The sequence below is a fragment of the Pungitius pungitius genome, chromosome 7 (assembly GCF_949316345.1).
Source record: "Pungitius pungitius chromosome 7, fPunPun2.1, whole genome shotgun sequence".
Classification (NCBI taxonomy): Eukaryota; Metazoa; Chordata; class Actinopteri; order Perciformes; family Gasterosteidae; genus Pungitius; species Pungitius pungitius.
The window spans coordinates 2,422,021-2,477,590 of NC_084906.1; the positions used below are offsets into that span (position 1 = coordinate 2,422,021).

At 43.0% G+C, this 55,570-nt stretch overlaps 4 protein-coding genes across 5 annotated transcripts; 1 reads left to right on the forward strand and 3 right to left on the reverse strand.

The window, feature by feature from the left end:
• Positions 1–4,052: 4,052 nt before the first annotated feature.
• dnai3 (dynein axonemal intermediate chain 3) lies at positions 4,053–19,110 on the reverse strand. Its single transcript, XM_037469879.2, has 22 exons — positions 18,988–19,110; positions 18,830–18,868; positions 17,316–17,500; positions 16,720–16,824; positions 16,066–16,203; positions 15,771–15,961; positions 15,384–15,500; positions 14,866–15,062; positions 14,586–14,695; positions 13,870–13,959; positions 13,601–13,687; positions 12,154–12,273; positions 11,354–11,427; positions 11,001–11,112; positions 9,141–9,240; positions 7,518–7,642; positions 7,379–7,439; positions 6,981–7,111; positions 6,549–6,753; positions 6,003–6,094; positions 5,561–5,656; positions 4,053–4,753 (listed from the first exon to the last, which is right to left on the reverse strand). The coding sequence occupies exons 1-22, from the start codon at positions 19,037–19,039 to the stop codon at positions 4,589–4,591; spliced, it is 2,592 nt and encodes an 863-aa protein (XP_037325776.2). The 5' UTR covers positions 19,040–19,110; the 3' UTR covers positions 4,053–4,588.
• Positions 19,111–20,017: 907 nt separating this feature from the next.
• On the forward strand, positions 20,018–24,572 carry mcoln3b (mucolipin TRP cation channel 3b). Of its 2 annotated transcripts, none has more exons than XM_037469882.2 (14): positions 20,018–20,292; positions 20,685–20,908; positions 20,997–21,164; positions 21,511–21,664; positions 21,774–21,849; positions 21,933–22,029; positions 22,141–22,240; positions 22,332–22,444; positions 22,814–22,951; positions 23,086–23,187; positions 23,354–23,476; positions 23,849–24,055; positions 24,158–24,285; positions 24,439–24,572. In XM_037469882.2, exons 2-14 carry the CDS (start codon positions 20,687–20,689, stop codon positions 24,467–24,469), a joined length of 1,659 nt encoding a protein of 552 aa, XP_037325779.2. In that variant the 5' UTR covers positions 20,018–20,292; positions 20,685–20,686; the 3' UTR covers positions 24,470–24,572. The 2 variants fall into 2 exon arrangements, with proteins under 2 accessions (XP_037325779.2, XP_062419490.1); XM_062563506.1 differs by having other exon boundaries at positions 24,161–24,285.
• A 410-nt stretch (positions 24,573–24,982) lies between these two features.
• Positions 24,983–37,127, reverse strand: LOC119216767 (G-protein-signaling modulator 2-like). The gene is made up of 15 exons (XM_037469880.2): positions 36,975–37,127; positions 31,169–31,390; positions 30,793–30,928; positions 30,261–30,400; positions 29,856–29,979; positions 29,307–29,422; positions 28,686–28,841; positions 28,192–28,300; positions 27,817–27,964; positions 27,631–27,728; positions 27,134–27,319; positions 26,528–26,690; positions 26,044–26,229; positions 25,833–25,948; positions 24,983–25,593 (listed from the first exon to the last, which is right to left on the reverse strand). The coding sequence occupies exons 2-15, from the start codon at positions 31,387–31,389 to the stop codon at positions 25,426–25,428; spliced, it is 2,067 nt and encodes a 688-aa protein (XP_037325777.2). The 5' UTR covers position 31,390; positions 36,975–37,127; the 3' UTR covers positions 24,983–25,425.
• Positions 37,128–40,087: 2,960 nt separating this feature from the next.
• Positions 40,088–45,066, reverse strand: si:ch211-262h13.5 (uncharacterized protein LOC571127 homolog). The gene is made up of 7 exons (XM_037470376.2): positions 44,667–45,066; positions 43,469–43,579; positions 43,058–43,145; positions 42,468–42,634; positions 41,971–42,078; positions 41,521–41,607; positions 40,088–40,585 (listed from the first exon to the last, which is right to left on the reverse strand). The coding sequence occupies exons 1-7, from the start codon at positions 44,898–44,900 to the stop codon at positions 40,088–40,090; spliced, it is 1,293 nt and encodes a 430-aa protein (XP_037326273.2). The 5' UTR covers positions 44,901–45,066.
• Positions 45,067–55,570: the final 10,504 nt, after the last annotated feature.

Here is a 55,570-nt window from a genome sequence, read left to right on the forward strand (position 1 = left end):
ACTTGATGGTTGTGGGTTCAAGCCCAGATGTGAAAATAGCATTTAAAAGAGTTTTAAAGTTTAACTCACATGCTCAAGGTTAAATAGGAGAATCAAAGTTGCCAAAATGTGACCAGGACTGGTAGTGTAGGGGTGCAAGCTAGAGCCCAGAAGCCTCTGTGCGCACCGCCAGTGGGTTCAAATCCCGCTCGTGCCAAGTCTTGAGCACACTGCCGCGGAGGTAGTAGTGGGGGCATTGTCCCCACGGTTGTTTCTGAGAAGTGAACCCTAGGGGTTATGCAGAAACACAAGGCGCGTTCACTTGAGTTATGATGGCATTGTCAAGAATGATGAAGAATCTTTTGCTGATGAATTGAATTTGATGTTAATTGCTTTGCTTTAGCCTTTTAGCACTTATTGGTGGGATCAAGTCACTGTTAGGCAAGTCTCAAGTCATTGCCCTCGAGTCCCGAGTCAAGTCGAGTCAAAGGCAGGATGAGTCAGTAAAGATGAGCAGATGTGTCTCATTCAGTGGTCACACTGACATGAAACTTATTACAGCCTCTGAGGGCATTTTTCAAGACAATCACATGTTTGTCTACTTCAGGGCGTCCTGTGGACAACCTTAAACTGACAGTCTGGCACAGGGTGTACATTTGTTTACCCTTTTTAGTGCATCCACCCTCCAATTCTCTTACATTCAAATTCAACTCACTTGTGCCTTTACCAATGCAGGAAGGATGAATAGCATGGTTGATCCTCCAAGATGCACCAATCCGTCTCTGGGGCAATATCCCATTATGATTTTTTATAAATGTCAGTTACCCAAAACTAAAAAAAGTTTTTTTGTTAGTTTTTTAAGTAGACCAATACTTTCAAGTACATTCAGAACATTGGTTATTTTTTCAGACATGGACTTAGTTACCCTGGTCCTTAAACCAGTCATCTGGTGCAGTGTGGGTTGGGTGTGGGTCCTTGTACGTCCACGCTAGCTGCTAATTGTTTTGCGTTGAGGTGATACTTGAGGCTCGATGCGAATTCCTTGTTGCACAGCTTGCACACAACCGTGCTCTTATCGACGCTTCCATCCGTGTGTTTATTATAATAAGATTTCCCATTCACGGGGCCACCCGACACGGTGTCGTCAGCTTCTTCGTTCATGTTCACTGTGGTTTGTTGTTGTCTGAAGTCATGAACGCTAGTTGGTGCTCCAGTATAATCGGTCCTTCGAAACTCTGAGAAACGTCCCGCGGTGCCAAAAAATAAGTGTAAAAATGCGTAAAAAATGTTTAATGTGTTATTTTTTGTGTAATTAATTAATCTTAATTCACATTGTAATTAATTAATCGTAATTAACGAGCTAAAGTCCCGGCCCTAATATATATAAATCATTTTAAACACAGAGAATAATGTCCATGTGAGTAATGACAAAAAATGGGTACAAAAACATTAATCTTTAATTATCTGACGAAAAAATGACAGCTCATTTTAAAAGAACTTCTTCCCGGCACAATAAAAGCAGGAATGAAACCCCAGACAGGATAACAGCGGGGCCTGTATAGTGGGGGGGCAGCCACTTGATATCAGGCCGTCTGTCTGAAGTCAACCGAGCCAAACGTTTCTTCATTTCCAATCAGGGAGCAGCAGGAGATACGGGAGTCTTCAGGTAAACACCATGGCAGCCACCTGCATGTGAAACTCTACCTTTTCTTCGCTCCCTGCTGCCCTTCTCTGAGTCAGTGTCATGGCTGCAAGTCCACGAAACCCACCCCCCCACTACACAGCAGTGCTATCCAAGACGAGGTGTAGCGTTGGAAATCCGTTAGACGGATGTATCCAACAGTTATTCAGACCATCGGCACATTTAATTAATACAGGTGATGGTACCATGATGCCAGTGTTGGACTTCTGATTTCTGCTGATGAATAACAGCTAGTGGAACCAATGCCATCAGCACGTTCAGTCCTTTTATACATCTTTCATTGGGCGAGTGGGCTCGGGGCCGGTTAATGCTCATCTGCACATACCGCCCATCCGCTCCATGTAAACATGGGCGAGCTGCGCCTGGGTAATTGCTGTGATCCTGGCCACACATTCCTTACATGCAGCGCCCTTCAATAGGGGAGCTATTAAACGCATCTTACCAATCTTTCTGATGCGTTTTTTTTGGGGGGGGGGGGGGGGGGGGGGGGGGGAGGTTTTGGGGTATTTTGTTCCCCTACGGTTCGGCCCCTGTACTTGGCAGCTCATCTGAGGGCCTCGGTGGCAGATCTCTTGATGCACCGCTGACAGATTTGCCTGTTCTGGGCCGCGGTGATGATGAGAGAGCAGACCAGAGGCAAAAGGGGGGTGGGGGGGGGGAGAAGATGAGAAGCGAGAGGGGAAAGTGAAGGATGGAGGGAAGGAGAACAGAGAGGAGCGGCGCTTCAGATTCTTCAGGGGCCGGGCCTCACACAACGTGGGCCCTCTCCTCCGTCCTCCCTGCCTCCGTCCTCCTGCACCTCCATTGCTCTGTCAGTCAGGACTAGACTATTTCATTTTAATAAGGCTAATCCCTCCAGGAGGTAAGCTGCTCATCACCTCTCCCCCCCCCCCCCCCACCCCCGCCCCTCCTGTTCCTCGAGACGAGACCAATCTCCTTTCAGCGTGAGGACAGGATGGGGGGTGAGGGTTTGCTCCGCTTGATAGGAGAGAAAAATGTGAAAGGTGAGACTGAAGAGAAGCCTCGGCGGCAGCTGAGAACACTTGGGCCTCCGCGGGCTGATAAACTCGCAGGTGCCAGACCTTTTGCAGCGATTCACCCTCCGACCTGCCTGTAGCATCACGCCGGAACGAGGCACGCCGATCACTTTGTTCTCTGCAGGGGAAGCGGAGTGACACAGTTGGCATTTTAGTGCACGCCGTCGCCAGCCCCCTGTCAGCAGAGCAGTCGTCAGCTGTCAGCGGTAAAAAAGTGATCCTTGATGCTTACTACGACCTGGTGTAGTCTCTTTAAAGGCAATAGTTCCACATGTAGGGGGTCGTACGCTACGCGATTTGGAGTGAGTGAACATCCTTAAGTAGTATGTAGGATGAATATGAAGCCACAGCCTTAGTACGGTATACTGCATACAGGAGGAAACAGCTAGCCCGTCTCCCTCAAAAGATGGCAATATTTACTAGAAGTTAGCTTTTGTTTTCTAGCTTTGAGCGTTATCCGCTAGTGAGTAAACCTTGAGTCAAGTTTGTTTTTGTCAGCGTACCTTTCCACTATCAGTCGTTGACTACATAGAGAACATACACATGCCCACGTGGTTTTTCTGATACGCACGCACACACACACACACACACACACACGGATGATACGCGGGTTTGCGGGTGGTAAAATGACAAGAATCCGACCAGTTGTTTTTCTTTAAAATTAGAAAATGAAAAAAAGAGTCAAGAGGTAACATTCCACAGCAGTGTCCTGGTCACTTGATCTCTCAAGAGGTCATGGGTCACCTAATGAAACCAACCAACAGTCTGCCAGAGGTTTTACAGCCTTTACGCTTTGCTACATTCTGTCTGACGATTTCACTGGAAATTAAAGAGGTTGAGTGTTCAACCTGCAAACATTTGTCTGCAGAACTTGCCACGGTTATTTAACTTGCAATCAAGCTTATCCAACATGTTGCACAACATCATATGCATCAGCCATTGGAATAATAACTAACCAGCAAAGGTGAGGACGCTCCCTGTATGTGTGTGTGCGTGTGTGTGTGTGCGTGTGCGTGCGTGTGCGTGCGTGGGTGTTGGTTTGCAGAAGGCACATTCCTGAGCTGGCTCGATATAAAATGAGAGGCTTGGCCCGAGGAGAGAGGGACTGCAGAACAGAATTCCCGGGGAAGCGGCAGAGGCCCCCCTTTGTCCCCCACCCCCAGGCGTGATGGTGCCTCACGGGACACATGGACGCTCGCCTCCGCCCACAACTCTGTTTTCCGTCTATTGCCATTGACTTTTTCTTCTTCCTCACTCTCGCCCAGCGCGTATTGGAGTTTTTTCATCTGCGCTCTCAATCCTCTCCGTTCTCCTTTTGAGGCGCCGCACTGTGAAAACCTGGCAAAGGACCGCTGCCCTATACGTACCCCCCCTTCCTCTGTCCCTGCAGCCTCTCTTTTTCCTGCCAGTTTCTGTTTCTGTGGGTCCTCTGGGCTGCACTTGACCTGCCTAGTGTGACGCCATTTAGTAGGGACACGGATGGAGATGAGAAAGATGGAGAGGTGAGCTGCAACACGTAGAAAGAGAAACGGCACTGTCAGAAACGTTGTGACAAACGTCAGAAAAATAAGAATCAAACTTGAATTAACGACACCAAACATTTGTGTTAGCTGCAGGGGCTTCTCATTTATCAGAACAGTACCTGAAAAACACAATAACTATAACATAACACTTTGTCAATGTAAAGAAGTAATATAACATGTTCAGACATTAAGATAAAAGTTATGAACACTGTAGCAAGGAACAACAAATTCCAAATAACATAATAATAAATTAATAAAACAGTAATTTTCTTAATTAAAAAAACGTTAAGGTTATCAAATGTATAAATAAGTAGGACAAGGAAACAGCTAACTTAAAAATGGACTATTTAGAGGTTTGTGTGTGTGTGTGTGTGTGTGTGAGATTCAGGCGTGTTGTGTGTAGCTGTAGCTGACGCCAGGCCCAGGCCCTTGAGGATTTGTTCCTCCAGCTTCAGGTAGTCTTTGTACTCCTGTTCTTCATCGACGGGGGGCTTTAAGGGCTTCTCGCAGTCCTGCACACAAACAGGGAAGAATTCATGTAATGAGCAATACATAGCAAAACACAAGGCATTTAAAAGCATCCGTAGCAAAGACGTGTCAATTTCTTCTATTTGAAGCAGAAATGTGCAGGCTCATATGTAGGTAACATGAAGCTGCACTTTCAAATAACTGTTGAATGAGAGTTACAGCCCCTCGAAGTACTTCCTTATAACATTTCTAAATACTGCTCATAAACATCCTTAAAGATTTGTTCAATTATAATTTTTTGCAATCAGTTTCAATGCAATCATCAGACAAGGCACACGCAGTACAAACATGCATATTCCCACCCCAGTGTCAGACAGAATATTCCTTATATTTTGGGGAAAATGTATGGCTGGTTGGAGGAGCAACATGAGAATAACAACAAACCTGAGATTACTGCCACAGTTGAGATTTGAAAATAAAAAGTCTGAGCTTCTATAGTTTACGGACTGCGAACCACTGGCTTTCAATACCTAAACTTATCCCAGTGCCGAGGCTGAAATAACAACCTCAATGAATTAAACATGAGGGGACATGAGGGGCAAATAAAAGCGACGGGGCCACAGGGGGAGGAAGGACCCACTACACAATACCCTCCATCCACTCTGAACTGGTGTACACACTTTTAACTGGGGCAACACAAACATTTGCTGGTATCACTGTACATTCTGACTGTCATGCGATACGAGTCGCTGTCACTCAAGGCCACTTCCATGGCCGATATCGATGGTCTTGGGGGGGGGGGGGGGCACAAAGCCTGCTCAGGCTGCCCTCAGGCGGGCTGCACAGCTCACCGTTCTCTTTGGCTCTTTTGCCCGCTGTTCCTTTCTCCTCAAACGATCCTTCAGCCTGTCTTCCTCCACTGCAAAGTATTCCTCCAGAGCAGAACTCTGTTTGCAGACAAAAGAGAGGAGCCACCTGTTAGCAGGCTTCCATGGAACCAACTCATGACTAATAAACAAAATAGCTCATGATCACAACCTCTGTGGCAACGCTGGAGGTTTGGCACACCTGCACCAACCTGCCTGTAATTCCTTATACTCGCTTAATATCAACAGAAAACTCTAAACAGATGACAAAGTTCAACCTTTTTTTGGCATGCTGCCGTGTTGAATATGTTACCTCCCATTTAATCTTGAGGGTTCATTGTTACTTATGTATGCTAAATACTAACTCTGTAGAAAATGCCTAACCTTCTGGAGGGTGAGTAGGTAGGAGGTCGTTGGACCATCTTACCTCATTCCGGGATGGGACACAGAGGGTCTTTGGCATTTCGAACACAAGGAGCATTCCGAGTTCATCAGTCACAGCCAGGAAGTTCTGCTTGGCTGTGTGTACAAAAAAAAATGTCCAGCAAATGTGCTCCACGTTTAAAAGAAAAATCTTACAATGAGGTCCTGTGGAGATATTTTCCATCTCCTGTATGTGCATGTTGTGATTGATAACGTTGTATCTCTCAGCATCTGTCCGTGGAATGTAAAGAGCTGACTGAGATTTGAACAGGCAAATACGCATGAATGGCCATGATGATTAACCTCCACCTCTATGTGATGAGAGGGCATACAGGTTTTACGTTAGTTGAAGGAGTTCTGCAGTCCAGCAAACTGTGCTTTCCTTCCCTCGATTTGTGTCCATTAAAGGAATCTACTAAAAATGGAGTATACATGCATTTATTTTGTTTCATTACTGTTGTACTGATAAAAAAAGTAATGCATTTCAAGGGAGCTGCACATAGATGTGTGCTAGCTGCTCTATTGCGCACCAAAGAGGCCAGGAACTCACAGGATGTCCAGGGCCTGATGCAGGAAATTCTGGCGTTGGTGACTTGTGGGTAGATACGCACAGGTTCAGTCATCTTTTCCAGCAGGTTCCAGACCTCAATGCTGCCATCCTCTTTCCCAATGAAGAGAATCGCTGGCCGGGTACGGGACCAGCATCCCACAGTGCACCACTGCTCAGAGTTTGGTGACACGATGATGGGGCCGTCCTGGATGTCACATTGAAAGAAGCCAAACAGATGCAATGGATTTGAAATGAGACTATTCTGGCGTCATACATTTGAAATATTGGTCATTGTATTGTGTTAGGAAGTATTGATCACGTGTCAAGTCTGGAATGACTTTGATCTCTGGTGATTCCTCTATATGATCTATTATCTGGGTATAACTTTTACTGCTTGCATCGTCTGCTAAGTGAAGATATAGTTGTTGATACCGTGACTCCCTCCTTCCAGATGGCAAAGTTCCAGTTTCCTGTTGTTAAAATGATGTCTTTGAAGAAGGGTGACCTCTGGACCGTATTCACCAGCCAGTAGTGGGTACTAAAACAGGCAAGGGGCATGGCACCTGAGAGAGAGGACGGACAGAAAGAGAAGGCACACTTGATATTTGACAGTAACTTAATATTATGTTTAATAATAGTAAAGCAATATAAGAAACATTTCACCTCCTGTGTGTATGTCAACCAGGTGGTCTGCCCAACCAAAGATGTGTAGCAATATATGACTTATATGACTTTTATAATTTGGGCTGAATAGTTGTTGTCAAGACATTGAAGGTATTAATATTTATTTATACTGTATGACTTTAGTAATGCTAAACCAGAATACTCACTTTGCAGCATTCCAGAGTCGTCATTCACTTGTTTCCAGTCACTGTAAATAATCTCCCCTGACTAGAAGTAAAAACATATTAAAAGGGAACAACGGAACAGAAATGGACCCTTTTTCATTGTGTTTTTAGTTTGAGTTACCTCTGTTCCAATGAAGAGTTTGGTATTGACATCCTCCAGAGGAGCGAGTCCTTCAGCTGAGGGCACTCTGAGCTGCCTGTAGTCCGGGACGACCTCGGAGTCTTCAGCATTTTCATTATCTGCCTCTGTTAGTGTGTCAGATTGTAGATAGTTAGTCCGGTTCTTTTTGTATGGACAAATAATCCCAAACAAACGGGGAAACAATACAATCAGTGAATAAACAACAGTCAACGCACCAGAAAGACAGACAAGGAACATCGAGCACAACTATTTAAAATAAGGAAACAACAGAGATTGGACGGCGGCATTGGGGCAGCCTGCTCTGTAATCGGACCATGAACAAAACGACCGAAGGACAAAAGAAAAGGAGGTCGGGGGGGGGGGGGGGGGGTTCGGCTAAGAGGGGATATGAGGAGAATGGGAGACAAAGGAGATGGAGGTGGGAGTGAGGATCGTGGCCTGTGGCGAGGAGGGAGACAGTAAGGGAGAAGGGTGGGAGGGGGGGAGACAGGTAACGATGGAACGAGCATTTTCCATCACAAAAGCCCAACTGTCCGTCAGGGACAGCACGGGGCCATCCTCTCACACCCCCATATCAGCCGGTTGTTCCCAATCAAGTCTCGGTTTCACCGTGTTAGATTAGCTCCTGAAGGTCAGATCAGATTGCCCAATCACACACCCCCTCAAATCCACTCTCCCCCAGTGAAGATGTGTGTAAAGATGTGGGACAGACGACACCGCGCAGCAACAGATGTGGACATTGTTTCCCTTTCACCACGCTGCACTGCGGCTCAACTGTTGCCTAATCCCCCCCCACTAAGGAGTTGCTCGCAACGCATCGGGTGCTGCTGTTGCAGGGCGGGGAGCAGCTTTCCTACAGTGTGCTGCTGCTGCTGCGAGGGAGATAACAGAGATAACAAAAGGCCCGAGAACAAACGCGCCGAATGTAGTGCTCGGAGGGAGCCGGTGTAGACTCAGTGGAAATATCGTTTGATGTGGCAACGTATCAATCACATGGGGACTCATTAAAAGCTTTATAACAGACAGACTCGGGGCGGCAACAGATTTATTGCCTCAGTTAGTGGACATTTTTTTTTAAATCTCTGAGCGCCAGCCACCTAAGCTGTGTTCAGGAGGCAGACCTTCAGCCAGACAAAGACAGGTCTCTTCATGACCGGCCAGGACACACACGATCATCCTCTGGCCCTGAAGGAGCCGCATATTGCTAAGAGCTGACAGTCGGTGCGGCTATGAGGGCCTGGTTTTAGAGAGTGTCACTTGATGAAGTGCTATGAAACGGGCAGAGAATGAGAGTTCCTGAGGGTTGTATTACCCTACCCTACTGATCACGGTGCTCAACCATCCAAAGCACAACTACACACACACACACACACTTGTAGACATGGGACGGTTCGTTTTGGATGTTCAATGTTGGGCCTACTTGCTTTTTTTAGTATGTGGGTGAGTTATAACGCCCCGTTGCATCCAGCGATAAACACCTGACAGTATGTATCGTACACATGTTTGAGATTGGATTAAGCTCATGTGTGGGACCGCTGGTAGAAGGCAGAGGCGGCACAACAGACACGAAACAAACAAGCTCAAAAAGGTAAAACCCCTCACCCGCGGCACCGGCTGTGTTGTTGGCTACACAGATGTAAGGTTCCAGGCAGAATTTCAGAGGAGCATATTCTCCAGTGGTGCCAATCATTGGCAGGGAAACCTGGCACATGACAGACAAGAAGACAAACTTTTGACATTTGCAGATACCGGCGGAGACAATACATACAATAAATACATCTGGCAAAGGCCTCGTCGTCATGCTAGAATATGGTAACGTCGGTTACATTTTGGCACTTTTTTTCAGTGGCGATAAAGATTGGATTAAAACTGTCCGGCTGCCTGGTGAACGGATCAATGTAAGTGTTCGATGAATTGGATTTCTCTGCATCCCACGAGAGCACCCTGGCTTCTCTCGTACCGAGCGGTCCTGAGGACTGCAGCACAGCCATTCTAATACACGTCGGGGAGGTTCGACAGCAGTTAAAGCGCCATTAGGCTAACGAGGTGGCAGGCCCGGGTGGCGTCCGTCCACGCACCCTGGGGGGCTGTGCTGAACGTGGAAAACATATTGTTTCGCTCCAATCCCAAGATCAAACAGTGTGAGGAGTCAAAGTCCTACGGACCTGAGATCGATAGCCCTGACGTCACATGTGACATAATGAAAGGCTTCGAAAGGGTTGTCCTGGGTAACCTCAGTAGAGCGGTTTCACTTGCAGTTTGCATACAGGAAGGGTGCAGGGTAGATCATGCACTCCTTTTTATGCTTCACAGATTTATAATATTTTTGTAACCCCTTTTTTTCTGGTGCTTTTAATACAAGTCAACCCTACCTTTTAGCTAAACAAAACATATGCCTATTAAACTGCACACTACAACTACAAATACAATTGCTTGGGTCTTTCATCATCTTTTGTCTCGCTTGATAGGAAACCTTCTGACACTATTTAAACTAACACTGGACCACAGGAATAGTTTTAACCCTATTTTATTCTCACTCTATACAGTTGACTATAGGCAGAAGCGGGTGTCCTGTAACATCCAAAAGTTCTCAGATGACACTGCCCTGGTTGGTCGACCCCCCCGGGGCAATGACCTGGCCTATAAACGGGAGGTTGAATCCTTTGTCAACTAGCGTAGTGAACATTTCTTAAAACTAAATGTTGGAAAAACCAAAGAGTTGGTTATTAATTTCAAAAGGACAAAGAAGGAGCTCTCCCTAGTGATAGTTGCGGGTCAATGGATAGAAATTGTCTTATAAATATTTTGGAATCTATCTGGTAAATTAAAGAGGAAAAATAACAGTGGAGCAAGCTTAGATCTTTAGATATGAGCAGAAAGCTTTTTTTATCAGGGGATCTTAGCTAGTGTCCTCTTCTATGATGTGCGCTGCCGGGGGGGGGGGGGCGGCATTACTACGCAGGACAAAAACAGGATCAATAAGATGATCAGAAAGGCTGGTTCAGTGATTGGCCTTACCCAGGACTCACTAGAGGTCACTGAATGGCCTGGATGATTGTTTCCTTTGACCACAATACTGTGTTTTTAATGGACTCAGAAGGTCATTCATTGAGTGTCTACTGAACGACTTTTATTACAGCAACAGTTTGATTTTATAATGAACACCTTTAGCATCTTTCTGATGTTAGTCATGTTTTTTTAAGGGCTGTTCTGGTTTTTATTTGTTCCTTGTAATATGTTTCTTGCGCTCTGTGTCTATTGTTGTCTGTACAAATTTTACAGTTTCCTCATTCGGGATTTATTTTGAGCCAGAATGGTTTTCTTCCAATATTGGTAAATGTAATGTTTGTACATTTATTGCGAAGGCTGTTTGGTTGGCTGTATGCATTCACAATGTGTGTACCGCACAACTTTTAAGAAAAGAATGTGGACATTTGTATTGCATCCTTAAACCTGCAGTACCGTGTAAAAGGGCCTCCATGTGTCCAGGTGTTTGAACGTGTCGAGAAAAGTGTGGTGTGTCTTCTGATCCCGGCTCGGGTTTGACACTCGCACATCCCAGAACTTTATAGAACTTCAGAGGGAGACAAATACAAAATGAATATTCTCTTGAAAATACAAATAAAACACTCATCCTTTTGTTTTGCAATAAAAGAAACACAACATTTAATGTATAAAGTAGCCTCTCCTCTAAATATGGAGCCTGGCGATAACCACAAGCAGTGTGGGAAAGACCAATCTAACCTCCACTCACTTCATTCATTCACCTTGTTATCCTGAGCATCAGTAATCAGGGATGTTTCTGCAAGACTTACCAGTCAGGGGAGCAGGAGACAATCTGTGTAGAAATGTTGTACTTGTTCTCCACGGGTAAGCCTGTGTTGGTCACCTTAATGAGAGAGTGAGTGAGCGAATCACAATATCAACAAATGTCTGTCAGACTTAATAAAGAGCTGACAAATAATGAAATATATGCTCGGGTGCACTTTGATGATTGTCTTATTGCACTTATCCAGGTGAGCGCCAGTGGTTGTCACGATAAATTACAACTGGCTGTTTTATGAAGAATCTGACTTTTGAAAGACTAAGCCACACGCTAGGTCCTGTGGACTGTTATAATGAATTTAATCTGTGTAGGACCATTGTTCTTAAGCCGACGTTCTAGACCATGTATTGATGAAAATCCTCATATAAATAACCATTATTTTGCGGTAGTGGCAGTAATCTACAAAATGAACTTATTATTTTCTACACCATCACTACTCAGTCTATTACCTTACCTTCTGGTTACGTGTTTAATGTTTTATTATCAAGACGGCTCTGAAGGGTTCAAATGTACTCCGTTTGCCTTAAGTATGCCACAATGTTGACTTCAGATATGATAAAAGAATGAGATAAAAAAAAAAAATTAAGGAATGTAGTCACACAAAAAAAACGTTCACGAATCAAGATATGCCAAATAAACCATTGTGAACAAAAGAGGAAGGTTCAAACACTGCCCTAATGCACTCCTAATGGAAAATGTCAATTAACTCTTTACGTGGTCAGTGTTTGGAATATTCAACATTTGCAGTCGTTTCTCCTTCTGAGCGCTCTAGCAGCCGGTTCTGCGTACCTCGAATGTTGGCGGCAGCCACTGGACGTCGGTGATTGGTGCTTTGTGGCTGTTCTCTATGGGAGACGCTGCACAGTAGCGCACAACAGGAGTCTTTTTCTCTTTGTGCTCGTCGATGTCCTGGTGCGAGGCCGTACACAAAAGGCCCAGCGTGTACAGTGAGCACAGTGAGCTTTGACATTTCAATCTTACAAAGAAGGCGACAGCGGTCGACAGCCCTCCTGAAACGGACCTTCATGGTATTCAAATGAAGTATGCTTTGACATCTACCTAAAAAGATTCTGCTACACAGCAGTTAAAGGATTGTGCGTTACGTTTCTAAACAGCATGTGAAAAGGATTCATTTCAATAACACTGCGGTGCACCTGCATGTTTAAAATTGTGTCAATAGAACCTAAATCCTCACATGAGGATTTGAATTCTTTGTTTATCTGAGCCGGCAACAGGTGCCAATGTAGCGAAGGTTTCACAGCATTCAACATTCAAATGAAGCCTTTTAGTTCACACAACTGTCAATGTTTACATTGCAAACACAAGGGAGGTGAGTGATCTGATGCGTTTAGTGGCATCTTCTATGAGGACCAACTATGGTGGAGGATGGAAGGCGTTGTGTAGCGGCTGCAGTACGCGAGCTGATGACAAGGAGCACAGAGAATAGTACAGAGGTTGGTAGCAGGAAAAGAGAAGTGAGAACGGGGATGAAGACAGCTGTTCCAATCTATAGGCTATAAGAACTCACAAAGCAAATGGGAGCTGGATAATGAGGGCACGTCTATTTAAAGTGGAAGATGTCACTGAAGGGCAGAACTGCTTCACATCGTCTCAGCAGGCTCAGCATTAAGCCCGTTTTTTTTTGTCACCCATAATTACCTCCTCTCTTTATTTTTCCACACAATACCGTCTAAAAAAAGGCAGCCGTGCAATGCAAATATTAGTTTACTGTGATGTTAAGACCAAAGACAATTCCTCTTTGACGTCTAAGTCTTCAGTTAATATTTCTATTATTTTTTTAGTTGGGTCACCTCAGTCTAACTGTGTATGTTATGTTGATGCCTTCTATGAGTCGTTTAATGTTTAGAACTTTCCTTGGGATTCACTCCTGGCATCAGTAGATTTGTGGAACTAGTTTGGACAGCTGCGGCGGGTATGAAAAGGACCATTAGCCCACTTCATTCCTATCTAATGAGAGAGTGAGGATGAGGGGAGAACTCGCGAGTCAACGTGTCATCGTCTGACTTTGTCATACAGCACAGCCTCTCTTTACAGCAAATACATTGCATGCTTTGGTAAACGGAGGACCCATACTTAAATAAACCGAGCTGACATCATCGCTAGTCATGGAATTATGGTAACCGATACAACATGGCCATACACCAACACACATACAGAACGCCATGCGCTTGTGTATCAACATTGTGCACGTTGGAGAGAGGGCGTGGGTACTTACCAATGTGTCATTATTAAAAGGAACTTTTTCACCAGGTTGTGTTCCCTTCAAGTGCATGGAGTGAGCAGACATGTCCCACAACACAACCTGAAAAACCAGCAGCAGAAACAATAGACTGGTGTTGAACAGGATAGCATCCATTTGAATCATTTTCTACGATAATGAAAAAGAGGAGCATGGAAAAGTGGTACAGCTGAAAAACAACTACACGGCAGAAAAGGCAGCAGATGCAGCAAAGCAGAGAGGCAGAGCAGAGTCGGATTCAGCACCTGGCCATTCCTGCAGCCGCCAACGATGATATTTGGATCAGAAGGGCAAAACTCAAAGGCAAAAATGTCACCTGGGCACTCCAGCAGCAACTGCAAACAGCACAGAGACCCACGTACACAGGGAAGAAATATTATATTTCAGAGTACACATTCCCTGTATTGGGTGCCTGCCATCCTGAGTTTTTATTCATTCTAGTCTCGCCATTCAAAGTTCAGCTTTTAATCCACCAAACCAAAATGCATACAGTACTGTGGATTTCCTCAGGCACGAGGGTAAAAAAGACCCAAGTAGGTTGAGATGGTGTTATAAAGAAGTTATTTTTCGGCATTGCTTTACTCCATACACTAATAAATATGTTTATTTCCACAACTAATGTCTGCACTGCTCCAGCAGATGGTGAAACCAAAGCATGACACATTCCTCAGTGAAGGGATACATCAGGGGTTACTCATATCACCTTTACACATTTCCACTTTTAGCAGCTCAGTTTCATTGATTTATTGCCCCTGTCAAATCAATACAGCCTCTCAAATTTTGCTGAAGCAAAGGAAATTATTTATGTTATTTGCAGGAATAAGCAAATCTTTCAAGTCGTTTTTGTATCAAAGTGTGCCTTGAGCAGATTGGAGTTAGAAATGAGCTGGTATGCTGTGCATCTCTTATCCAGCTTGTACAATCTCCACATTAACTCAAATACTGACGTGACTTTCCTTACCTGGGCGTGAGAGGAGTCTGAGAAGCTATAAAAGACAATGAAAGAATCTTCTGAGTCAAACATTGGGGAATCCTCTGTCCTTTTTTGGGTCAAGGCCACAGCTATCACACCTACCATCAAAAACACACATCATACTACGTATCAACTAAACAGCGACAGGAAAATGGACATTCAATAGTGTGTAAACTGATGACCCCCCCCCATTTTTGTGTGTGGAACAATTCTTTCGCTCCAATCTTCTAGACAACTGTGTTCACTGACTGAGATTCTTTCACTTTACCGTGGAATGTAGGGTGCCAGTTTAAGGTGCTGATTTTCTTGCCCTTGGCGTAGTTCTGGTCTGAGAAGACCTTAAAAAGCAACAAATGTTTGGGAAACTCCGGAGAACGGTGCTCGTCTTCAGATGCCGCCCCCAGGGCCTTCCACTGATCAACAAACACATTCATGATAGTTTCCTGCTGAAGGGCTTTCAACATACTGCAAACAGGAAACAGAAAAAATACAACTATGTCAATTTGTGCCAAACGTGTGCATTATGTTCCGTTTTCCTCCATCAAATCTCCTCAAAGCCACAGTAACAAGTTTTCTCACACTCCACGTGTAGTTGCTTACCTGGACACAAAAGGAAGGTTGAGGGTAAAGTGAAAGATTACAGTATGTAATTCAAAGTCTTACAACTTCAAAATCGTGCAGGGGGAATGTCTCTTAACTATTTGTTTACCCTACAGGGTAATAATGGATGGGTTTAAAACTCTGAGGGTTATGAATCTGAAATATTTCAGAAACATCTCATCTTACCTTGAAGTCACCTTTTGAAAAAAAATCTGCACCCTCTCAGACCGGAGGATTTCCTCTTTTTCCTCATCACTGAGCTCTCTTGGCGTGTACTGAGTAGGAACAGTGCTCGTCAACTTCCTGTAAAGGTAGAAATATTACTATACAACACGTAGGTGGAGGCACAGTTACCTTTTGAATCGATAGCGAGAGAAAAATAGTGCATGACGAATGTCAGAATGTCACATTTTCAAGACAATGCCGGAAAATACTTGTCTCAAATCCTTGAGGTATTTAGCATTGCAATCAGTGTTACTGTCTTATTTCTTTGAAAGCCTTGAGTTGTCAGCAGTATCTGTCTGTGCCCCCTCCCACATCAGTTTTAGGTGAACTGATTTGCTGGCAGCGTACCTCTTCGTCTGAGTACTGCTGCTTTTCAGTCTGGGAACCGCCTGGGCCCCAAAGTCCCTCTCCATCGGCCTGATGCTGAATCTGCTGTCTGGACAGGATGGACACCCTGTGACGGTTGTCTTGCTGTCCGAAAAAACAGCTGGTGGCCCAAACTTCCTCCTCGCTTCTGAGAGCTTGTAAGTGAAGTGCAGCTGATGAGAAAACGGAGACAGGTTTCATGGGGAGCACAAGGGGAAACGGGAAGAATGTAAGTGCTGTATGCAAATGTCATGTGTTTGGCATTTGCCAGCATTACGTTTTCTCCGGTTTCCCTGACAGACTCTTCCTCCATTTCCTGCTCACTGCCAAGACATATCCATGGCTTTGGTTCAGGGGTTTTAATGACTTCATCCTCAAACACTTCGGGTGTCTCAGGCTCTGGAGACCCAGCAACCTGGAGAGCATTACACGATCATACAGTTACAAGAACACAAAGGACACAGAGGTGGAATATGAGTAGAACTGTTTTAAAACCTGTTGCACCCGAGAGGCACCATTTTTTGGTGAAAACCGAGCCAGAACAGGAATATTGTGTACTCATCACGAACAAATGTTCGAACGCTGTTCGACACATTAGAGACTGTTGGGGATTTTATTTCAGGAAAATCTCAAAATTTGATTTTGATCTTTACACATCCGAGGATCCCCCGTTATCCCCCACAGAAAAAGACGAATGATTTCTGTTTCCTTGACTGAGCCTGTGCAAAAGTCCCGATGCGCGGCCACGAGAAAATGAACAAATCGCTCTTTGAGCGGACTCGTCACTTCCGAGTCCTTGTCCCCGAACAACACATCTCTAATGTAATGTAATTGAACCGGAATACAATTGAAAATGACCTGCAGATTTACATATTTAGCGAGTGTAGAATCCCTACTGCATCACATATCAAGCACCGACATGTCGCCTTACGTTTAAGATCCTTTCCTTTGCTTCGGGTGTGAGAACCAGGTAGAAGCTCTGGCCATAAATGAAGTCTGTGTCAAAAACCAGCAGGAGCTCGTCGTCTGGGTAGTCCTGGAACATAAAAGAATTCACCACACTCAGTCTTTATACATAATGAACATTGTGTTTTTCAATTGATCCTTTGCAACATTTGGTCAAGATAGTAAACTAGTAAACGACTGGGGGATGTGGATTCTAGACTTGAGGAGTGATTTAGAAAGAAAAAGACACGCGCGCACGTACACACATCACCAGGTAAGTCCGCGGATTTGTCCTAAATAACAAAGCGCACATTATAAAGGACTGACACAGATGAGCCTATATGGCTCCCTTAGGGTGCTCTCTGGTCTCGTTAAGTTTCAAGTTTGAGTTTATTTGATGCTAAAGGTAAGAGATGAGGGTTCTCGTGTAATGAATTGTGCTCAGAGACAGAGGAGGAATAAGGTTAAACGGGTCACTCCTTTTGTTCCCACCCCTTGACCCCTTAACTTGGGGTCCGTGCATCATCACAGTGTCTTAGGTGTATTGTGCGAGTGATTGCTTTGGCGACGGCTCAGCCTCACCAGCACCATCTGCTTCGCGGGGCTGAAATCGGACACCGCGGCTCTCGTCTTGAAGTCATTGATTATGTCGTCCTTTTTCAGCAGCTTGTAAGGGCTCTCGCCTGTGACGTCCACGTCGGAACGGCAACCAAAGAGCTTCTGGGTGGCTGACGTCAGGACCACGGGGAATATATCATCAGGGTGACCTTGGTGAGGAAGAACACAATCAATATTGGCAAAAAAAGATGGTGGATAGAGGAAAGTGTGGATCAAAATGAGCTAGATTTAAGAATAAATAGAACATCACATGCATCCAATTACTCAATAACGACTTTGCGTTTTGGTGCCTGTGAAAGATGCTAAATCTACTTAGATATCAAAACACACTTGTTTTCACTATGAGTGTTTCAAGAATTTTTACTTATATGTTACAGTAATTTGGGCAAAGCAAACGTTGACCTAAAAAAATATTGTTTACAGATCGGAAAACGTAAAGTCCCCATATGAAAATAATGCAAATACTACCCAAGTCTTTCCACAAGGTTGCTGAGGCGATGCGGAGAATATGTACAAATAAGTACAGCTTTAGGAAACCACTTCCCAGCTGGGGGCGTCAACCTTTCCCACTCGCACCAGTTAGGCCTCATGCCAAGTCATCGTAGTGGAAACTAACACCCTTCAGTTTACACAATTAAGTGGCGACTACGGCACTTTCATGCATGGGAAATATTGACATAAGAGATGAAGAAAGTGTTATGTTCAATGTTCCATAACCCATAAAGAATCGGTTGGCTGTGCCAAGGAGGTATTGAAATATGACAGGCTTCTCTTCACTGGAATAATCACTTTTGACTGCATACCTCGAGATTCGTTTAATGCACCACAGTACACGGTAAACTACTGAAGAATTCATGTCAAGACAATAGCTGATATGATCACTGATATCATCAATGTCTTTGACAGATCTATTTCGAGGGGAAGAAATGCAGCAGTTAAGTTGGTCCCCGCCAGATGAACGACTTAATGTTAGGGTTAAGACTTGGTTTTGGTTTAAGGGTCGGGCTTAGGTTACGACTCGACTATTTAAACGATTTATGAGGTGTTCAATTGGGACATCTAAGGGACTATAATTCAAATTGCTGCCTGTACAAAATGGAAATAAAATGAATGTGAGGACTCTTAACTCCTATAGGAGCCAATGCTGCTCAATGTAGAGAGCATGTGCAACAGTACACTCAAAATAACAAGGGGGCAAACTGTTTTTCACCCTCTACAAGTGGGATTATTAGTTTCGGCAATGCTTGTTACATCTCTACCTTGAGGTCAGATTGGATTTAAATAACGGTAAATCATTCAAAATGTCAAATTAATCAAGGTTATCAAATACAAATGAAAAATGTGGTTTACTTGCAGATATATGCATCAATACGGCGTGTAGTGTAAATCAATATTGAATTAATGAAAGCTTTTAAATTGTCTGACCAGGGTCAGGGTGGGTAAACACACAAGCAAAACAGAAGATGCTTTTCTCTTACCAGGCTTTTTCTCATGGACGGGTGACTGAATCTTTTTTCCTAAATGGAAAAAAAACTGTCAGTTCACCGTTTATTTACTGTGCTTTCTCCATTTGACCGGGAGACAAACATGCACACAATTGATCAAATCAACACAATACTAGTATTCAGACACTCACCTTTCCCTTTTCCTTTACTGCCTGCACTGCTTGTGGCACTTTTGGATCTCATCCTTGCTCATAGAATGAGGCTCCACTAATGAGGCGGAGAAAGTTTCACACACAACACAGAAACTTGTATCTATCATATTGCTATTTTATTGCTCAACTGTCAGAGGGCACATGGGAATTCACACACAGTGGCAGAAAGGTGTTTGCCCCCAAAAGTCATAATCAAATCACGTGGCGCCATCTTCTGGAGGAGAACAGAATTGTCTGGTAATTTTTACTTTGATTAAAAGGAAGGGTCCTAGAAGACAAGGAGCATCTCCAGCTCTAACTGGGAAAAAGAAATGGAGCAAAGTCCTCCGACTCACATTCATGTGTATATGGTGTAAGCTACATAGGTTGGAACTTGTTTAGGTTACAGCTACTCATGTGAGTGGAGAAATTGGGAAGTAATCAGGTTTCACAACACCTAACGTCATTTTAATTTGTTATAGTTCATTTCTATAGCAACTTTCAACAACATGTGTGATTTTCAGGGTCATTCTGCTCACATGTGGAGGAGATCATTGTGCCTCATTATGGGCCTTTTAATAACTTATGGTTTCTAAGCACACGAGACACACTGGTTTAGTGATCAAGTTAGTTAGAGACCTCTGCATCAGACCAATGCAAGACTATCAAAAATGTACTTTCATTACATAAAGTATAAAGAACTAAACTATGCTAAAATTGCACTAGTTACCTTTAAAACGTACCGTCAGTGTTGAAGTGCTGCTTGCTAGCTTACCTTTGGTAGCGGTAATGAAACGGACACCGTGGTCAGGCATACAGCAGCTAACCTAAAGCCCGCTAAAGATGCCACTTCCACGCTCCACAGCGTCGGGTTATGAATGATTAGTGATACAAACTCATGAACATTTGCTTTACCGTTGATGCTTGAAACCCTCTCAGCACTTTTCCCACTCCTATGATTGTTTGGTCGCTAGTGGTTACAGGAGTGCGCGCGTGCGTAAGCGTTTGGTGAAGAGGGAGGGCCGGCAGTGACCGACATATCCAAGAGCCAATCGGATCTTAGCAGCCAAACGACGTTAGGTTGTCGTAATGTAACCTACCTGAGCCATTTAGATTGCTTGAGGAGTTTGACCGCAAGGCAACGTACGAACACGCACTTCCGAAGTTCAACCGGGTTTAATCAGTTTACTTAAGTTATGACTCTTACAACACAACAATATATTGAGTCACTTGAATCGTGATTTTCTATTTGACCAAGACATTTTGGACATAACGCTAAGTTTATTAACTTACAGCGCAACATTGGTAAGTATCTTCTACACGACAGAAAATCCATATTTAATGGGTTCCCTAAAACGGAAGCTGATTGAGGTTGACTCAGGTAGAAGAATGAGCTGTTTGAATAATGTCCGCTGGTTTCTTTTCTTCAAATGAATAAGAGGAATAATAATTCATACATTTCCCTCCAGTAGTTTATCACCCACACCTAGTTTAACTTTGAAGAGTTTAATGAAAATAAAGAGTAACACAGTGCAACAAGAAAAATCAACATCTCAATCTTCACAAATAAATGATTTTTTGCATGACAATTGTATTTGGTTGAACAGCACTAATAACAGTACAAACTATAGACCTTTTTTTGGTCAAACTATTTGCTACTTGTATACAACTTGAGTCACTGTCTTATTAAATTGTAGATATGGAGGAGTCCAGTTATTTGTATGACGTGCTCGAGGCGAATGGCTCCCCTTCCTGGGACGACCAGAACCACCAGTGTCTGGACGAGCTGGACAATGTGGAGTGTCTCAGAAGGAAGATCAAATTTTACTTTATGAACCCTTGTGAGAAGTACCACGCCCGTGGCCGAAAACCATGGAAACTCCTACTGCAAATCATCAAAATAGCCATCATTACTATCCAGGTAACAATCTCAGACATGAGCTGGACATATGTTCATGGTGTTGCTTCAATACGCAGATAATCGTCGTGATTTCTTCCTGTATCCTTAGTTAGTATCTTTTGGGCTGAGCAACCAGATGGTTGTCAGGTTCAAGGAGGAGAATCTGATGACTTTCAAGCACCTTTTCTTGAAAGATTACGTCAATGGAGGCACGGATGTGAATGCTGTTTACAGACAGGCTGATGTTTACGATCACATCGATTACGTCCTTGAACAGGTGACTGACTTCTTGCTTTGGTTTTACTTTCTTTCTCGGAAGGAACAACAAGAAAGCATAATTTTATTTTTATTTTTGTGCAGGTTTGTTTTGAATTCAAGCACGACATTTTCTCTTCTCCTTTTTCTTTCCTGTAAATCATTACTGGCATTTAATGACATATTTGGTGTGTGAACAAAGAGCTTAACAAGCTCCCCCGATGACATGTAGCTTGTCACGGGATTGGACTTTGTTCCGTGTTTTTTTTTTTTTTTTGGAGCATTCATCATTATTGTTTTGTCAATTTGTAACTGCATAACTCTAACCCTGAACAGTTGTAACAAATAAGTAAATTGTTAATTCCTAGTACGGACATCTGCACAACATCACAGTAGGCAATCACGAATATGAGAAAAATGGTACTTTCTACAACCCTGTGACAGTGTGTCAGGAATTCTATCGAAACGGCACCATCTACCCGGGCAATGAGACCTTTGAAATTGATGTCCAAGTACAAACTGGTACGTATGCGTGATCGTTGGGAGTTATTTGGGGAAACACAATACTGAAACCACGTCTAATGCTTTCAGTTGTTGCTTTTCTGTTGTTGACTTTCTTCCTCTCTAACAGATTGCGTTAACGTTTACCCGATGCATCATCCGTCATCGGGGGAAGCGCTTCCAAATCTTCAATTGCATTTCAAAAGGTCGGCACGTAAAACAATTTAATCCGACACCTTCTCCTTCTCCGTTTAATGCGGTTAATGCGAGACGCCGCTCTGTCTTCCAGAATGCTCACGGTCAAGATCACGTTTGTTCTTAAGGCCATCAATTTACAGACGGTGAGACATCGAGAACTGCCCGACTGCTACGACTTTACTGTTGTTGTAAGTCATTTGAATTGTCCGATGATGATGATGATGATTTGACACATCCGAGCACTTTTAGCCTTCGCTGTTGGGTTTAACTTTGACTTGAACGTGTCTCCTGTTTAAAAGATAACTTTTGACAACCGAGCGCACAGCGGCAGGATAACGGTCGACCTGGAGAGCGACGTAGACATCAATGAATGCAGAGACTGGAAAGTAACTGGAGCGTGTGAGTTTTCTGAGCTGAATTCAGCATGAACAACGTGTTCATGTCTCCGGACTCGTTAAGCTTGAGCCATTTCATCTCCTTGTTCCCTCAGCTGCTAGAAACGTATACCTGACTGTGCTGTTTGACTGCTTCATCATTATAACGTGCATCAGCTCCTTTGCCCTCTGCACACGCTCCGTGGTCAACGGGATTCGACTGCAGTTCGTAAGTTAATTAAAATGATCGAACACTCTGCCAAATCGATTGTGTAGGATGGAAGATTTTACATTCTCAGTTTAGTAATTTTAGTAGTTTGATAATGTTGGCTTTGATTTTCACAAGGACAGAGATATCTTGTATAAAGTTATTTCCTCTTATTTTGATTGTTTTTGAATTAACCAATTGTCATAATGTATATGAAAAAAAAAGTAACTAGTGTAAACTTTTTTTTCTGAATTATAGTGGATCAGGATTATGAAGTGACATTAAATTGAAGTACCTCAAAGCTGGGCTTGGGGGTTAAATACATGCAATCACATTCAATATTCATCATAAATACTGACCAACAGGATCTTCTGTATTTGTTGTAAACAGGAGTACACACTCTACAGCAGAAACCAAGTACCATGGTCAGACAAGTTGGAGTTTCTGAATGGTTGGTACATCCTCATCATCGTTAGCGACACATTGACCATCAGTGGCTCCGTTCTCAAGATGGAGATCCAGACAAAGGTAATGTGGTAATATTCTTTATAGATAGTATGACTGAGATCAATAACACTATTACATTATGAGAATATCAGAAGTCATCTGCACTGCATGTGTATAGATTCATTCCTTCAGTCCTCACTGTCACATTTTTTTAGGTCCTCACTAGTTACGATGTCTGCAGCATCTTGCTTGGGACCGGTACCATGTTTGTCTGGATCGGGGTCATCCGCTACATGGGCTACTTTAGGAAGTATAACGTAAAACAAGATCATTCATTTAGAACACATTTTCTCTTTTAAATTTTTTGTTTTTATGGGCATCACATGCAATGTAATAATTCAATAATACCAATGCCACATTGTTTACGATAAATAATCCTGTAGAATGCAAAGACAATTGTCCAACTTGTCTTATTGCTTTTAGATTCTCATACTGACGCTACGGGCCGCTTTCCCAAATGTAATCCGCTTCATCTGCTGTGCGGGAATAATCTACCTGAGTTACTGCTTTTGCGGCTGGGTCGTCCTCGGCCCGTACCATGAGAAGGTGAGGGTTGTTGACACAGTGCAACGAAAGGTCTGCCAGACTTTTAGAAAATCTGAATCTGAATTTGTTTTCAAATTCTGTAACAGGTTCTTTTTATCGAAGTTATATTCTCCCACTGATTTACTTCTGAGGTAAATTTGTTTTAAGTAGTATTTCAAGGTACTTGTATTTTATACCATGAGGGTTAGACATCACAAGCCATACATTATTGGCTTGTTATTAATATCAACACCTTTTATCAGCTGCAACTTCAAAAGTAATAAATAGATGAAAGGACCATTCCACATAATGAGCACTTTTGGAACCATCTACTCAGAAAATTCTTTTCTTTTACTTGACCATTAAATTCAAGCCTTTGACTTTTTGTTTTAGTTTCGTACCTTGAACACCGTGTCGGAGTGTCTGTTCTCCCTGATCAACGGAGACGACATGTACCCCACCTTTAAGGACATGAAGCAGAAGAGCAGCCTGGTGTGGATCTTCAGCAGGGTCTACCTCTATTCCTTCGTATCGCTCTTTATCTACATGGTCCTCAGCCTTTTCATCACGATCATCACAGACACCTATGACACCATTAAGGTGACTTTACTCATTTTAGATTGTATGTTGGTTAATCCAACAGTAATATTTCTTTTAAGCTATTCAAGCAAACTTAACTCTCACTTTTTGCCAATTATTTAGCAGCAGCAGCAGAGTGGAACCCTGACATCAGATCTGCAAAAATTCATGTCAGGGTGTACAGACCCACCGAATTCTGGGATGTACAGACTTGACGAGAACAAAGGCCTCTTGAACTGCTGCCTTGGCAGGTACGTCGAATGCAGCCCACACTATTTAATGTGGATACTTTAACTACTGAATGTCTTAGAAGCACAAATTAAATGCAGGCACGCTGTGCCAAAGCATTTTTATGTTCCATGTAGTTTTTGGCCATAACTAAATCTAAACTCATCTTCTTTCAGGTGCAGGAAAAGGCTGACTTCGGAGGCATAGCAGGTGTTTCATATGGGTATTAAAAAAGGGATACAGTTACAATTATAGTAACAGTATATAGCCTGTTAAATATTCGATGGGAGCCTTAGAAATGCATTATGCCCTTGGTTCTCATTTGATTTTACGTTGGAGCACTTACAGTGCAGAATAAAAAGTTTGAGGATATATAAAGTCTGTTTTTTATGACACACAGAACACTTCTAAATACTTTATTCCGGTGTGTAGAGGTTAAAACAGAATTGGTCACTAACATTTGAATGTAATTTGAAAAGATCCCAATGTTGTACATTGTAGATAATAAATCATGGTTGAATGAGTGTGTTTTATTTTTACATTATCAAGAGAACGTTCCAATACAAAAGCTAAAAAACCTTTTACCTCACATCAAAATTTTGTTGCAAAAATAAAAATCCCATTTCTGGTCATGGCAACAATACCCATACAGTCTTGAAGCAATATTGGGAGGCAAATACTGTAAATGGCTCAAATAGTGAGGACCTCTATTTCCTACAAAGAAAATCTGAGTTATTGATGGATACATCGATTCAAGAAAAGATGTAATTGTCTTTAATACTTAATGGGAAGGAAATGCATTGCAATTTGCTTAATTGCTTGAGATTCATGTCTTTAGTCCATCATGAAGCAATAATCCTTTTAGTTTGGCTTATGTCCTTGAGTGCCTTTAGTCCAGACAACACGGCCCAGTTTGTGAATGGCTTGCTGCAAGTCTCCAGAGTAGACCAGTTTGTCCAGGATTGTGGAACCACAAAAAGGTGATGGCATCTTAAAACATCCATACATCAAATACCCAAATGCCTTTGTTTACAGTCACAATGAGCAGTTCCGTGCAGTCTCGCACAGGTATTGGGGTTTTAAAAAAGAAAGGGGGGGGGAAAAAAAACAAAAAAGGAAGCTTAGTTACTTCCTTTACCTTAAGTGATTGTTCACGCGTGGAATCAGTCTGGTTTGGATTGGGTAACGCCAAGAGGGGGCAGGACTCGCTGCTCCTCCATCCTGTTGGACTGCGAACGCACAATGAGACTGAAAAAATCTTCATCTGGAACGGTTGGTCCCTTGCTTTTAGAAGGTGGAGCAGCACACCTCTGATCGTTCAGTCTGGAGCCCTAAAACATTGACAAGAGACGACTGAGTGCAGTAATGAGCTGATGCATTCTCCAGAACACGAGCAGCCGTGTATACTTCCCTGACAAAGTGGAATGCTTTTATGCAATATCGATCTGTGACAATTAAAACTGTCACAGTGAATAATGTTTACTAAACATTAAATTAGCTCTTCCTCCCCCTCGAACAGCAGGCTATATACACACACACACACACACACACAGGTGTTATTTTTCCTCACCTGGCACTTAACTAACATGTCAAAGAAGACATCGTCCCCTTCAGGCTTCTCAGCACTTGCCTCGAGGCGATTGTACAGGGAGGGTGTGTGAGGCGCATCTGTGCTGGAGATCGGGGCTGGGGGGGGGAGAAATTGGTATTAGCAATGAAGTAAGTGGCCATACTGTCAGAAATGGAAGAAAAAAAAAAAAACCCTGTCACTATTGCGTTACCTTGTGGCGGGGCTTGATCTGTGCTGGAGGTGGAGGGTGTACGAGGCAGGTTGGAGGTGCTGTGCCGTAAGCCAGGAAAATGCGTCGAGCTGACTTGTTGGTCGTCCAGACGACGGGCCTGGGAGCTGCCCAGCCGCTCCAGGAAATGACCAGGATCCTGCAACGGTGTTTCGCATCCCAAAATAGCTAGAAACATAGGGTACCGATTATGTGGGTGGAAACAGTGGCTTGTTTTCAAATCACAGATTTTGGGTGGCGTATTACTTTGAGTCATCCTTGACACAAAACTCACAGGATTGCACAACATGTAAAATGTAAAGGAAACATGCTGCATTCACACCATAAGAGCAAAAGTGACTCATCACCAGGGCAGGTTCTAAACATGATTATTAACTGGCTTGTCTTCAATGAAGAACAAACTTGTAGCCTAATCAGAAAATAACTTTAGTATTACATATGGTGTGAACACAAGGGGCGGACTCACATTTCTTTTCAGCTACGGGAGGGGATGAGGAGGGAGAGGAATGAGCAGTGAGGTGGCTCTGGCCACCCAGTAGGGAGCACCTTTGGTCGTCCATTCTGTTGCCCTGGAAACGAGAGAGGAGGTCGAAAAAGCCATCCTCTGCAATAGTGTCCCGTGATCCAGGCTAAAGTGTTAAAAAAAATAAAAAGACTTAACATTAGGACATGGCTTCACATTATTAATTCCAAAAAAACCGAAGGGTTGACAGCATGAACGTACTGAGTCCCAAATCCAAAACAAATTGCACTATTTCAATTATTGATCAAACCAGATTTTATCTGTACATTCTCAGTGTGTAATCCTTTTGTCAAGTTGTGGGCTGTATGCTACACAAGAAAAATGAAAAATTGATAACCAGTTGTAATATATACAAGTTTATACTTCTGTATTTATGATGAACAAACACATCTTGTGTTTGATGACGGAGGAACTTTTAAACACTGTACGTTTGATACAAAAAGGCATTATTATTTTTATTTACACACAAACTGTCGACTGATGTTTCTGATTATTTAGAACATTTTCCTCAAACGGTTTGTGGGGGGGAATGGGATCATTTAGAAGTACCTGAGGAGACCCTGGTGCTTCCAGCTCAGGAGCAGAGTGCTCTTCACACTTTTCGTGCTGATCCTTAGGAGGCGATTGGAGGTTCTTTTGCTTTTTGCTTTTCAGCCGTTGGAAGAGGAAGAGCTTTGTAGAAGACTTGATTGTGTTGTTTTTTGTGGAGCCGGGGAATACGTCTTCTTCCCAGTCCTGTACATCCAAAGTGTGTTGAGATTGACAAATTTAATTAAATATTACAGACCGGTTCATGTCTGAGGTTTACCAACTACAAATTGGGTGAACAGGATCTTGTGGGAAATGAATGAAGAATTTGACATGACAAGAACAAAAGATTTTATGTGGGTCCATGTGTTCCACAAGGCTGACTTCGTTAGTCTTGCAAATAAAACAGACTATTGCTATGCACCACATTCAGCAAAATTGCACCTTCCACTTTAGTGCACAAAAAGCAGTTGGTTAAAAGAACTTAAATTCAATTAATTCAGTAATTTCATACGTACCGGATGTGCAGATGAATTCCCAGTTTGATTTGTGTCAGGACTTTGACTCCTTCCCAGGTTCTCTGCAGAGCCTCCTACCCTTACTGAAGACTTGACCCCTGAAAAAAAAAAAGTTACCAAAGTTCAACGCATTGACCACTTAACATTTGTACAGTACACCGATTCACAATTGTAACGGCCTATTACCCGAGAATGAATTTGGAAGGACGCCAACGGGCAGAGCAGAGCTGGCGTTGCGGAAGCTGTTGGGGTGAAAGCTGGACTTCAGGCCTACGACCATCCGTAGGTCAGACAAGTTCATCCTGGCTGTCTCCTCGGCACTTTTGTCACCAGTCTGAAACACCAAAGCGAACGTAAGCATTTCACTATAAAACAAATGATGAATAAACTCTTAATGTAATTGCAATTTATTTGTCTGTAAAAATCCTTTTGGAATACATACGCTTTTTACAGAAAAGATATGATTCCCTGCTTTTCACCAGGCAACCCCTAGAGGGGGGTGTGGCCTGATTGCAGCTACTGATTGCACCCTGGGGGGGTGGGTAAACCGTAAACAGTCACCTCTTTGGCAATTTCTAGATGCTTCTCTGCAAAGTACATGGCTTGCTGATGATTCCCCAGGGCGGTGTGGGCATTTCCTAGACTCCAGTATGCTCGTCCTTCGCCGACTCTGCAGCGAGACAACGAGGGAAACAGGCTCATCAACTACAGTTGAGATTGCGCAATAATGGGAAGGGCACAGAATAAAACTTTTGTGCTGTACAATCCCAAAAACTTGATCTTAAAATATAGTGCATCTGCTCATTAAGAAAATTAAATCTCACTTATGGGCACATTTCACTGAGGGTGCAAATATACTGTTCAAGAATAGTATTAAGCTTATTACAAAAGCAATAATCACAGAATTCAAATCACATTTGTTTTTTACAGAGCTTAAATGACAATGTAGCTGTGCATGTTTATGTTACCGGAAATATTACCGGTTCCCACATTTTCATTATACTTCAAAGACAGTTTGGCAGAAAGCAAACAACAAGTGGCTTTTTTGCCAATACCTGTCATTGAGGTCCTGAGCAATGACTAGATGTTTGAGGTGGTAATCAATGGCTCTCTCATAGTCCTGCAGTAGTGTGTAGGTGTTGCCCAGACTGTAACAGGCCTGGGCCTCCACAGCTTTGTCCTTCAAAAGCCTGGCCAGCTGCAGAGTCCTCCTGAGGGCGAAACCCAAGCGTAAGGAGACGGTCAAAGAATGTCTCGGGTGGGGCAGGAGAAAGATCTGTTATCTGCTACTTTCTTTGTGAAAGTATTGTACAATTGAGAAAATACTGGATTAAAACATTGTAATGGCATCAACTAAAGCCTCTGACAAATCCATGTGTGTACACGTCTGTGGTGATTATAAATCCCTGTATTGGACTTGCCAGTGTTAACTTATTTCCAGTATTTGTGAGCAACGTTAACTTCCATTGTGAAGATGCATTTTATTTTCTCACTTTTACTATTAATTTTGTATTTATACGGCAAACTTGCATGTTATTGTTGAAGGACAGAAAATAAAGCATTTTTATTTCAGGATCAGGATTAAGAAAACTAAAAAAATCAGCACGTTAGACATACAGAAACATGTGCCAAAGACCACCATGATGTCAGAAAGGCCTTCAGCCTCCTTTACTCACTTGTAATGACCGGCCGCCACTTCAAACTGGCTGAGGAATATGTGAGCATTGCCAAGGTTACAGTGGGCTCTCCTCTCAGCAGACCTATCCCCAAACTCTTTGGCGATGAGCAGCCGCTGCCAAAATATGGTGCATCACTCAGGTTAAAACCAAACAGGGACAAAAATCAAGATGGACACATCCTTTAACATCCTGACATTGAAGGAAACCAAAAAGGTCTGCGGATTAGAACTACTTCCTCTTAATAAAAACAGTGTTGGGGGATTCATTATCAGAAATGGAATATAATAAACAATTAATCATTTCGCCGCCGTGTGCGTCTCCTTCTCCAAACAACCATACGTTTATTCTTGTACACTTGTTTGCCGGTTGGGACAAAGCCTAGCAGTAGAGCCTGCAGGCAGAGGGAGGGAGGGAGGAATGCCTGATCCTATCGGAGATCTGTGTGGTTCGTTATTGAACAACGCCTCCCTAGTTCTTTGGAAGGAATGAAGCATATTTAAAGACGGTGACACGTAGAAGACACGGACACAAATGTCTGCTCCCCACCTTTTCGTGTGCCGCTGCAGCATTTTCAAAGTCTCCCAGAAGATAGTAAGTGTTGCCAAGGTTACCATGGGTACGACCTTGGGCTGCTCGATCGCCTAGGTCCTTCACTAGGCACAGGTTTGCTCTTTGTAGAAAAATGACATCAAAGAAACACATTGAGGCATTTTTCACAGAAAGAATTTTTTAATTTAGCCCTTTACTTGAGGAAAAAAGATGTTTATCAGGAAAAACCTGAGGTAGTTCTTTTTGCAGTTATTTTTTCCACTCTTTTGTTCTGGTGCAAGTGTTAACTGAGGATGCATGATATGACTTTGGTCTTGGTCTGAGGAACAAAGCCATTCCTCAGGAGTTTTTAAAAATAAATGCAAAACAACAGATACAACGTTGTTTGGGATACCAACTCACTCATAGTACTGCGCAGCTTTCCTCAGGGCGATCTTGGCCTCCTCCGGGAACTCTCCTGGCTCAGCTCCTCTCCAGCAGATGCTCTTGCCATTGGCGTGGTAAACGTTTCCGAAATTATATAGCGCTCGAGCCTGCCCAACCTACAGCACGCACACCAGATTTTTCACAGACGGAAACGGGAGTGACCAGAGCAATAATTATATACTTAAAATACACTGACACCAGACATGCTTGTGTTTTGCATGTGGGCTGGCGAACTATTCTAGAAGTTGTTGCGCCGACGCCTCGCCGTCATCGTGCATGCAAAAACTATTCTGTAGCTGCTGAGCAAGTCATGTGGTGCTGTTTGGAAACTATTTCTCATTCAGTCATTCTAAATCAAAGCAAACGGGCCCTTTAGCCATTGACTGGACTTTCCAATTACAGAACAGTGAGTAGCTATGCATTGCCTGTTTATTAAGAGAATGAGACTAAAAGAGAACTATTTGAGCTTAACCTAAGTGACGTCCTCATTGTAGTTCTACTGACCCACCTTGTCATACATGGCTCTGGTGATATCCAAATGTCTTTGGCAACAAACTACTGCTTCATCGTACCGTCCTAAAAGCTTCAATGTGTTCCCAAGATTACCACTGGCTTTTGCCTCACCGGGTTCATCTCCAATTGTTCTAGGAGTTCAAATGAGAATTAAAAAAAACATGTGGAAATGATTAGACTGGAATAATATTGAATTACTGAAGGCGAGATACACAACAGGCGAGAAAGTAATTTACACTTGCAAGCAGTGAAACATTGGAGATCACAACTTAAATCCATGAAGGGGCAGATGGTTAACATTTAACCCAATGTAGCATGTTAAATATTATGGTGTAGCATTATGTAGCAGAATATATTTTAAGAGGATTTACCTCGTAAGTGTGAGGTCATGGCGATGGTACTCCAGGGCTTTGTTGTACTCTTGAAGGTGAAAGTAGGCATTGCCCAGCTGGCTGTAGATGGCACTAAGTATCTGAAGGTCCTCTGTTCCAACCTGGATGGCAGACTCAAAGAAGGACACGCCGGCCCGATAGTCACCAGACTTACAGAGCCGCTCCCCCTCCAGAGCCAGGTCCAGACACGATGACTCCATCCTGCAGGCAAGAGGCATTTCAATGATCATCCCTACATGAACATTGATACTTAGAAAACTTATATCAGTCTGGGATGATGATTACTACTTGATGGTCTCCACACCCTTCCTAAAATTAAAAGTCATCGGTTTCCAGCAACCTTCATTTGAAGGATGCAGGCTAAGAAGCCGGTCTACAAACAGTAACCATACAGAGATGATATATGCTAAGAAACATTTTTTTTGTTAAAATAATTTCGCAGTTGCCAGCATTCGGTTTAATTTGAATAAGTCGAGGTTAATCATGGCAAGCAGGGGTTAGACATGGATTTCCTTTCAAGTTGACTTTGGAGCCCAAAACGGACGGCACTTCCTCCCTGTCCGTCTCCTGGCCCACCAGCTAAATGCTTCAGGAAATGAATGCTACGGTCGGGGTTGAGGGCTACAGGCCCAAACAAACAGGACAAACTACAGCGTATTCCTGTCCACTCAATATATGGATTTAATATTAGTTACACATTTCAGTTAAATGTTACTCCATGTTAAATCGTAGAATCATCCTCATTCACCAGTACTACTTAAATACAGCTTAGTGGAAAGGACACAAGTATCATTCCTTGACAGCAGTGAGTTTTTATTCTCTGCACATGTTTTCTATGATAGTTTGCCCTGGCATGTTGTAACATTTAGGGATAATCTGCCAGGAGTAGGATTTTTTTTTTTTTTTTTTTAAAGCTATAAAATAGATGCATGATCTTTTCATTGTCTGGATTAACGTGCTCCCTGACATCTAACAGTCGGTGCCCCGGGCCCACGTACCTGTTGCCTCTGCCCATTCGGATGCAGCGTAGACAGTTCGACACGACGGACATTTCACGCTTCCCGATCACCACCTCGAGCGAACACAGCTCTCTCAGCGCGACACAATTGACCTTGTGTTCCCCCACGTGCACACACATAACGCACACGGCCGCTGCGTCCCAATTACATTTAAATAAAAGAAAACACGACTCCCGTGGATCTGCCGCCCTCCCTCAGAGCGCTCTGCTAACTGGTAGCAACACAAAAAGGACTTAATCCGCTCAGCGTCCACATTAACCTTAAAGGTCAGGAGCTGTGGCTGGAAACCTTTTGTTTAAGTGAGCACAGATTAACACCAGATTTTCACCAAGCGGAAAACAACAACAGGAGGATGGTTTAGCTGATTATCGTATTTCTCCATAATAGCAATTGCTAACTTGCTATCCAAGCCACCGGATGGTGTGTGTCAGGTCCGATTAGGCCGGATCTAAGTGGTAATTATAGACACTTTAAGTGGCCCCAATGAACCCTAAGGCTATTTGCTCAACACTCCAAGAAATAATCATTCCACGGGGGGCAGCACGGATAGACATTTTACTGCAGAGCAGTCGTAAATAATGTTACATGAATTTGCATGAGATGCTTTATTTGTTGTTGGATTTCTATATTCTGGATGAATTCTCACACCAAAGATTAACAATCCCTCCAAAGCTTCCAGTAACTTAACCACTTGTCTGCACCGACGTGCCCTCTAGGGAAGAAACAATATGGAAAAACTACATTTTTAAACACATCATGATGACATTATTTACCGCTAATCAATTACAAATGACTCCACTTGTATTCAATGACTTTGAAACATCGTAATGTTATCCAATTGAAGACTGGTGGCCTGCCAGTCATTCCCCCAGCCAGCTTCAAAAGGTGTAGCATCATGTTTAACCAGAGTTTGGTCACAGGTGTGTAGATTTTGTTTGCACATGTGCAGTATCAATCAAGCAGATGTGTCCCGACCGACAGGTTGTTGTTGTTCCTGTGGAGCTGATAAGTTATACAATTATGCAAAACAGGATTGACTTGCATACCTGCTAATCCCTGAACTAGCATGACATCTAATAATCAAGATGAAATTGAGAAAAAAAATCCGATACGATTTTAGATTTATTCAAGAGAATCTCACAGCACCCTTAATGCAGCTGGGCTCTAGTGCCGTTACAACTAGACGAGCAGGTATCTGGTTATCAGATTGTTTTCAGCAGCGAGCACTGACGAGCCTGCAGTTTATTGACAAAGAGGAATTCATCTTGATAGAAAATGTGGCGGTGGCCCACTGACTTGACAAGGCTTGTGTGCAATGACTAACGTTACAAAGAGTTACGCAATATTGACTACAATATGGCCTGCAATCGGGCGCGTATTCTCACAACTGTTTGTCAGCCCATGAAATATTTAAATGAGGGCAAGTAAAGACCTCCAGTGGTCGGATCAGCACCCTTCATCGGTTTGAAAATAACGCGTCATGTTACGGCCACATAAAGACATCTATGGACACAAATCTGTAAATATATGTAAAATAATTAAAGGAGAGATGGAAAATAAAATATTGGTATGTAGAGTATGCCACTAATTATGCTAGAGTTAAACCATTAAAGCTTTTATGCCAGAATATGTAGGACACAAATATGCAACTTTCTAAAGATACCAACAAAGAAAAATATAATTTTGCAATTACCTTATGGTTAAAAAAAAAAAAAGAGCATAAATGAAGGCTACAGTTAATGTGACACTTAATACGCAGCATACCTCTGGCGGACATGATGTAAATGCTCCCTGTCCTGCAAATAGCGCACAGAAACGCTGCCATACATGACAGTCAGCCAGGAGGTCCCAACAAGAGCCGGACTGAACCACATGAAGGATCCCCGTCAACTGCCAAAATACAAGGGGCATGAAAAAGAAATCTGGAGATTGACAAGCACTCGTCTTCCAGGAAGGCTGAATGCCGTCCAGCAGGGTTTGCAAAAGACAACGCCAGACATGAGCAGTCACACAATGCGATCGTTGTCCCGCCTCTTATTGTGAAACCGGAGCTGGGAAGCAGGAGCAAACACTCACTGAACACCAGAAACCTCTCGTTTCATTTATTCAACAGAGCACAGTCACTGCGAGGTTTAAACGTATTTGTTGATTCACACCTTTCCGTTAACGCAGAAGCTCCCAGCTGTGGAGCAGAACGGACCAACAGAAAAGGTCTTTGCAGCATTTGTGATAAAGTTACTCAAATTAAATATAGTTAAAAGTAAAAAGGCAGTACTGGCACATTTCCCCTCATGTTTCTATATTTTGTAGATATAACTAAAGTAAAACACTTGACGTTTCACTTTGTGTCAAATAGAACATATAGTTTAGTTTTAGGGGGAGCTTCCTGTGAGCGATATGCGGTAGCCACCACGACTGAAGCCAAATACAGTGATAGTAGTAGTAGTGTAACTGACAAAGCCTTGTCTTTATAATGAAAAATATAAAAACCAATCTTAGGGCAAGAATCAAGAAAATGGGGGGTGGGGGGGGGCAGCCTGAGGCAAAAACTAAATCCATGTTCCCAATAGTGCTTTTTCTATCATAAAAAAGGTCAACAAAAGTGCACACGGTAACCACAGCAGACTTACTGAATGAACAACCAGTTCAGTCTGGGGACTATAAAAGGGAGCAGAAGTTTGGGTCAAAAAGTGACCTACGCAGAGCCTCGTGTTCAACAGACACAACACATTCACTTGACACCACCCATTACTGCTCAGAGATGATCTACTGCACAAAGCCAGATGCTACGAAAGACACCAGATTCATACAGCGAACACAAGGAGGAAATCTCCCATCGTAAAAAAAGTATCCATGTTCTGGAGAGAAACATTTTCAGCAACACTGGCTTCGTAAAGAACTATCAGGCGGAGATAGAGAAACTCTCTGACCAAAACAACCAGATGTCCAAGGCAGCGATGAAGAGGCAGAACGCTGCGGAGATCCTCTCAGAGACCAAGACAAGCTGTTGAGCAAAAGCTCTGAAGTAGTGCAGCATGACAAAGCCTGGCAGGAGAAGTACGATTCACGTGATTCGAAAAGGGCCTGGAACAGAAAAAGCAGCGCAATATATGTTAGTTGTTACCGGTCAGCTGAGGACAGAGTGTGCATATTTGTGTGTGAGAGAGAGAGAGAGAGATTTCAGCGCGGCAGTATGGGAACGTGCTACGCCTAAACCAGCTGTGGACCGATACAAGTGGGGCCAGATGTGACACAGTTGAGCCGAGCGTCCAATCATGATCTTGATATGTGAACATTATAGATGTCAGTAGAACATAGGATTCGCAAATCATGCGCTTATTGTTTTGATCGTTTTGGCACGCAACGTTGCACTGAGCTGGGCTGGTGTTGTTTTCCTCCAGAGTGGCTTGAATGAGTCCTTTATCCTATGACATCATCCACTGACTGACTCGTTTTCACCCAGAAGACCTCAGGCTGACTGTGCCACTTTGGTTGGTTGAATCATCCTGTAAACGACGTAGTGCGCAAACACCCCACGGGTGAAGCACCTTCTGTTGCATCATCCACAACATCTGGAGAAACACGCCTAGTAATAAGTCACCTGGCTCTTTCTGGCCTACATGTTTTACTTTTTTTTTTTTTTTTTTACCTGTGTTGTTTGAAATGGGGTTTGTGGTTCGCTATCAGGGTAAAGTAAGGTGTCATGTGCCGGCACATGAAAATACCCCTGGTAAAAAAGGCACAGTCGATTGGACTCAATCAACGAAAATTATTTTAAATAAAAAAGTAATATCAATAACACTTAATCAATAAACCAGAGTTTCATTAAAATAAAAGAAACCAGAGTTTGCATGTTAGTCATTAAAGATAAGTTCTCTTTGATATTCCACTCAAATGGTCAAGAACAGTTCAGTTTCTGTCCAGCTACCACTTCATGAATGCGGTTTCATGACTTATTTCTTCACTTGTGTGGAAAGCTACAGTTGAAAAGCAGTGCAGGTATGAAACAGAAACTAAAACAACAACTCTTTGGATGCCCCGATGTATCCTTCATGTGCTGCAGATGAACCATAGCGTTTCAATAGGAATACACCCTAACGACCTTTGTCCAATTAAGGGATGCTCTCTGAAGTGCAAAACATATTTATATTTTCTTTTGAAGAACGCTTCATTTGCGGGAAGAGTCATTAGGGACTCGACCCTAACCCTGCGTGGGAAAAGAGGTCACTAGCAAAGTTAATTAAAAAAATGAATCTCAGCTGCAACACCATCCCCTGAAGGCTGCGTTCTAAGAACAGCCTTTGGAGAATAACGACGTGCTTGATCAATGAATTAAAGATGGATATACACACACTACTTGGTCACATTCATGAGAATATATTTAATAATGCTTTGTCTTAAAAACACCAGGTCTTCGTTACGTAATACAGGGAAGTTGGATATTAGTTTATTTTCAGTCGTGTCCCATGGTGACTCTTTAAGAAAACGTCACGCTCGGGAAGCTGAGATGAGTCAGTTCGGTATGAACGTGCCATCACGTGACGTCTAGACCCGTTCCACGGCAGACGAGTTAACGTCAATTAACCAAGGTGGGGACACGTCCAACAGTCCCTTACAATAAATACACGAGCCAGTAAGAACTTAAACAAAAGGCCACGCAAGTGAGAAAACCTTCACGTTCTGCGAACATGACTGACACCACCACCACAACAACAACAAAAAAAACTTATTTTCAAGTTCCTCCCCTGACGTTAACTTGACGTTACCTCAAGCCCAAGTACGCGAGTACTCCACAAACATGTCCTCGGCTTCGGTGAATCCTTCCCCCGGGGACCTTGTGCAGCGGTCGTCGCGCTCCGGTGTGTAAAGCACTCGTTGTGTCTCAGCAGGACGGCGACTCCCGGAGGCTCGCGAGGCGGACGTTGAACAAGCCCCTCCTCGCGCGGAAATCTGCCTCCAATTAGGAGTCCGCGTTTGCTGCCTTCATGCTCCATCGGAAATGTTCACATCATGGCTGCTTAGAACGATCGATCGCGCGGGCGTTTGAAATGTGCGCTTTAAATTAGACATTTATGAGGTGGGGGGAATTTTGAGGCCCTTACCGATGACTTCAAGTTATATTCTATGCAGCAACATGGAGCAAAAATACATAATTAATCAAACAGCAAGTTTGCAAGACTGGTAGTTCTGGCAGATTTGAAGGTCTCTCCCGCCCCCTGTCGCACACAGTGGTCGTGTGTTTCCATTATACTAACACATAAATTACTGGTCAGATTTCTAAATAAAACCACCACAGAGATACGTTATGAAAATAGATTTTCCAGGATATACTATCACTCCAAACGGTATTGTTTGTTTTTTATTATGCACAACTCAATTCACACTTTAAAGCACAGTTCAGGATGCCACAATCCTACAACTGTCGCACAATTATTTACTTCTCCATGTACATCCCCGTTTGCTCTCCTTACTCTATTAATTGGTATTGTTCATTTAATCAATGTTCAAATGGTCAATGTAGTCCTAGAAACTATTTTTCTAGCCGTCTAATTGTGGTTTTATGGAAGTAAATCTGTGCCATCGGGGGTTGAAATAAAAAGTTGATTGAATTTCTAGCACTGAATATTTATGCATTGAAATTATGTACCTGAATGTTTTTCAACATTAAAACACCGCAAAAAAATTCAACCTAAAAAAAAAAAATGTTGAAATATTCGAAATGGAGGCTACAATATTCAACCCAAATAAATTCAACCTTGGCACACCAGCATCCGGGACACTAAGGAGGAGCAATCGATTCTAGATTCAAGATCAGGAGCGTGCGTCAAGCTAAAGGAGCGAGCACCCAAACACCTTCGGCTTCGGATTGTATCCATGTCCAATAATAACGGGACTTTAACTCTTCTTCATGCCATCAGTGTGGCAACGTATGAAGAAATACATAAAAGAACATATAATGTTCACCCTAAACCAAAACGTTTGCTTGCCACTGACGATTTACAACTCTATTAAAATATACAAATCAACTGAAATCCCTTAAGCTCGGTTGGCCAAGTGGGTAGCACAGCCGCTCTGTGACACTACGTTATTTTGCGCGACACGGTTCGAATCCCGGTTGTGGCGGACTTTTAATAAATGTTCTTTTATGTATTTCTTCATACGTGGCAGTGACGTAGTGCTCACTTATACAATCGTAATCGCTGCAATGGATATGGGATGCATTTTTGAACATTTTCAGAACAATATGTTTGCAAATGTGTGACGACTCAAGTGACGGAGGCAGACAACACCTGCCTGCCGGGGGGAAACAAACACGCACCCGTAGCCAAACCAGTAGGTTCAAAAACCAGTAGGCACGTAACACCGGGGGAAAACAAACACGCACCCGTAGCCAAACCAGTAGTTCAAAAACCAGTAGGCACGTAACACCGTCACTGAAAAATGGGTTCTCGTTTCAGACTTTACGAGCAAATACAGGATCCCTTTGAGATAAATTCTAAAGCCTCGCATTAAGACGTACATCCCTTTACGTAAGACTCTGCGCTACTTGCAGGTCGCTGTGTTGTGCCAGATCCTCAATAACGTTTACCCATGGTCATGAAGACTCATTTAACGTTACGTGGACTTTGAATGTCGCTTAATACCCAACTGAGATCGGCTTGTGCCGCTGTGAAAAAGGATCCTTCCACCGACGCTACTGCGGTTATTCCTGCATGTCCTGTCGGGTTTATGCGTCTGCACGCTCCGTTAAAGCCGCTGCCCCCCCCCCCCACTACGATACAGCGGCTCATCTGCCTCTTCAAGCGCGTTCCTGGTTTTCAAAACTCCGCCAATCACTCCTAACAGCTTGTCCAAGGATCTCAGCATCATTAAATGAATTCAAAACTAGAAGAAGAGGCGTATGTGAGCGGCTGTACGCTCTCGTTTAACTTCCGCTTAGTTCATGTCCAACACAGTCTGTTAATGTACAAATGTCAGCTGTCTATTACGGAATCTTACAGACACAAACCACACTGATGACATGAAGAAGAGTTAAAGCCCCGTTATTATTGGACATGTTTACAATCCAAAGCCGAAGGTGTATTGGGTGCTCGCTCCTTTAGCTTGACGCACGCTCCTGATCTTGAATCTAGAATCGATTGCTCTTCCTAATTGTCCCGGATGCTGGTGTGCCAAGGTTGAATTTATTTGGGTTGAATATTGTAGCCTCCGCATATTGGTGTGCCAAGGTTGAATTTTTTGCGGTTGAATATTCTAGCCTCCATTTCGAATATTTCAACATTTTTTTTTTTTAGGTTGAATTTTTTTGCGGTGTTTTAATGTTGAAAAACATTCAGGTACATAATTTCAATGCATAAATATTCAGTGCTAGAAATTCAATCAACTTTTTATTTCAACCCCCGATGGCACAGATTTACTTCCATAGGTTTTCCCCTAAAATGTAAAACAATATAAAAATATCTTAGTGCTGAAACTAAATTAAGTTAATAATTGAAACACAATTTCTGACCGATCTTTTTAAAAGTCTGTTAATGTTTTTACATTTTTTAACAAAGTAAAAGTATAGATCTGATCTCAATCCAGCAGGTCAAAAGATCAGCACCAAAGTCTAGTGTTACAGCCAAATTATGTACCTATAGATAGTATGTCAGGTCTTGTAGTTCACCAAGCAGTTGATAGAAGATACAAACATGGTTTTATTAAAATAGTTTGGAATAAACTTGTCAAATACAAATGGTTTTAGCCTCGGCTGCCTTTCGGATCCGTATTTCAGCAGCAGCGGCAGACAGAGAGTAATTTCAGAACCAATGAAAAGAGATTCCTCTCATTAGCACAAATTACTACACGCTCCCAGTGACACCGTCCAGCCACCCACTGGTTAAACTGTGGTGTATCGAGCTGGACCAGGACAGGAGCGGAAAGGAGAAGGCCCACTGGGGAAATCAGACAGGAAGGTGGGGTCATGAGTCGGCGAAGTCTCTGTCAAGGCCTGCCGCTTTTGGCGGTCCCGCCTTTGGTAGCGGAAGTTGAACGGGGGTCGCAGTGCTACGGGGCCCCCGATCTCCTCAGAGGACGAAGAAAGCGAATCAGCCCCTGGGGGGCGCTGTTGCTGGTTTACTAGATCCTCCGCAGACTCACTGGAAGATGAGCTGAGGGGGTTAGAGGAATTGACCGCACCAAGGGGGTCGAACGGCACAGGAATAATGGGTGTGGGGTCAAACAGCTCTGGATGAACAGCAGGGGGCAGTGTGGGGTCAGAGGGAACAGGCAGAGGATCAGTCATTGGTTCTTCGATCAGACGGGGGGAGGTTGGCATCGTGGGGTCCTGGGGGAAGTCGTGACCTTGGGGATTCACTGGTCTGAAGACGTCAACTTTCTGTAGACGAAGAGACAAGGTCACACTAAAAGGGTATTTGACAAACTCACTCGCGTTGGCTGCAAAGCGAGCCTCGGCCTTTGCCATATTACATTACACACCACGGCTCTACAAAGGCGGGAGAAGACGGCATAATTATAGCTTAGAACCATCCAATTTGAAATCTCACACATCAGTTTAAACACACAAAAGCGCAGCATACATTTAAAGGCACAACACTAGATATGACAGAATAATTATATAGCCAATGGCAATCATTCAGAAAGTTAAGTTAGAATTTAAAAAGTTGCTTTCATAAACCCTGAAACAAAACAGCATAAAACATTCATCAAATCTTGCCGAGGCACTGGGTTATTATGTTTCTAACTGCAGTCCCACACAGTGAAGTGACTGGCACTTATAATACATATAATACATTTTTTTGCAGAATGTTTCCACTTGACTGATTCACATCATTTAATGCATTTGAATTTTTCTGTTCTTTTTTGGGCTGTACAATTAGTGTTAAACCCCTCTGCTGTTCCTTTCCTGTGTAATACATTTTATGTCGGCGAGAATCTAGTAGTCAATAGTCCAAGAGTAGTTTCACATTAGGTCAGAGTATCCCAAGGAATCTGATGTACCATGTTTGTTTGTTAAGGAAGAACTTTAGGGCTCGGATAACCGTAGAAATATGTTAGCAACAAGCAGACAGAGGACAGAGTTTCAATTGTTTTGTTTTATTTTATATATATATATATATATATATATATATTGATCGTATGGGCCTATTTCTTTTGTAACTGTGAGAACTAACTGTTCCCACTTTCTCTTAATTCATGTAGTGGTCATAAACTTAATATGGCCATAATGCAACCAACAACAAAGCCAATCCCTTGTAAAGTACCAATTGTTGGGTTTCTGATTAGATCAATATTTCCAACATCTTCCAGTACCTGCGCTTTGAACATTTCACACGACACCTGGACATCAGGATTTACTTCCAAGTCTCCGTGCACAGATCCTGCGCAAAAACCTGCAGTCTGAGACAAAAAGAAAACGATAGAGCAGAGAATAATAATAACATAATAAATTAGGAAAGGAGGAGTGCTCTGTCAGTGCTTGTTTGAAAAATAATCAATAACTGCAGCCTTTCAGTGATAAAAAGTCAATTTATGAAGTAACACTACCAGGAGCTGCTTCAGGCTGATTGATATCCATTTAAGTTTTCTGCACAACATTAATTTGTGTCACAACAGTGTCAGATTGTCAGTACAGAAATCATTTACTTTTATTAATAGAGCACCTTCAGGCAATGCTTTTGCTCTCGGAGGAAACATTTCTACGTGTCCAAATATGTGTAGTCGGTTATTTATATATATATATTTTCTCCCTGTGCTGAGTACCTCCGTGTCGGACTCGAGTGTCAGCCGCTGGCAGGTGCCTCTTTCTGTCACTCCCTCTGGACACTCCTGGACGATATACTCCACAAAGCTGGTCTTCACAGGTGCAGCCTGGAATATATCAAATAACATGGTAACATGAGAGCAAAACTGGATACTTGTACATAAAGCACCAAAACGTGTTAACTAAGAAGAATGAGCTTTAATCTTTAAAGTGAACTGTTCAGATTTCTCATTTTCTCCCCAAACAATACCTTGCCCAGACTGTTAATAATATAACAATATTTTTTTTCAACCTTGTCGACGCTTGTGTCATTATGGCATTTGTGCAGTAAAGGTACATCTGACACACAAAGGCCCAAAGGCGCGCTGTGCCATCTGCACATGAACACCCCGAGATTCATGTCATCTCATCACAAATGTAACACATTCAACACATATTGTTGTGTAATGACATTTATTCGTCCAACCAGAGTTAATGACTTTGTCTCTGTCCATACCTGCGCTGCAGCTCTAGTGATCTTCTTCACTCCGAGCCCTGCACCCACCGGTGACTGTCTCCTGTAGGACGCCAGAGTGACCTGAGCAGCAGCCACAGCCTGGGGGCTCTCCACTGGAAGCAGGGTGGGGCAGGTAGGACAGGTCTGCTGGAGCTTCTCCGGGGGATCTACAGGGACCGGACATGGAGAAAATAATAGAACATTTGTACAGTAAGTACAACAATAACTTGTCTTGTGCAGAATAAAACCAAGCGTTGAGTAGAAGCAGTTAGCAGGAAACATGTTGTTGAACCATGAAGCCCCCCCCTTTTAATTAAGGTGTTTATTCTGATACAGGTTTGACAATGACAGAAAATAATTTATGACATTGCTCAGAAATGTATATATTTGCAGTTTAAGCAGATATCTGAACAATAACTTAATATCCTGCGTAGGCCCTTAGAGGCCTTTGTGTGATATTAAATACATTTTGAATAAAAGTTGGAGATTTGGGTAGTAGACATTTCTCATGACCAATGTTTGGATCTGTTGTAGTGGAAAAAGCACTGGTGTTATATTGTGTATTTGTCTAACAATATTGCCAATGTTACCTGGGACGAGAGTGCAGTCGTAGCTGTACAGGTAGGAGTATCCCTCGATTGTGTGGAGCATGGTGGTGTTACAGATGCCAGAGATTTGCTAAAAAGAATAAAATAGAAAGAAATTCTATAGTTATACCAATAAATGTCGTTTCCCATTCGGCAACATGTGACATACCAAGAACAATCCAATTCAAAGTTAGTTTAAAACTACTTTTCTACAAGATTTAAGGCTACCAGTGGTCAGCATAAGGGTTCAACTATTTTTCTAAAAATATTAAGTAGGATACAAAGAAATGCGCTTGTATTAAAAGTTAAACCATGAATTTGAGACATTTCAACAGTCTTACACTGCCCTATTTGCATTACGCCAGGGAGAGTCAGACCTGTGTAAACCTGTGTGTGTTTGTGCGTGTGTCCTACTGTTTCCATGAATGGTCTGACGTCACAGCGTTTCCATGGTTTCGGGCTGCCTATGTGACACTTGGTCTCCAGGACATCCAGGTCCATGTAATACACGTTGCCTGCTGGGCCCTGACACGCACAATGCAAACACAAGCAATAAGAGAGTGGAGGTCCAAACAGCACTGCATGCTCACCGTGTCCAACAGTACAGTTACATGCACCAATATATAAGTAATGGATGGAAGCATTGCGCCTGTTAGTATTGATTTGTGGCTCAAACGTACTGTGAAGTACACACATTGGTTCAGTTACATCTTTAAGGAACCGTTTAGGAGGTGCTCCACGTAATTCCCCAGAATACTTAGACAATATTGATTTAAGCAGTCTCACTGAAAACCAATTTCAGCAGGTGTAATGGCAGGCTTTTCAGGTCATGAAGTTAAACTGTGCCTCTTAAAAGCGATCCATCCGGAGGCCCGGGTTACGATAGCCTTCAGCAGCTGACAGCATGAAGTCCATAAAGCCTGTTGTTCAAGCTCAGTCCCAACGGTCCCGCACCAAAACGAGCTGGACTTTCGTTAATGCTCACTTCAGTCTTAATGGCCCTTTTTTTTTCTTTTCGTGAGGCATGAGAAGGGATTCTTATGCGGCGACATAACATTCTGTACATCAGTTCAATTGGTACATTCGTCATAAGCAACATGCACAGATGATGTCTTTCACAGTGCAAACACAAAATATTTGCACACTAAGGTAATTGCTGCCGTTTCTCACGTCTTTGATGTAGAACAGGGGTTTCCAAAGCCGGGTCTAGGACCACAATATTCGTTATCACATCCCCGGAGTTAAAATCAGCACATTTTAAGAAGAGGGGGGGCTTCTGATTAAAAGTTTGACTGTGCGCAGTCATTTGTAACAACGAAACGCAAATTGTTTGAAACGGAACCCCGCTGACATCAAGATTGGCCACGGTTGGCTAAATTTTTTATCAGTGAGTGACTTTCTTTTTTTTTTTTTTTTTTCAAAGGACTGTTTTGACACATCAGCCGCAACAGAAGGCACAGCACCCTTTCCAACCCTCTCCCCCATGTCAAACATCAACAAATCCCCCCCCCCCCCCGCTGACAGAGCCATTACAACAACCACAGGCTGCTTCTCCAACTGGGATTCTTTTTTTTTTTTTCTTCTTCTTCTTCTTTCTCTCCCCCGCACTGACCTGGGCATGCAGGTGGACGTTTGCAACGCGGTTGAGGGCAAACTTGTAGCCGTCGGTCCGATCCTCATTGATGTAAGTGACAGCCAGACGAGACAGCTTCCCCACTGCCGGGTCATTGCAGGGGATGGGCGCCAGTTCAACCGGCATCAGCGCCAAACCCTCGCCGCGCACACCCAGCATGGGAATAGATGGGAGGGATAACAGCAGTAAAAGAGTGCAGGTGGATTCGTCCATGGTGGCAGGCGATCCAGAGAGACGCTAAAGGACGCAGCTGCTTTCAAAGGCAAGTTTGTTCTCTTGTGTTTGCGTTCGGCCCCTGCAGTGACTTTTGGAACCAGAACTGGACGCAGATGTTGACACGATGCCAAGGACAAAGTTTATTTGATGTCAGAGAGCTCATACTTGTGAATGAACTTTTCCGTGATTCATTTACACTCTTTCCTCGCTGACAAATAGAATTGTCAATCTGTAATTGTCACGCTTGGAGTGCTGGTGCAGGCGGAAGGAGGCAGGACTCAAACGCAGGAGTTTCAAAATGTCCAAAATGTGCTCTTTGTTCAGCACAAAACCGAACTGAAGCCGAAGAACGTGCACCAACGATGACTGACTGAAGACAATGACGCGACCAGGGACAACAGGCACACGGGGCTTAAATACACAAGGGAGGTGCAGGTGATTGGACACAGGTGGGAACACTCAGGCAATCACAGGACAGGACAGGACAGGAAGTGATGCTCACCCAGAGACACGAGAGACAAGAAAACAACAAAATAAGACAGGAAGAGGACCCAAACCGTGACAGTAATAGATAAAAAAAGATTTGATGATGATCAATGATGATGATGATGATGATATACATTTTTAACATGCTATTTCAATCGCTAGTCTTGATCTGGGAATACATGTGGGGCATTTAAGATGCCTAGTTAAAAGAAATAGTTCACATTGTCTTGACATATTGTAATAAAGAATGACATGGAGTCATATTTTTGGCTAGAAAACAAGCCTCTCACCACAGGGGGGCACTATGAGTCTGGTGAGCTGCACTGGTGGGTAATGGGGCCAAACTGATGTTCCACCAGTCAGAACTGGGTTAATGATCCCCTGTTACCCAGTGAATTACTTGCTGATGCATTAGAACCTCTTATTCTCATATTTGTGTTTGTTGTCTGGATTTTATTGAAACACACAATCAGGTTTCAGATTGAGCCTTAATTTGACTGAAAAGTGTAAATAAGAAATTGTATTCATTTATGCTGTTCCAGATCACTGTGTTGTTTACAAAAAATCAATTTATGATAAATGTATTAATTCATTCAATCAATTTCTCATAAATGAAATGCATAGTATATATATTGTTATAGCAGTTTAACCAGGCTCGACTGGGCTTGCTATGGGCGGGGTTAACATTGACTTCATTGTCTGCAGCTCCAGGTGAAACATATACACACTCACACACTAAATCAGCCATATTTGATTAATTCTAGTTTTAACACAGCTTTGAAGTATGAAACAAATTACATAAATGTTTCAAAAATCTCATCTGTGGAAATACAATTTTTGAAATTCAGTAAATCAGTTAGTAGCTTGGCTCCAGATACGTCAATGTCGGTTTGCTCGGTTCACCACTTTTATGTAGACTGAACTATTTGAAAATCTGCTAGATGAACTGGTGTAACATGCTGGTAACTGCAGGACACGTTTTAGTAACTGTCGATTAGCCTATTTTTCAATCAAACCTTTCACCAATACTTGAGATTATTAAACAATCACCTGCAAAAGAAGCAATGAGCCTCAGCTGTAACCTACGGTACATTTCAGTATTTAAGTACCATTAAACGTTGAGTTTAAGTGTAGTTTTTGAAAGCCTCTCTCCCAGGATAATCATTTAACCCATTTCATTATTCACTGAACCAGGTTGAGCTCTCTACAGAGCCCGGAGGAGGGAGAGACTCACTCAGCAGAACAAAATCTGCTAATAGAAGAAAAAAAGAGCTGCATCAATGATGTGTGCCTTTTGTGTGTGTGTGTGTGCGTGCGTGCGTGTGTCTTTGTGCATGTGATTTCATACAAGGGGATGTGAATCGGTGTTTGTCTGTTGCATGCGCCAGTGTTCCCGGGCTGCTAGTTGTGTTGCAGCAGAAAGCAGAAGGAGTCTGTGGGGGAGAGATAAGAGCGACGAGGACTCGCTCCACCAGCACAACGCCAGACCCAAGTTAGACAAACCTCCTTTGATGCGAGCACGGAGTAATCTCCCCTCCTGCTCCCTGCAAAGAGATGCCACGCTGTATGGATTCCCAGGCCCAGATACCACGAGGGCTGCTGCCTGCCCCCCCCCCCCGGGGCTCCTGCTGTTCTTCATCATACGGGGATGGGCCCGGGGTGAGAAGGGGACAAAAAAAGCTTGGATTGAGTTTGATGTGGACCCAAATATATATATATATATATATTTCATTGTAGATAAGACTTGTTGTTGCGTTTGTACGCTGACGTGGTCTGAAAGCTGTTCTAGGGGAGTTGGTTAGTGTTGTTTTCAGTGGAGGACTTAATTGGAGCGTGGCTTGAATGTGGTTTCATCAACATTTCTGCTTTGCCAACAACAAATCACCTGCCAGTGAGGGAGGAAAAAGAATTGGTTTTTTACTGCACTGCACCTTTTGAGACCAAAATGAGCCAATTCTCTCCTCTTTCTCTTTCTAATCACATCCTACCTGTGTTTCTCAATCGGAGTGTTGACATGTTGCCTTTTAGCATCACTTTGTCCCCTCTCTCACAGAAACAGGTGAATGAACACAGCACAGTTACAAGATAGCACTCATATTTCACCGTTATATTTTGCAAATCATCCTCCTTGTCTCCATCATACATACTTTTATTCACACGCACACACACACACACACACACACACACACACACACACAGGTGCACACACGCATGTATGCACGCTCACACTTAGGCAATCTTTGTCTTCTCTTTTCCCGCTCTGCGTTCACGAGCTTTGCTTCTTTTCTTTCTCATACAAGATGCTGCTGGGATTTTTTTTTCCTATCTTGTTGGTCACAGTCTGCACAGAGAGGGGAAGACATTATAACGGAGCGAGGACAGGAGGAGGGATAATTCCCTCATTTAATTGGTTTCCAACTTTTTCTCCCCTGGAGGAGTTGGTTCCTACAATGTTGTGGCCAAATCTCGGACATCGATGCTAAACCCATTCAATTTCATGGTAATTGGTCAAGCTATGCGCTCACGTTGACATAGCTTTCCCAGTTGATTGGCATTCTTTGCAGCAGTGGTCACAAATCCCTGTAATTTCACCAGGACTAAAGTATTCAGCTTTAGACTCTTTTCCCGTAATGTTTTCAGCTTTTCTTTCTGAAGCCAACAGAAGTAAATTCGAGCAGGACACTGAAACTTTTGACTCTTGAAGTGTGAACAGTTGAGACCACCAAGGATGCTTCCTAACAAAATGTGTTTCAACAGCATGAGGTTGAGCTTAAACTAAACTTTCACACATGCTGCTTATCTCCAATTAATTCCATCAGGATAGTAAAACTTTCAGGATGTAGTAATGATTCTAAATAGATTAAAGCACAGTCCTTAGAACAAGCAGCTATTGTCCTGTATTTCCCAATTACACTTTACATGATTGATCAATACAGTGTGTTTCTGTGTTTGATGACATTCTTATATTACAAAATGTTTCCTTCACTTACATATTCTTCTGTTTAAATCTACAGGCATCAGCTCCTATCGTCTTTTGTCAAATGTCTGTGGATTTAAGAGTTGGTTTGTAGCCAATAGCGGACAATAGAACAGCACAAGATGTTAAGATTACTGTTTTCAAAACTAGTCCACATTACTGTAAGTTGAATATTGACGCTTGTTACATCGCTGTTTTGGTCACTAACTCCTCATCTCCAACAGAATCACCCATTTCACTGGACTGTCTCACACGTTGCACTCTGCGGTGGTGTCATCAGAACCTGTGTGCTGAGAAAATAAATTGTGTTATTCAGCAGTGAAATTGGATAATACAGGAACGTGCTGTAAAACCAGAAGAATGAGCAAAAAGAGCCTGTCAAATTAAGTGATTATCCCTTTGAGTAACTCTCTTTCAAACAGTGGGAACAGGAGAACGGATCAGGGGACCCAGATGCGATGCACGGTCATTACAGTAAACGCTGGTAAAAGCACACGCTCAGTCGCAGGGACAAAGTACGGGGGGGGGGGCACAGTGCCGTCGTGGTTGCATCACAGAGCCCCAGAACTGGGATGATGACGCACAGTGTGAGAGAGCGGCTCAATCAAGGAACAGGATTGAAGTACCATGTGTGCTGCCCCAAAGTCTGGCCCTCGTGATGCACTGCCCGCTCCTCGTTTTACCCACTCGGGCCAACCCTAAAATGTTTCACGACCGGTCACCTGCTCCCCACCACCGTTCTGGACGTCCTAACCGGCTAGGCTGGCAAAGGGAAATCATTATTTGGCAGTTCATTTGAGGCTGTTTCAAGTGTGCGCATGCTCAAATGTAGCAGGATGCGCGTGTTTACTTGTGTTTGAATTCCTGTGTGCAAGTGTTCTCTTTTCTCTGCTCATGGGTGTATAAGAAAGAGAGAGGGGGGGAAGGGGTGAAGGGGGGGTTAGGGAGAAGTCACCGAGTCAATGCTTAACCTCGTCTAACCGACTGGGTACCAAACTTATGACAACTAAAACTTGTTCCGCCCCGAAGCCTATTTATACAACCATACAAGCCTCTTTGATGTCGGCACTTAAAAGCACCGCTAACTCACCCCGGAGGAAGAGCCTGGCACACAGGAGGATGCTCTGCACGTCTCAGCCTGTGCGTGTGTGTGTGTGTGTGTGTGTGTGCAAGAATATGTGCATGTGTATGTGTGTGCATTCATGTGTGTATGTGCATGCTCGCCCTCCTTGTTTAGCGTCTTGATGACTAACCATTTTTTAACTTGGATATTTCTCGTCTTTACACCTATCCTCCCTTTTATGTGCATCTGCTGCAACGTCTGAACGTCTGCAGTCTTTGTTTTGGGGTGAGATTTTTTATTACGCTTTCACACGTTTCCATCCTGCCAGGACATTTTAGCAACTCAGTTAGGAAAAATAATGACTCTTTAAGTGTTAACCTGAACTGCGATTTGCCAGATTGTGGAGTAGATGTACTGTACCCGTGTCTATTCTAACAAGTCACTGATCACTGATGTGATTGTCATTGTGATTCACAGAGTGCCTTAGTCTACTTGGCTACGTGGCGTATCCTTGGCATCAAGCCATTTCAATTATCTTCTGCTTTAACTTTCTTTGGAGAAATCTTGTAACCTCCCCACTCCTCACCTAAGCCCCAGCCAAGTCTTTGAAAATCACTTAGCACTTTTTTTCCTCTCTTCAATTTCCATCAAAAAACGGAATCTTTACTTCTGTTCTCACGCTGCTTTGTGTCTTGCAGCTACATACTGCTGAGCAGAAGCCAGTAAACAGTAGTGACATTTTCAATTTAAAAAATGCCAACTTTGATTGAACCTATACTAGGGTTCAACTTATGTACTAAGCATTGGACACATTTGCTTTCATGGAGGGATTTCCCTTTAAATACGTAATAAATATAAAACTACAAGTGAATATATTTTACGTTTCCATTTTTATGGAATAATCAGATTGTTTTGTGGATGCATTTGGGGGGCCCCACATTATTATGGTATACAGGGTACAATGTTTCAGCTATTCTACTCTTCAACAGGTGGAGGGAATGCACAAAAAGCAAAGTAACAATGCAATACCAAAATATAAGGATTACACAATAAACAGCTTTTTGAGTTGCTGGTTCTCTTGAACAAAGATGCTCTATTGTAATACCATTATAGAAGGAACTGATAAGTTTAATATTTCTTACACATTTCTACGATAAAACAAAAACCTCACATGTCACCGGCATTTAAGAATATATCTCTGTTCACCTGACTTTTACCTTTCCTCAACTTCAGCTGACTGGTTAAGCTAAAATATAAATTCAGGTCCTGGCACCACTCAGAAAGTCTGTCTCTGTCTGACTACCACTCAATGCTTGGCTGCCTCTGACCATCTCTCCCTCCCCGACCCCCCCCCCCCCCCCCTCACTCTTTCCCTCCCTCCCTCTCAGACAGATCACTGTTACTTACAGCCAACGATAGAGAGGAAGTGTGAAAAGCTCAAGCAGAGAGAGCAACCCCAGGAGGTGCCAGCAAGTGAATGACAGAAACAAGGAAAGTGTGTGTGTGTGTGTGTGTGTGTGTGTGTGTACACACAGTTGTGAGAGAAGAATAAGGTGAGAGCATGTGAGTGTGTGAGATTGTATTGCACACCAGTCTCCACTCTGTCCAGATTTGGAACCCGTCTGATTATCTTCTCTTGAATCGATATGACAATTAGCCTCGCAGTGTTTTGCCGGCGTTAACTGTGGAAAACCTTGTTGTTTTTGTCAAAATAGGGCTGCTATGATATAATATATGCGACAACTTCCATCAAACGTATGCATGCAAGAAAACACAATCACACACAAACATGCACAATAATCATTTAAAATATAGAACACACTTAAATTTAAGCGGGTAGTTGGCACGAGATACTTCAGAAACAAACCATTTTAAGACGTGTGTGCACCCCTGACATGATATCACGTGGTCAGGGTGCATATGAGAAACATGCAGGAGACATGATGATTTACTCATTTCAACCCTTAAATCATAAATGTTTAAATTAAACAAACAGTGACACTGTGAATCATCGTGAGTTCTGGTGTCTCTAGTGGAATCAAAGCTGACCTTCCTGATCCACATTTGGGATTTGATTCTCTCTCCTCAAGGTGCCGTGTGTCAAACGTGTTTATTTCTTCCGAGATTTATTCTTCACTCAGCTGAGGAGGACCCTCAGACTGGTTTAGCTCCATAGGGGAGTCGGTATGGATCCTCTCAATTCACACGCGGGCATCAGCTTACATGTCGAAAAAAGTGAAATAAGGATCACAGCATAAAAGTAGTGAAATCAACTAGGGCTTTATTAGAAATACCATTATATGACTTTACTTGACCTGCAATTCTATTAAAACGGTATGGAACGGTTGTGGATTCCAGCCTGAGAATCTATGAGAATTGAGGTTGGATTCAAAAGCATCAACAGGTGTGTGGTGGCACAGTGCAGGGAGATAGCAGGAAGGCTGAAGTGTGGAGGATCCTCAGTTCAAACCTGCTCTGTCAGAAGGAGGGTTTGGTTGCAGTCAGGGCTTCAAACTGTAAACCTTGAAACAGTTTTGAGGTTTAGTAAACAATCCCAAGGTCTAATATGAGAAACGGACACAATGAGGCATGAGCTTGAATAGCACAAGGGAACAACTGAAGGGCTGCAGGCCTGCTGTCTGAGGTTGAGGGTTCATGCCCCTTCATGCAGACATCACTTCTGCTTTGAAAAAGTTTTGAGGTTTGAGTAGCAGTCTCAAGGTTAAATACGAGAAACAAACATTTAATTTGCGCATGGTGAGGTAGTGCAGCACAAGAGCTGATGAGCTACTGTCCTTACCCTGTAGGTTGTGGGTTCAAGCCCAGTCTTGGGTTTGAGCCTTTGGCTTTACTTCAGTTTTGAGTAGCTATCTCAAGGTTAAATACAACAAACAAATCATCAGTTAGTGTGTGGTGAAGTAGCACAGTGGAAGAGCTGCTGCCACAAGCCTGCACTGCATTTGAAGGTTGCGGGTTCAAGCCCAGTCTTGGTTTTGAGCCTTTGGCTTTACTTCAGGTTTGAGTAGCAATCTCAAGGTTAAATACAACAAACAAAGGTTAGGTTAGTGTGTGGTGAAGTAGCACAGTGGAAGAGCTGCTGCCACAAGCCTGCACTGCATTTGAAGGTTGCGGGTTCAAGCCCAGTCTTGGTTTTGAGCCTTTGGCTTTACTTCAGGTTTGAGTAGCAATCTCAAGGTTAAATACAACAAACAAAGATTAGGTTAGTGTGTGGTGAAGTAGCACAGTGGAAGAGCTGCTGCCACAAGCCTGCACTGCATTTGAAGGTTGCGGGTTCAAGCCCAGTCTTGGTTTTGAGCCTTTGGCTTTACTTCAGGTTTGAGTAGCAATCTCAAGGTTAAATACAACAAACAAAGGTTAGGTTAGTGTGTGGTGAAGTAGCACAGTGGAAGAGCTGCTGCCACAAGCCTGCACTGCATTTGAAGGTTGCGGGTTCAAGCCCAGTCTTGGTTTTGAGCCTTTGGCTTTACTTCAGGTTTGAGTAGCAATCTCAAGGTTAAATACAACAAACAAAGGTTAGGTTAGTGTGTGGTGAAGTAGCACAGTGGAAGAGCTGCTGCCACAAGCCTGCACTGCATTTGAAGGTTGCGGGTTCAAGCCCAGTCTTGGTTTTGAGCCTTTGGCTTTACTTCAGGTTTGAGTAGCAATCTCAAGGTTAAATACAACAAACAAAGGGCTGAATAGTGTGTGGTGAAGTAGCACAGTGGAAGAGCTGCTGACATAAGCCCCTGCACTGCACTTGATGGTTGTGGGTTCAAGCCCAGATGTGAAAATAGCATTTAAAAGAGTTTTAAAGTTTAACTCACATGCTCAAGGTTAAATAGGAGAATCAAAGTTGCCAAAATGTGACCAGGACTGGTAGTGTAGGGGTGCAAGCTAGAGCCCAGAAGCCTCTGTGCGCACCGCCAGTGGGTTCAAATCCCGCTCGTGCCAAGTCTTGAGCACACTGCCGCGGAGGTAGTAGTGGGGGCATTGTCCCCACGGTTGTTTCTGAGAAGTGAACCCTAGGGGTTATGCAGAAACACAAGGCGCGTTCACTTGAGTTATGATGGCATGGTCAAGAATGATGAAGAATCTTTTGCTGACGAATTGAATTTGATGTTAATTGCTTTGCTTTAGCCTTTTAGCACTTATTAGCCATGCTACGTAGCCTATAGGGTTCCACCTTTTTGACGGGAGAGAAGTAAAGATGAGCAGATGTGTCTCATTCAGTGGTCACACTGACATGAAACTTATTACAGCCTCTGAGGGCATTTTTCAAGACAATCACATGTTTGTCTACTTCAGGGCATCCTGTGCACAACCTTAAACTGACAGTCTGGCACAGGGTGTAGATTTGTTTACCCTTTTTAGTGCATCCACCCTCCAATTCTCTGTTACATTCAATTCAACTCACTTGTTGCTTTACCAATGCAGGAATGCAGGATGAATAGCATGGTTGATCCTCCAAGATGCACCAATCCGTCTCTGGGGCAATATCCCATTATGATTTTTTATAAATGTCAGTTACCCAAAACTAAAAAAAGTTTTTTTGTTAGTTTTTTAAGTAGACCAATACTTTCAAGTACATTCAGAACATTGGTTATTTTTTCAGACGTGGACTTAGTTACCCTGGTCCTTAAACCAGTCATCTGGTGCAGTGTGGGTTGGGTGTGGGTCCTTGTACTCGGAGTGTGGCTAACGTCCACGCTAGCTGCTAATCGTTTTGCGTTGAGGTGATACTTGAGGCTCGATGTGAATTCCTTGTTGCACAGCTTGCACACAACCATGCTCTTATCGACTGAAACTCATCCAGTAAGAAACGTTCCGCGGTGCAAAAAATAAGTGTAAAAATGCGTAAAAAATGTTTAATATGTTATTTTTTGTGTAATTAATTAATCTTAATTCACATTGTAATTAATTAATCTTAATTAACGCGCTAAAGTCCCGGCCCTAGAGGAAATGCAGAAAAGTGCTCTCTGCCAATGTTGTTAAGCATTCATGGATTAAAAAAAAAACACTACCCACACACACACACACACATATATGCAGACACTTCAGTGATTCCTGAGGGGAAAAGTTCTGCAGTTTCATCGACCCTGAAATGGGAAGCGGTTTGTGGTATTAAAAAGGAATAAATGCATGTGCCAAGCAAGTTGAGGCAAAGAGTGTGTTGGTCAGGAGGAAGAGAGCAAGAAGCCATAGTCCTTCAGGCACACCGGGTTCCTGTAATCCCAATCAACTCTGCCATGTAACATGATTCTGGTGCACAGATGAACAACCCTTTGGCTTATGCAAAATAAAGGAGGAAGAAGCGAGTTGACTGTTACTGAAAGAGGAAACGTGTATAGCACGATACACAAAATGCCAACCAAAGACTTCTTTAATGTATGACAGCAAGTACCTCACATTCTCCAATGACGAATATGATTTTCTACATCCCATAAACATGCCAGCCATATTATATGGTTAATTACCAAGTAATATTTTGTCATGGATAATCAAGTGATAAGATATTGAAATGATTTCACCATTGTTCTTGATAACACATAACAGTATCAGAAGTCAGTATCTTTTTCACTTTGACCCTAATAGATACATAAGGTACATTTAAATTTGTTAATCAAGTTAATTACGTTTGGACATTGTTTTCGAAACGTAGTGAATTTAGTTCAAGAGGACCAGGTATTGACCTCCAAAAAAATATTTTGGCACCGGTAAATAATGCTTAAATTTCCTCATAACATCCCCAAAGGATGCAGTTTGTAGCGTCGCCGTGTGACAACAGGTGAAGAATTGGTGCTGGTACATGATTTAAAGCATTTTTAATGAGCTACAGTCATTGTGTTTCTGCATGTATAATTCTAGTGAATAATACCATTGAACTGCGCGGTTACCTCCCACTGGTTCCCCGTGTAGCCGGTCCCTTTGCTTATCACACCTGGCAGGAGCTTTGAAGTGTTGAGACGGCAGGTGTGCCACCTACACCAATACACACACGCTACGTCCACGTCGGTGAACGAAAGTGAGACACAGACCTTTTTTTGGCAGGTACAAAGAAAATATGCATTGCCGTTTTGGTGTTCAGGGATTGTTTTTGATAAAGCATAATCATATTCACACATCTAAGGTTCCCGAGGCTTT

What these genes read in the sequence shown, in the direction of transcription:
- dnai3 (XM_037469879.2), bottom strand. Translation starts at nt 19,039, where the DNA reads ATGAGATCCAAAAGTGCCACAAGCAGTGCAGGCAGTAAAGGAAAAGGG. An exon ending in TCAGGGAAACCGGAGAAAAC is followed by an intron (nt 15,962 to 16,065) that starts GTAATGCTGGCA and finishes TTTTCTCATCAG; the next exon opens with CTGCACTTCACTTACAAGCT. An exon ending in CATGGAGGCCCTTTTACACG is followed by an intron (nt 9,241 to 11,000) that starts GTACTGCAGGTT and finishes GTCATGTGCCAG; the next exon opens with GTTTCCCTGCCAATGATTGG.
- mcoln3b (XM_037469882.2), top strand. Translation starts at nt 20,687, where the DNA reads ATGGAGGAGTCCAGTTATTTGTATGACGTGCTCGAGGCGAATGGCTCC. An exon ending in TAGCCATCATTACTATCCAG is followed by an intron (nt 20,909 to 20,996) that starts GTAACAATCTCA and finishes CTGTATCCTTAG; the next exon opens with TTAGTATCTTTTGGGCTGAG. An exon ending in GCTACGACTTTACTGTTGTT is followed by an intron (nt 22,030 to 22,140) that starts GTAAGTCATTTG and finishes CCTGTTTAAAAG; the next exon opens with ATAACTTTTGACAACCGAGC.
- LOC119216767 (XM_037469880.2), bottom strand. Translation starts at nt 31,389, where the DNA reads ATGGAGTCATCGTGTCTGGACCTGGCTCTGGAGGGGGAGCGGCTCTGT. An exon ending in CCAGAGCCATGTATGACAAG is followed by an intron (nt 30,401 to 30,792) that starts GTGGGTCAGTAG and finishes TGCGTGCTGTAG; the next exon opens with GTTGGGCAGGCTCGAGCGCT. An exon ending in GTGGCGGCCGGTCATTACAA is followed by an intron (nt 28,842 to 29,306) that starts GTGAGTAAAGGA and finishes TTTCGCCCTCAG; the next exon opens with GAGGACTCTGCAGCTGGCCA.
- si:ch211-262h13.5 (XM_037470376.2), bottom strand. Translation starts at nt 44,900, where the DNA reads ATGGACGAATCCACCTGCACTCTTTTACTGCTGTTATCCCTCCCATCT. An exon ending in TCACTAGAGCTGCAGCGCAG is followed by an intron (nt 42,079 to 42,467) that starts GTATGGACAGAG and finishes GATATATTCCAG; the next exon opens with GCTGCACCTGTGAAGACCAG. An exon ending in GTGAAATGTTCAAAGCGCAG is followed by an intron (nt 40,586 to 41,520) that starts GTACTGGAAGAT and finishes CTTCGTCTACAG; the next exon opens with AAAGTTGACGTCTTCAGACC.